This window comes from Meles meles, chromosome 6 (assembly GCF_922984935.1).
Source record: "Meles meles chromosome 6, mMelMel3.1 paternal haplotype, whole genome shotgun sequence".
Classification (NCBI taxonomy): domain Eukaryota; kingdom Metazoa; phylum Chordata; class Mammalia; order Carnivora; family Mustelidae; genus Meles; species Meles meles.
In genome coordinates, this window is record NC_060071.1 from 104,504,353 (window position 1) to 104,576,441 (window position 72,089).

Sequence of the window (72,089 nt, forward strand, 5' to 3'; positions counted from 1 at the left end):
CTGCTCAGCGAGAAGCATGCTTCTTCCTCTCCCTCTGCTTGTGTTCCTCTATTGCTGTGTCTCTCTTCATCAAATAAATAAATAAAATCTTAAAAAAAAAAAGACATTTCCACTGAATCTAATATAATGCTTTCCTCACTGGATTAGGATACATGGTCCCATATTAATCCAATTACGACCATCTACTATTCAACACTTACTAGGTGTTCTTTTGCCATCAAAGAACTTAGAATCTTGTAAGGAAAATAAATCACAGAATTAAATAACTATTTTTTTAAAGGCATAATGTGCCAGAAGAATGAGCAAAACACTATGAGATTTCACTGAGGGACAAATCAGCTTTGGCTTCAGTGACATGAGAGGGCTCATAGAAAAGGTGGCATTTAAGGAAGTCAAAGGATTTCAGTATGATGGCGGGGGGGGGGGGGGCTTCCAGGGAGAGGCAATAATGTGAGTAAGATGGGAAACCATAGAGAAAGTCCAGGAAATGATGTGTAGGTACCCTTGGTGGAAGAAAACACATGAGACAAGTGAGACAAGTTAGGTGACAGCTGACACCGAGTGTTTATTACAAGCCCGGCCATTACAAAGTGCCCTACGTTCAACATGCCACTAAATTCTCACACAACTCAAAGGGCAAGTACCATTCCCATTTCTGTTTAAGATGGGGAAAGTAAGGTCATTCACCGTGATAAATCTCTCAGACAGTCCATAACCCCAGACTGAGAAAAAGCCAATGATTAGTTGGCCCTTGGAGACATTAGGAGAGTAAGTTCAGCAGAGCGTGTCAAAGAAGCCAAAACTTAGAGGCAGCCACCTTTCTAGAGTTCTGGTGCTGAAGGTAAAGAAAGAGAGGACAGTTGCCAGAAAAGCAGGACCAGGTTGTGGTTTTGTTTTTCAGGCTAACTACACTTGTGCTTATTTGTGCAGAGGAAAGTTAGCGAAAGTGCTAAAGAGGGAAAACAATAGAAGTGACAAAGGGTCCTTTGACGGGGTAAAGGGTCGTAGGGGGGCTGAGTACAGAGATCAAGGACACAGGGGAAGGCTCAGAATGCTGAGGAGAACCGGAAAGGTAACACTGCCTCTGAGACAACAGGAAGGCAAGAAAAGATAGGAAGTGAGGTAATGAGGTGGAGGCGAAGCAAGTCTACTCCTGAGGACCTCAATCCCCCTGGTGAAGCAGGAGGCTGGACCAAGTGCTGTAAGAGGAGGAAGGGTGGATTGGAAGTAGAGACTTAACAATTGCAGAGGTGATTTAAATCAATTAATGGAAGGTTAACAAAAGTTGTGTTGGGTCTGGCCTGGCATAATCAGGCTAGCGGGCTCATCCCTCTCTGCACCCTGGTGAGATGCCAGATCCTGTTAAGAGCTCACCTGTAGGGGCGCCTCAATGGCTCAGTGGGTTAAAGCCTCTGCCTTTGGCTTAGGTCATGATCCCAGGGTCCTGGGATCAAGCCCCACATTGGGCTCTCTGCTCAGCAGGGAGCCTGCTTCCCACAGCTCTCTCTCTCTGCCTGCCTCTCTGCCTACTTGTGATCTCTGTCTGTCAAATAAATAAATCTTAAAAAAAAAAAAAAAGAGCTCACCTGTAGCAAACTCACCTCTTCTGTGCATTTATTTATTATTTATTTATTCAGTGTCTAATTAGCCAACTTATAGTACATTAGTTTTTGACATAGTGTTCAACAATTCGTTAGCTGTGTATAACACCCAGTGTGCATCACCACACGCGTCCTCTTTAATACTCATCAGCCGGCTACCCCTGTCCCCCTGCCCCCTCTCTTCTATAACCCTTAGTTTCTTTCCCAGAGTCCAGAGTCTCTCATGGTTTGTCTCCCTCTCTGATTTCTTCCCATTCAGTTTTCCCTCCCTTCCCCTGAGGTCCTCCATGTTATTCTCATGTTCCACATATGAGTGAAACCATATGATAATTTCGTGCTTTTCTTCCTGAACTGGCTTCCTGAACTGACTGAACCAGTCCTGCCCTCTACATCACGCCCATTCCTGCTCTCCTTATTCCAACTCCCTCATCCCTTCCTCCAACAGCCTCTCTCCTTAAACTTATGCTTGGTATTACTAGCTTCCATATTTATCACGATTCCAATTCATCCCTTTGAATTCCCTGCTTTGTAGCTCATCACCCACTCAATCCAGCCTAAACCCTGGAATCTTTCACAGCATATGCCCAAGAGGCATGCTCCATTAAAGGAGAGCACGTAGAAGGGCTGCAAGGCATCTCTGATGGCTGATTCGGATAGCCTCTGTACGAGACAATCTTGGTTTGCCCTCAGGATCCACTCTCCATGCTTTTCTCCCTGTCCCTTCCCCCAGAAGGCTGACCCTCTATGGATAATATGAAACAGGTTCCCTTGCCCACTGATGTTCAGTTGGGGGCAGGTAGGAAAGAGAGGGCAGGAAATTTATTTCTCAAGTTCCCTCCTGTGTGCTTGCAGGCTGGCTGCGGCTGCGTGCCTCCACGAAAGACCACAACTTCTCTCCAGCAGCCTCACCTACAGCTATAGCTAGAACCACAGTTCCAGCTCCGCCCTCATAAATTCCAGTAACCACTCTTCGCCTGTGCAAGACCAAGAAATGGTATTTCCCTTAATATCTTTGTAAATAGTCCATTAATCCTGTCTTCAGTTTTCCCCCTTTAAATGTGGTATCTCTGTCCTGCCACGACCTTAACTGACACAGTCCTGACCCTGAAGAGATCCAGCCGGCATCATTTCAAGACACGTGTAGCAGGACTGGGAATCCGGGAGCCTAATGTGATGTAGGTGACGGAGAATTTCTGCCCGACTGCCCCACTGGTATCCTCAAACCTAATACATCTAAAATCTGATTCATTAATGCTTCCCCCTTATCTAAATTTATTCCTCCTCCAGACTTCCCCACTTTTTTCCCCATTCATTCTTTAATTTAAGTATTCACCATTTATAGAATGCTTCCAACATGCTAGGCACTGTGCTAGGCACTAGGAATTCCAAGATGCTGAGAAAAATGTTCCCTTCTCTAGGAGCTAACTACTAGTGGGGGAGACCCAACGTTGAATATAAAATGATACATGCTTCTTCTTCTTCTCCTTCTTTTTTTAAAACAGTTGGGACTATATGCTGGCAAAGCACAGAGGAAGAACCCAGGATAGGCACAAGCAAAAGGCTTCTCCAAAGAAGTAATAAAAGAGTTGAACTTTAAAGACCAAGTATACTTTCAGCAGTGGAGCACATAAGAGGGGGGACAACCATTTTAGGCAGAGATGATGGAAACGAAGAACAGAGGCATGAAAGTGCACAACGTGTTCAGAAAATGGAAACTGTTCTGTACAGCTGGACTACAGGATAAATGGCGAGTCGGCGGGCAGGCTGGGGTGGTGGTGAAGGAAGAAAAGGAGTAAGTTAATAGGCTAAAAACGGATTGGAGGGCTCAGCCAGATTATGAAGGGTCTTAGCTCTTGTACTGGTATGATACTTACTGTGGTGAACCTTTTCACCCGTCCCCCAGAACAAACAGATAGGGCTTTCTACCTTTGCTTTAGGAAAAAGGTGTAACAAAAGAGCCAAGAAGCAAAGAAAGGAAGGACTAGCTTTTGAGCGTCTAGCTAAGACTTTGACTTGTGTTAGAGCCCATATTCTGAGAAGAAAACCACTTCTGAATTTCTAAACTCTTGGGCCCTAAGGAACTAAGAAGGGCTCAGCGTGTGCCATCAGCTCTACTTCTACGCAGAGCAGTTAGAGAGTCATGCTGGCGAGCCTCAGAGTTTTTCCTTCGCATTTCAGATGCTCTATCTAAGGCCAACAGCTGGGAATGGAAAAGATAGAACAGAAGCACATACTTTCTTGCTGATACTGACATTATTCATCCTGGGACTATCCAGATGGAATGGAGCAGGGCAAGGAGCAAGACCTTTGGACAAGATACAGATACATACATTAAGAAAGAATGAAAAGTCACAAGAGAGACTTTTCCCCAGAGATTTCTTTCTTTCATATTTAAGTATGTCTAATTAGAAATTCATCAATTACTCTAAACTTTAATAAATGTGCAAATATACAAGCTCGAAGCCACCTATAAGTATCTCCTGAAAATAAACAGTTGAAAAAAATGCAATATGGGGCGCCTGGGTGGCTCAGTTGGTTAAGCAGCTGCCTTCGGCTCGGGTCATGATCCCAGCATCCTGGGATCGAGTCCCACATCGGGCTCCTTGCTCCGCGGGGAGCCTAATTCTCCCTCTGCCACTCTGTCTGTCTGCCTATGCTCGCTCTTGCTCTCTCTCTGACAAAAAAAAAAAAAAAAAAAAAAAAAAGCAATATAAGCTTCAGTACTTTCCTCTTTTTGTTTCATGTCATTCACCCTAATTGACAAATACATGGAAAATAATACATAATTACAAAGTTTATTCTGGTTAAATCAAATTGTGCTTCTTATTCATTCATTCATTCCATGTTTCAAGTTTTTATTGAAATTCTATTTAGTTAACATATAATATAATATTGGTTTCAGGAGTAGAATTTAATAACTCACCACTTACATATATACTCAGTGAAGTTGTACTTCCTTTAGTCAAAAATTACCACAAGGGTTACTTTTAAATGACATTTTAATTGTTTGGGCCCAAATATGTATCCCAAAAGTGACTTAAATAAGGAAAGGTTTTGTCTGTTTATGTCTATTGTGGGTTAGGCTTAAGGGACCACATCAGATGAGGCAGCCTGGTTTCTAGTTTTAGCTGAGACTCTATAATTTGCTTGTCAAGTCTTCTCCCCTCTTTGTGCCCATCATCTTGAAACCAAGAAGGCTTATAAATGTTCACAGAACATACCTGTGGGATTTTAGAGAAAATTTTCCAGGGTCACTCCTCAGATAACGGTTGTTCTCTATCCTGGCCCCTTTCTCTTGATGCTTGCCATTCAGTCCTGCCCTGAATTAATTAGACATCAGAACATCTCAGGATGTGATTGTTTTTTCTTTTACAAAATTATTATTAAATGTAGACTTACTGCATCATGATGTCACATTCACAGGGTTTTGTTTTTTGGTGTTTGTTTTGTTTTGTTTTTAAAGGGGCTGGTGCCGCTCTTTTTTTTTTTTTTTTTTTAATTTCCCTTACAAGTTTCTTAGAATTTCAGAACTACAGGTTTTGGGAAGCCAGAGCCATTAACTGAGGTTGCCCTAAACACCTATTTCCATGCCTGTTTTCCTAAAAACAATAGTAATAAGAAGAGGTGAAAAATGGACAACAACTAGTCTATATGTATTCCTTTGTATCACTTGAACAGAACACTGCTTCTTTGGGCAGATGCTGGTCACAATAGGAATCGTGACTTGGGAACAGAGTTACCAGATTGATTTCAGCCTCCCTCGTTCCCCCAGCCAAGAGAGCCCCCCAAAGACTGCAACCCAGCCCCAAGTCAGCTCAGCCCTTGAAAAGATTAAGGTAATTTGTCCTTACTCTAGTTAACCACTGAAAGTTAGGTGAGCCCTCTCTGGAGACAGATAACTTCAATAAAGCCTCTACAGTATTTTTACACAATGCCCAATATTTAATAAAAAAAAAGATTAGGCAGAACCAAGAGAAAAAGCAGATAATAGAAATGCACTTAACAGATGGCTGAAGTGTTAGAATGATTCACCACAGGCTTTAAGAAACAGTAATTAAGGGGCATCCGGGTGGCTCAGTGGGTTAAGACTCTGTCTTCAGCTTAGGTCATGATCTCAGGGTCCTGGGATCGAGCCCCATGTCAGGCTCTATGCTCAGTGGGGAGCCTGCTTCCCCCCTCTCTCTCTGCCTGCCTCTCTGCCTACTTATGATCCTTCTCTCTCTGTCAAATAAATAAATAAAATCTTTTTTTTTTTAAAGAAACAGTAATTAAAATATTCGATAAAATACATGATAGGATAGAGAATCTCACACAAAGACTGGAATACATAAAAAACAAACTAATTCTATAACTCTAAAATTTTGGATCAATATATGTAACTTGTAAGTTATTAAGGATTAATGGAAGAGTTGTAAAGAGAAAAAGGAGGTGAACTGTATGATGGATCCTGGGAGGAGGTTTTTGGAATGCAGTCATGGTGAAGTTAAAGAATCTGAAGCAGTCCTCCTGAGTCTGGTACCGGCTTTCCTGACACCACCGTGGGGGGACAGTGGAGTTACCTTTCTCTCATCAACAATGTGCTATTGTTAGCTGGAGGGAAATTATTAGGGGAATGTCAAGTTTTTTAAATCCTAGGAACAGGGAAAGAAGTTTGAAAAATAGGGATGCCCGGGTGGTCAGTCGGTTAAGCATCTGCCTTTGGTTCAGGTAATGGTCTCAGGGTCCTGGGATCGAGTCCTGCATTGGGCTCCCTGCTTAGTGAGAAGTCTGCTTCTCCCTCTCCCATCTCCCCACCTCTCCTTGTTCCTTCTCTCTCAAATAAATAAACTCTTTTTTAAAAAACTAGAAATTTAAGAATTTTGAAAAATATACCTGCATACACCCAGAGAATTATTAAATAAAGGTTCAAAACCAAAACCCTCAGGCCATAATAGAGTCCAACCATAACTGTCCCAACCATAACACCCAAAGGGTCCTGAACTTTTGAATAAATAGCCAGACATAAGCAAAGAAAGCAACTCTGTCTCAAAAGCAATCAACTTCTCCAATTCATCTAATAAATTGTGTCTGAAACTCATATTTTTAATTTCAGAAGACCTTTTCTGAGCTATACTTAAATCTCCATAAGTGCTTGTTGTTGTTGTTGTTGTTGTTGTTGTTGCTGTTGTTCAAATTATCATCTTTCCCCTTCTGTGCCACTGGTGTGTTACAGCCTATGTTAGTTGTTCTCCCTCTCCACCAACGCTTGGCTCTCTAGGTTTGTTGTTATTTCTCTTGGAGCTGCTCATAGGGACTCAGTTTACTTGCATGCCCTAAGTGGTCTGCTGTTTTATAGCATGCAGCTTCCAGGAGGAAACATTTTTGTTCCTTGGTTTTCTCCTGATCCCCTGAAAGTAGTAAGGTTATACTCTTCTCCATCTCCTAAGGACCCAAAGAGTATGGGCATGCTGATGTCAACTTTCCCTAGAGCATCAAAGATTCCCTTGAGGGGCTCCTGGGTGGCTCAGTGGGTTAAAGCCTCTGCCTTTGGCTCAGGTCATGATCTCAGGGTCCTGGGATTGAGCTCCACATCGGGCTCTCTGCCCCACGGGGAGCCTGCTTCCTCCTCTCTTTCTGCCTGCCTCTCTGCCTAGTTGTGATTTCTCTCTGGAAAAAAAGAAAAAAAAAAAAGAAAAAAAGCAAAGATTCCCTTGAGCCCAGATACTCTAGGCATGAATGCCTGTGGCTGCTTGCCTGGGACCCTGCCACAGTTATCCCCAAGCTCTCATTTGGACCACAGAGGAGGGAACTTAGCTACAGTTTTGAAAGGAATGAATCATCTTCATTATTATGTGGTGTTGTTTTCCTTTTTATGATGAACTCATTTTAAGCCACAGATCTATTATTTTGACAGCTCTTTTTTTTGTTAATCTACCCCAAGGTATAAATTTAACAAAGAGGTCTTCATTGGATTTTTATTACTACATTTCCTAAACTATCACCGTGTCAATTCTACTGAGTTTTGGGGCTTATATCACTACTCACCATGTGGCAAAGCAATTATTTTACAGCTTTTCTTTGTTGTAACAAGGGTGGAACATATCTTTTTACACTGACCCATGACATCAGAAAAGACTTGGCACCAATGTGATATGAACAGACACATATAGGAAAAATATTAGGTCACACTGATTATATAAGACAGAATAAATTTATGTAAATTTTAAAAATATTGAAATGAAAGCATAAATTAAAACTTCTTATGGAACTTTAGAAAATGTATGCAAGTCCAAGTCTGAGAAACTTTCAGTAAAAATTGCCCCCAAATAGTATCTGCCTAGCTGTGAGTCCCAGAGCCTATGCTCAAGAGCCTTATTAATGTTCATTTAATGTTACTGGCTTTGATGTGCCAACTTCCGATTTCATTTCCCTTTTTAATTTCTTGAAAATATTAATTACCTAGCTCCAATTCAAATATTTAAGCACTGGCCTTTCACAAAAGTTCTAGAAGTCAATGTTTTAAAGAGTTACAAATCCTTTCCCTTTTTTGACTTTGTTTCCTCCAATTCACTCCATTTCCTGACTGCTGCCATATGTTTCAAAACTTGGGAGACCTCATTTGGAAAGACCAGGGACAAAAGAGATGTCTGATTTATCTGTAGTCTACAAAAAAAATATTTTACTTCTAAACTCATTGTAAATGATACATGAATAGATTCTTATTTTCTTAGTTTCACTGTACCTAGTATAGGCTATGTGCTTCTGCCACAGAGAAACTGTTTAATTTCTTTTTCAAATTAAAAATCTATAATGAGTGGCATCTGGGTGGTTCAGCTGGTTAAGCATCTGCCTTTAGCTCAGGTCATGATCCTGGGGTCCTGGGATGGAGCCCCACCTCGGGCTCCCTGCTCAGGGGGGAGCCTGTTTTTCCCTCTTTCTCTGCTCCCCTGCTCCTGCTGTCTTAATCACTTTATCTCAAATAAGAAAATAAAATCTTTAATAAATAGATAAATAAAAATCTGTAATGACTTTAATAGTTCATTTACATTATTATTATTGAAAATATATTTGGATTTCACTATTTGTTCTTTATTGGTCCTACCTGTTTTATATTTTTTCTTCTTTTTCCCTTTCTTTTGAATTAGCTAAATATTTTGTGTTACTGCATTTTCTCTTTTACTAGTTGTATATACTGTTGCTATCCTTTAGCAGTTCTCCTAGAGATCATGCATACATTCTTGACTTAGTATCATGCAATGTGTATCAATAATTCTACCACTTTCTGGATGTTAAATTCTTAAAACATTTTGACCTGTTTACCCTCTCATGCCCTTTGTCACGCACTTATTTTTATATGTATTTAAACTACACAAGGCATTATTATAACTTCTTTGTATGGTGTGTATTTATTTAGGTTTATCCATATGTTTACTCTTTCTTTCCTGCATTTCTGTTTTTCTGTCTGGAATCATTTTCCTCATGCCTGCGGAATTCTCTTTTCTACTTCTTTTAGTGTGAATCTACTTTTAGTGTGAATCTTCTGGTGATGAATTCTCTTAGCTTTTCCATGCAGAGAAATGTCTTTGTTTTTATCTAATCTGGAGAATATTTTCACTGAGTATAGAATTCTAGGTTAGTACTCAGGTATTTCTCAACCCCCTTCCCCATTCTGTGATTTTAAAAAACTTGGCATGCCCCTGATAACTTCCTTCCAGCTCACTTTAACGGACTGCTGCTCAGACAATTTAACCACCTCCCCATGGTGGCGTCAGGAATGCAGGTACAAGACCCTGGAAGAAATTTGCTTCAGATTCTTTAACTCCCCTACGGCTGCATTCCAAAGGCCTCGCCCCAGGCTCTGACATATACTTCACCTCCCTTTCCTCTTAGCAACTTTCCCATTAATCTCTAGTATCAGTGACTAGAAATAAACAAGCACATTATTCAATATGTTCACAATTTTAAGAAAGGTATTAAGCAAATTGGTATATATTAAAATTTTGTGTAAAAAAATTTAAGGTTAGGAAGGGCTTGCTATATTTTCGACCAGACAACTGTATCATTATTAGGCAAGCCCACTTCCCATCTGGTAACCAATTTGATTACTTAGGGGAAGAAGTGCCAGCTAGCTGCTATAACAAGCAAGCCTTGGAATTTCAGAGGTCTAACACTTTTATTTACTTTGCACCCAGTAGAGGTCAACCAGATTTTTCAGGGGGCAGAGTTTCATGTGGAATTCAGTGAGCCTGGTTCCTTAAATCTCTGGGATTCAGAGTCCTTCACTGGATTCTGCATTTAGCCAGCAGATGAAAGAGTGACCAGAAGATCACAAACGGCTGGTTTTCAAAGGTGGAGTCTGCAAATGGCGCATGTCACTTCCACTCACATTCCACGGGCCGAACTCAGGGAACAGTCAAATCTGAATGTAAAAGAGGCTGACAGAGGTCATCTAGCTGAGTGCCCAGGAAAAAGAGGAAACCGGGTTAGCAAGCGGTTCGTCTCGATCACAGTAATTCAATTTAAAATCATTAACTTTTTCCAAACATGCTCAAGAAATTAAGAACTCTTTAATGTATATTCAATATGGGCTCAAAGTAACTTACATATGATAAAACATGTTTACTAAACATGTTTAGTTTACCAGTTTATTAGCTTAGTTTAGTTACACTAGTTTAGTAATATTTACTGAAGTGAACTTATCCCATTAGTGATTTTTTCCCCTCTTCAACTAGCTTATACAAAGATCATAAAACTAATGGATTTTGAATAATTTATTGTACAGAATTTTCACTAATCAGACCATTGTTCCAAAAATTACCACACTTTACATTAGAAACAGAATACTCCCTGCACTGACCCAGGTGTTTTCTCTCCACCCCTGCCTCTGGGTCACAGAGCATGGATGCTGAGAAAGTAGAGAAGTATGTTAAGGGACTTACTGCAAATTCCTGTTCCCTTCAGCTGTGCTCTCACTGCTGTTTGTTCACCATTACCTCCCCGTGCTAGTGGTGACCCCATGCCTCCCCTATACCGGCTGCTCCATTCTTCTCATCTTTTATATGCTTGACACTTTATACCTTCAAGACAAACTTATCACTAAACATGTTTAGTTAAACTAAGTTTAGTTTAGAATGATGTTGTCCTCATTTTCCTCAATCACTCTGCAATATCTAAACTATTACACATTGTGGCAGAGACTGCTAGCTGACCACCAAATGTCCCATTTCCCCTCTTCTTCCTTACCAGCACAACTCCCATTGTATTCCAAGTGATGATGTGTCCCGCTAAAGGACAACATTTCCCAGCCTCTCTTGCAATAGAGTTGGCCTTATGAAAATAGAATTGGCCTTATGAAATATAAGCTGACAAGCTTGTAGTTGTTAGATTAATGCCAGCTGCTCTAACAGATAAGTTCTAAATTCTTATTAGCTTAAAAAATAGTATTTTTTTATTTGCTTATACAACACCCAAAATGTGTGTTCCTGCCCAACAGTAAGCCTTCTCCATGGTCATTCCAGGACACAAACTCTTTCCATATGTTGGCTTACCTTTTCCTAGTACCTCAAAGTCCTTTAAATTCAGCTAGCAGATGGGAAAAGGGTATGGAGGACGGCGGTAGCTGTATGGGGACACGAAATGACACAGGCGGCAGAAAAATGTAGTTTATGTGACTGCTTAAGAAGAGGAAACAAATCCGGTGGGCAACTAGCTGTCTCTGCCTCACAGCCAAGCTAATTCAATAATGGATTCTGGCTCCGACAAAGCAGCAGGCATGACTGGAACAGGCCACAGTCCCTACTCCCTGACTCAGTACATTCCAGGGAAGAAAATTTCATTTAATCAGTCATCCAAGCCAAAGATTAACATTTCTTCTTTACTCTCTGCCATAACAAGTTTATCACTATTTTTTTCTCTTACTATTGTTGTCATAAACCATGACACAAGAATAGTTCCCAATCACAATCAGACTCATCAGCCTTTATGGTTACAAAAAACAAACTAAAGTTTGAAGATGACTGAGATATGCAAATGGATGAGATAAGCTTACCCTGAATTTGTATTTAAAATCCCCAAAAAGGGGCGCCTGTGTGGCTCAGTTGGTTAAGTACCTGCCTTCGGCTTGGGTCATGATCCCAGAATCCCAGGACTGAGCCCTGCATCAGGCTCCCTGCTCAGGGGGGAGTCTGCTTCTCCCTCTGCCCCACACCCTGCTTGTGCTCTCTCTCTCTCACACTCTCTCAAATAAATAAAATCCTTTTAAAAATAAAAAAAAATTCCCCAAAAGAGCCAAAATTGCAAAATTTAACTTGTTGGTTGTTGTTCATAATCACATTTTTTGCTAAGTACAAGAAGAAAAACAGATGAGGTTTATAAGACATGCAGAGATCACTATCTCACTGCCCTGATCAACAACTCATTCCATTCACTCCACAGACTCTAAATCAAAGTCTTCTCCAGCACTCCCTTACCATATTTCCTCACTTAGATGACATTTACTGACTACACTTGATAGGTGTCACGCCTGCAGATTATCGTTTGTTCGACTCATATTACTTTGTATTGAGCACATTTACCACAAGATGATCACAGAAACATTTAAAGCAGATAATTTCTCCATCTCTCTCCTCAACCATATTGTGAGTAATAATTTATCCTTAAACTTCCCTCAACTCTATGGTCAAATAATCTTCGACAAAACAGGAAAAAATATACAATGGTAAAAAGACAGTCTCTTCAATAAATGGTGCTGGGAAAACTGAACAGCTATATGTAGAAGTATGAAACTCGACCATTCTCTTACACCGTACACAAAGATAAACTCGAAATGGATAAAAGACCTCAATGTGAGACAGGAATCCATCAGAGTCCTAGAGGAGAACATAGGCAGTAACCTCTTCGATATCAGCCACAGCAACTTCTTTCAAGATATGTCTCCAAAGGCAAAGGAAACAAAAGCGAAAATGAACTTTTGGGACTTCATCAAGATCAAAAGCTTCTGCACAGCAAAGGAAACAGTCAACAAAACAAAGAGGCAACCCAGGGAATGGGAGAAGATATTTGCAAATGGCAGTACAGACAAAAGGTTGATATCCAGGATCTATAAAGAACTCCTCAAACTCAACACACACAAAACAGGTAATCATATCAAAAAATGGGCAGAAGATATGAATAGACACTTCTCCAATGAGGACATACAAATGGCTATCAGACACATGAAAAAATGCTCATCATCACTAGCCATCAGGGAGATTCAAATTAAAACCTCATTGAGATATCCCCTTATACCAGTTAGAATGGCCAAAATTAGCAAGACAGGAAACAACATGTGTTGGAGAGGTTGTGGAGAAAGGGGAACCCTCTTACACTGTTGGTGGGAATGCAAGTTGGTGCAGCCACTTTGGAGAACAGTGTGGAGATTCCTCAAGAAATCAAAAATAGACCTTCCCTATGACCCTGCAATTGCACTGCTGGGTATTTACCCCAAAGATACAGATGTAGTGAAAAGAAGAGCCATCTGTACCCCAATGTTTATAGCAGCAATGGCCACGGTCGCCAAACTGTGGAAAGAACCGAGATGCCCTTCAACGGACGAATGGATAAGGAAGATGTGGTACATATACACGATGGAGTATTATGCCTCCATCAGAAAGGATGAATACCCAACTTTTGTAGCAACATGGATGGGACTGGAAGAGATTATGCTGAGCGAAATAAGTCAAGCAGAGAGAGTCAAGTATCATATGGTCTCACTTATTTGTGGAGCATAACAAAGAACATGGAGGACATGGGGAGATGGAGAGGAGAAGGGAGTTGTGGGAAATTGGAAGGGGAGATGAACCATGAGAGACTATGGACTCTGAAAAACAACCTGAGGGTTTTGAAGGGGCGGGGGGTGGGAGGTTGGGGAACCAGGTGGAGGGTAATAGAGAGGGCACGTATTGCCTGGAGCACTGGGTGTGGTGCAAAAACAATGAGTACTGTTACGCTGAAAATAAATAAATTTTAAAAAATAATAATTTATCCTTAAACTTGGAAGTTTCCAATTCTTCTAGTTGTTTGTTCTCAAGGTTTTCCTACTAAGAATGTGTGTTATTTTAAATAATTCACCTTCCACCAGAAAAACTACTGATTTCAAAAGTCAATCACAACTGAAACAGTTTTGAGAAATGAAACAGTTTTGAGACCCAGACTTGTATCTGCATGCAATTTATTTTTATTTGAGCTGATTTTCTGCCTGGTAGTTGAATATCTTAGCTTTTTATCATCAGAGATCAAAATTGTTCAAGACTCAAGAATAAGCCTTATCAGGACAAAGAAAAATAGAAGGTAGCATGCTTATTCATTCATGTAGTAAACATTTACTAAGAGCCTACTGGGTGCTAGTGGTGTGTGCTGGGACATGGGGGTGGGAGGACAAGGTTGAACAAGACGTGACCCCTGCCCTTGAGAGAATCACACCTCAACGTGCAAACACACAACACAATATAGTAAATGCTTTGGGACATTTGAGGGAGCCCAAGAGAATGGGTCACTTAGGTTCAGGGATGAGGCTGAGGAACTTCTGGGAAGAAACGGAAGAACATCGTTGAGTGAACAGAGAGATGAAATAAAAATTCAAGACTATGCTAAGGAAAGCTAGATCGAAAATGGTATGAATTTAAAAACAGTGTTGAATGCTATCGCCTAGTCAAGGACCTGTCTTGCCAAAGGTCAAGATAGGAAGGCTCCTCTAAACCCAAGATAGTATAGGCGAAGTGTAAGAGCCGCTGCCCATGGGTCTCAGCTGAGATGCCCACCAACACTGTCCTGGTAGTGGTCACTGTGATGTGCCATACAGAACACCTCCCAAACAGAAGGACTTATTCCTCCAGAAGCTGATACGTAGCCCTTAGCTGTCAGCCTCCTACAAATACGGCTTTGTCTCAAGATCCTGGCTGCACCCAATGCCACGTGCCCTTCCCTTGGGCCCCAGTGCTTGGCCCATCCAAGGGTGTAAAGGCCCTTATCTCCAACTCAGGATAACCTGGGGCCCCTTTCAGCTTCTTAGTTTCTGGTGGGTTTGGGTAAGACATTTCATTGAAACTGTATCACAGAACGACTTATCTCTCCATCCAATCCTGCTTCTGTTTCTTCCCTTTCACAGGTGTCAATCCAAAAGCCCTCCTTAGTAACTATTCTACATGCTAATCTCCACGTCAGGGTCTGCTTCATAGCGAATCGGCCACACTTCCATCAACATCCCTTAGAATCACAAGCAAAGTACCAGAAAACCTCAGGATCCAGTGAACTGTCACAACCTATAATTGAGTTTAGAAATGTATTACTCCACCATTTATTTACGCATAGGTCATCGCCCAAATTTTCAAAAATTCATGCTGATCTTCGGGTTTAAGCTACAGCCAAGCTAAAACTGAGAGTATGTTTTCTCTAAGCTCTGAACATACAGAGATTTGGATTCGGATCTACACGTGGACACAAAAGGTCAACCGAGGTTGGCCAAGGTACTTCCACTCCCCAGAATCTCTGAAGGATCTAATCTCTCGCTTTGGCAACAAAAGACGTCAAAATGGAATTTCTTGCTGGACGACAGTTTGGGGGACCCTATAAAAGCTGAAATCAGAATCAGACAAAATGAAGACTTGACTACACTACCTGCAAATTTTAGCAAACAGATGCTGAAATGATATTTGTGCTGACGTAGTCACAAGATATTATGCGGCCAGTCGGAAATGCTGTCTGACCCCGCTGGTAGCTCTGCCTCCCAACTTCTGGGCACACACAGGGAATCACAGAGTTCTTTCTTTTTCTCTCACTGTCTTATCTTCTCTGCTCCTCTTTTTCTCCAAAGCAGAGGCTTAAGGAATCCAAAAGACCCAGATGCCATTCTATGCTCATCACTTATTAGTTATGTGAGCTTGAAGAAGTTATTACCCTGAGACTCATTTTCCTCACCTGAAAAAAGGGAGATAAAATACTTCTTTGGTGCAGTTGGCAGGAATGAAACCTTAACCCTACTGGCGGAGCCACGCAAAGCTGGTCATAGCATCACACTTCCCAGGACCATGAACTAGTAGTGGTTCTTGCCTTTGCTGTGCAGCGGAACCAACTGGGGACGTTCAAAAATACTGAAGCCAGGAAAGCATCCCCAGAGAGTCTGATCTAATTGGTTGGGGATATTGAAGCATCAAAAATGTTTAAACTCTCAGGGCGCCTGGTTGGCTCTGTGGGTTAAAGCGGCTCAGGTCATGATCCCAGGGTCCTGGGATCAAGTCCCGCATCAGGCTCTCTGCTCAGCAGGGAGCCTGCTTCCCCCTCTCTCTCTTCCTGCCTCTGCCTACTTGTGATCTCTGTCTGTCAAATAAATCAATAAAATCTTAAAAAAAAAAAAAAGTTTAAATTCTCTTCAGGTGATTCTACAGTGCAGCCAAAGTTGAAAACTACTGTTCTATGCAGAAACTTTCACTTAGGCCATGTAACTACCCCACGGGTTTAATACAATTATCAATCCTCCCCTCTTTTTTACAAACAAGAAAACTGATGTTTAAAAAGATTGAAGATTGTTCAAGCATGCGAAAGTATTTAGGGGCAAAGCTGAGAGTTGAATTCACACAGTATGACTCCAAAAACCTTATCCATCATCAGCCTATTGCTGTGCTCCATCCTACCTACGGAATGTGAAGAACCTTCTTCAGCATGGCTTTGAGCATGCAGAAGATACTCCAAAATTAGTAGCTAATTTGTTCTTTTCTTTTTAACTTTCGTCTTCTCCATTCTCTGCTTTCACAATCCACAACCTGAAATATTGTTTGCAGTTCATTAGGACTGAGGGATGGATAAGATTGAGAAGCAGAGTCAAGAAGGATCTAGGGAAAACTATTCTTTTTCCTTCTCCTCCTCTTCCTAAAACCAGGCCATGAGCATACACTTGCTTTCTGTTTAAATTCTTTTGAGCTACCTATTGCAGATACTATGTTGGAAATAACAGAAACCCAAAAAGAAATTTTTCTACCATCCCTTCTCAAGTTTAAGTCAATGTTTCCTTTGCCTACGTCAACTTCTAGGTCTTTTTCAATTACAAAGTCATAATTATATATTCAGATTTGTCCATTCACATTATGCCATGTATATTTTTCCAGATTGTTTTAAAAGCCAATTAAGCTGCCTAGTACACCTCTACAAATAATGAAGATAATTTACTGTATAACTGGGCCCAAGATATTTTCATTAAAAGTTTTCTTCTTACTGGAAAAAAAAAAGTTTAGCTTTATTACTCTGAAAACTGATATATAAATTTGTTTTTTTTTTTTTAAGATTTTATTTATTTATTTGACAGAGAGCAATCACAAGAAAGGCAGGCAGAGAGAGAGGAAGGGAAGCAGGCTCCCCGCTGAGCAGAGAGCCTGATGTGGGACTCGATCCCAGGACCCTGAGATCATGACCTGAGCTGAAGGCAGCGGCTTAAACCACTGAGCCACCCAGGCGCCCCTGATATATAAATTTGTAACCATGTAAAAGTCACAGGACATGACATCTGCCTTCCTTTATTTGCTGTGCCCTGCTCAGTGTCCACATCCCTCACTGTGATGCCTGGCACCAAAGAGCGAGCACAAAAAATGCATGATGCGTGAACAAATTACACTTTTCTTGCCTGACCAGTAAATTTGTAAAATCAGAATTCTTAGGAGACCCTGAAGTTAAGCCTGAGAACTGAGTAGGGTTAATAAGAGTGAAGTGGGCAGGAAAACAGCCGGAAACCCCATGGTAAAGGCCAGCTATGTTAGCCAGGAGGAAACATGTGGTTTCCTGAATTATACCCATGCAAGGCCATCAACCTTTGAAGCATGACATATATAAACATTATCAAGGATCACAGCTCTCCCTTCAGTCGCTCTTTGGAGTTGTTTCTAGGAAGTTGCTTACATTTATGGGCTCCCCTCTCCCTGTGCACTAATCTTGTACAGAGGTGAAGGCAGCTGTAACAGAACAACAAGGCTGCAAAGAAGTGGAGTAGATATGCTTCAGAGAACACCACTGGACAACATCCTTAGAGGAGGTTTCCTAAGCTGGAGTCCATTGGGCCTCCTCTGGGCATCACAGTGGGACTTCAGGAAACCAGGAACACACTATAATTAGTGTGAAATGAGTGTGTGTGCTTATATGCATGTGTGTCTGTCTGTCTGGAAAGGAGACCCCAGATGTCATTAGATTTTGTGTCTTTTGTTTTTAAAGTCTGCTCCTTCTTCCACTTCATCAACTCTAGTGGTGGTCTTCTAAACCCATCATCTTCATTAAGAGCTGGAGGTGGGGATGAGTAGAAGAAGGTAGAAGATGAGGGAACTTACCCCACGGAAGGCTTTCTATTAACTGAATCAATAGATGTGAAAAGATTTGAAAGTGACTAGCATGTATAAGGGCCTATAATGTTCATGGATGTTATTATTGTTGCTATTATTACTCTATGCCAAACACATTGGGTTTCTGCAACTTCACAACAACTCTAGGAGATCAGCATAAATCCTATATCCTATTTCCAAGGAGATTTACTTAGAGAGATTGAGTAAACTAACCCAGGGCCACAGCTATCCAATTCCAAAGCTTGGACGCTCATCTCTACCCCATGGCCTGAATTTCCAGCCAAGCTTTCAGCCTGGAGGCAGCTTCTCTGGCTTTCACATCGAAGGTCAAGAGTCCTGCTCCCTCCCCCTGAATCTATCCATCAAAACAGGCACTGATCGGAAGAATGAGGTTCTTGAAACCAAGCATAATCTACTTGTTTGTGTAATATGGTCCCAGTAATCCCACTCAAATTCCACACTCAAAGCCAGTTGCTCTCCCACCTTATCACGGGTTAAAGAAAGAAATCACACTTATCAGCATGAATACCTTTGCCTCTATGATGCAAGAGAACAAATGCTTTCCAGTAGTCACAAAACAGAGTGGGAAAGCTCTAAATCAAGTCTACTGTTTTCTGGCTTCAAAATCCATGCTAAAAACTGCAGTTAAATTTCTGCTACTAAAACAGACTTCCTAAAACAGGTGAGAATCCTGGCAACTGCATTGTACCGAGCACTTCCTAAGTATCCGCACTTTACCAATGATATCCCTACGCCTCAGAAAAGCCAAGCAGGCTGGCTACAGGTTACTTCTTGAGAAGTTAAGCAAATCCCTCAGGGTCACAAAAGCAGTCAGTGCAGGCAGAAGCAGGACTCGAACCCAGGTCTATATGATAAACAGCGTTAGTGCTCTTAACTATGCTCCTCCAACCATCTACACACAACCACTGCGATTCATGGAACCCAAGGCTGGCGTCTCTTGGTTTTTCCTGGAGCCACTTCCCTGAAATCTAGCCAACCTCTCCAGAAGAGAAGGCATGGAAGCAGGACCGATGAATTCTACAAATACAAGATCCGGATTCCAGGTCCACTTCCGCAGCTTACTGGCTCTGCAACTTTGGGCAAAGAGAACTTAACCACCGAGGTCTCACTTTCCTCACTTAATACAGTAAAGATCATTGCTCAGCTCGCAGGGACCTGGAAGGCGGTGGGCGCTCAGGCTTAAGTATTATGCAAATGTGGGTTACCTTTACTCCTCCTTACCACCACGAATTCAAAAGCCCGTGGTTTTTCTCAGCCTCCCCTCCGCGCGCCTCTCCCAAGAGTTCCGCAGCCACTTCCTCCTCACGCCTTTCTCCCCTCCACTCTTGCCTCGTAGGGAGGATCGGACTTGGGTGCCCAAACTCTGGCGACGTTTCTTTCCTTCCGACTCTGGGCACGAGAGGTTGAGTCTCCTCGGGGCCGGCGCGTCAGCGTGGAGATCTTTGCGCGGCTGCCGCGGGATCCACGATGTCAGTGCGCGGTGCGCACGCGGGCGCGTGGCCCGCCCCGAGAGGCGGGGTGTGATCGGAGGGTTTAGATAGGAGGCGCCGACCGTGAGGAACACCCCAGCGTCCGTGGAGCTGCCTCTGCGGCGCAGCCTCCTGTCCGGAGCCGCGCGCGGAGCCGCCGGGGGTTCCCACACGCAGACGCCGGGGCCTTGGCCCTCCAGCAGCCTCGCTCCTGCCCGCCGCGAGGCCCGCCATGCGGCCGCCGCTCTACCGCTGTCACAACGCCACCTCGGTGGAGAAGGGCAACTCGGCAACAATGGGCGGGGTGCTCTTCAGCGCGGGCCTCCTGGGCAACCTGCTGGCCCTCGGGCTGCTGGCGCGCTCGGGGCTGGGGTCGTGCCCACCGCGCCCGCCGCCCTCGGTCTTCTACGTGCTGGTGTGCGGCCTGACGATCACAGACTTGCTGGGCAAATCCCTCGTGAGCCCCTTCGTGCTAGCCGCCTACGCGCAGAACCGGAGCCTGTGGGGACTGGCGCCCGCGTCGGGCAGCTCCCTGTGCCAAGCCTACGCCTTCTTCATGTCCTTCTTTGGGCTTGCCTCGACGCTTCAGCTCCTGGCCATGGCCCTGGAGTGCTGGCTGTCCTTGGGGCACCCCTTTTTCTACCGACGGCACATCACCCTGCGCCGTGGCGCGCTCGTGGTGCCGGTCGTGGGCGCTTTCTGTCTGGCTTTCTGCGCGCTGCCCTTCGTGGGCTTCGGGAAGTTCGTGCAGTACTGTCCCGGCACCTGGTGCTTCATCCAGATGGTGCACGAGGAGCGCTCGTTGTCGGTGCTGGGCTACTCGGTGCTCTACGCCAGCCTCATGGCGCTGCTGGTCCTCGCCATCGTGCTGTGCAACTTGAGCGCCATGCGCAACCTCTACGAGATGCACCGGCGGCTGCGGCGGCGCCCGCGCTGCGGCACTCGGGACCGCGCCGAGCCGGGGCCCTACGACCGGGAGGCGGCCGCGCAGCCTCTGGAGGAGCTGGACCACCTGCTGCTGCTGGCCCTCATGACCGTGCTCTTCACTATGTGCTCCCTGCCTTTAATAGTGAGTCCCTTCGCGCCGACGCGGCCGGGCGGGAGGGAAGGGTGGAGCGTGTTGGACGCCGCGCAGGAGGAGCTGCGCCCTCGGCCGCGACGGTTTGTAGTGGCGCTCCCCAGATCCGGTTCCCTCCACAGCCCCGACGACACAGAACCGAATTTGTTGAGCCCGAACAGGGAAGGGGAAGACCGAGTCTGCTGGTGTCTTCCTAGCCCCGCAAAACTTCTCCGGTTAGCAGCACCCCCTCCTCTCTTCTAACCTTTGGGAAGATCTCGGGGTCTTTTTTGCGCCTCAGAATTTGGTTCCTCCTTGGCAGTAGGAGTCCTTTCTTTCCCCGTGGCTAGGTAATGTTTTATTTCTTAGACCCGCCCATGATTTTAATGGCATCAGATATGGGCTAAGGTACTTGGTAGTTTTCCCCCAGGTATCGACGTGGAAAGAGAGTAAGAGAAGGTGTGATCATGCCAGGGTGATTCGCACAGGTGACGACTAAAGATAGATTTAAGATTTAGTTTTAAACACTCTTACGGAAACTTTGAGGAGTGGCGGCTGCTGTTCCTGGTGCTGCCGCCGCGGAGAATGATGGCAATACGGGCGGAGAGGCTGTTTGGACAGGCAGGTGTGTAGGTACGGTTCAGCCAGGGGTTTCGTTTTGATAACCTGCCTTGACAGGTCTTGTGTCTGTCTCGTCTAGCGAGGTGACATGAAAGTCATTATCTCGGGTTTCAGTTTACAAACGGGGGTGGTGGTGGAGATTGAATTACTGAGGCGTTTTGAAGGCATCTCCTGCTGGGGTCCCGGCCAAGACTTCAGGCAGCCGCTGATGCTGAGTCTTTTTGAGGGTTGCTCCTTTCCCCAGCCCCAGTGTACTTGTTCAGTATGAACAACATTTAAATAAATTCATTGCCAGTTCAGCGCCTTTGAACGCTGAGACTTCTGTGAATAGAAATGTTAAGTTTCTTATGGCAATGTAGCAATTTTGGATGTCAATTTCAAGGTTGGATAAAGGTGAAATACAAACATTTTCCTTATACGAAGCCCTTGATATGTGGGAGAAGAGTTGTTTGTAGCATCATCATGCAGGGTTAAGATCAGAATTACCAAAAATGTACAAATCTATATTTCTATGTATAGAAAAGATACTGACGTAGATATTTAGCAGTGGTTCTCAAACTTTAGCTTGCTGGGAATCACCAGCCAGGCTGGTTGGGCCCCACCCTCTAGAGTTTCTGATTCAGGTATTTTTGAAGGATTTTTAAAAAATGATTTTATTTATTTATTTGACACAGAAAGAGAGATCACAGGTAGGCAGAGCAGCACGCAGAGAGAGAGGGGGAAGCAGGCTCCCTGCTGAGCAGAGAGCCTGGATGTGGATGTGGGGCTTGATCCCAGGACCCTGAGACCATGACCTGACCCAAAGGCAGAAGCTTAACCCACTTGAGCCACCCAGGTGCCCCAGGATTCTTATTTTTAACAAGTTCCCAGGTGAGGTGAAAAGCAGCTGGTCCAGGGATCTTATCTTGGCAAACTGCAGCCCACAGTCCAAATTCATCCTACTGCTGTTTTTGTATAGTGAAAGAAATTAAGAATAGTTTTGGCAAATGAATCAATTTTGCAATCAATTTGATGATAGTGTACAGGAACAGGAACTCTAAGCCCCAATTAACTCAAATACTATTTCAAGAAAAAAAAAGGTTTTGGTTTTTCTTCATAGTAGATATGAATTACCCCCCAAAAGTACTTAATTAATTTTTTAAAGATTTTATATATTTATTTGCCAGAGAGAGTGTGAGCACAGGCAGCAGAATGGCAGGCAGAGGCTGAGGGAGATGTGAGATGTGGGACTCGATCCCAGGACGCTGGGATCATGACCCAAGCCAAAAGTAGCTGCTTAACCAGCTGAGCCGCGCAGGCGTCCCAAAAGTGCTTAATTATTATTACATTTTAAATTTCATCAATGAAAGTTGTGGAAATGTGTTTTCGCTCTTTTTCTAAAAGTACCTACCAAATATTCACCATTTGCCCTTCTTGGGCTCTTTACAGAGAATGTTTGCAGACCTCTGCTCTAAACTCATAGCCTTACTTACCTATGCTGTGAAAAAGCAGACAGTAGCCAAATGCATGGATATTATGTCCTCAGTTTGAATGCTTTAGTAATAATAATGCAGAAAAGAACATAATAGAGCATAATACAAGAGCATTGCATTTGGACATGTCTCTCAGGGGACTTGAATAACTAACTTATAGGGAATTGTGAAGATGGAAGGAAATAATGGATTTGAAAATGATTTTATAAAGAACTATAACATTCCAAAGATATGCAATGCAGATAGCATTCTTTACAGGAACTATAACTTTCTAGAAAAGATAATGGCTTTAACATAATACATGGGTTTGAATTAGCCTTTCTCCCTTATTAACTGTGACAGTGACTTATTTATCTTTTCTAACCTCAGTTTTATTTATTTTTTTAAAGATTTTATTTATTTATTTGACAGAGAGTGAGACAGCGAGAGAAGGAATACAAGCAGGGGGAGTGGGAGAAGGAGAAGCAGTCTCCTCGCTTAGGCTATATATGAAGGGAGAAAACAACCTTAAAAAGAAACCTTGCTCATAGCATGAATATTGTATTTCATTACACTAATGAAAAGTGTGTTGGGGTTTGATTTTTTAAATTAATTTTGCTATAATGCTGCATTAGAGCAAGATACTTCCCCAAATTGAATTTTCAAATTTCCACCTTGAAAACTTTCTCAGGAAGAAAATACAGAGAATATGGGATCAGCTTTAGAAGCTGTTTGCAGTACATTCTCTAATGCATAAAACATATTTTCATCAAAATTAATTTTACCTTAGAGACCTACAACGTATTGGAGGTTGGTAGGGGAGCGGGGACAGATGAGAGAGGGATCTAATGATAGATTGGACAAAATAGCTTGAGAAGTTGACAAGCCAGGAGAAGATAAGTATGAGCTTGTGTAATTGCATGTATCCAAATCCATGGAGTCAGAGACGTGATGGAGGACATCCTGCGTGTGGTGAGATGACTCATGTATGTATTTCATTCAGGTGGGCAAAAAGAATGGGTGGATGCTCCTTTGGAAGGAAACTGATAGAGGTATGTAAGGGATGGTGGGCAAGCCATGGGCCCAGGGAAAAGGGTTGAAACTGGATTTAAAGGGCTAGGGCAGAGGATGAGGTCTAGGGTGTTGTGATGGATGAACTGGGTGGAAGGGGCATTAGAATCCAGAGAGCTCTCCTCAGCAGGAATGTCCAGCTGCATGAGTCTCAAGCAAATTGACAACAGCAACATTTTTTTCATGGACTCTCAGATCCAGTAGAGGGAGCTCTTCTCACACCAATTCCCTGTGTAAATTGAACTACTTTAAACATGTAGGGTGTATATTCTGAGGTTATTCACTAATCTAGCCATCTTTTATAGGAGCAGTTTATAAAGTGTGTTCTAGAGGATAGTATTGAGTAACAGAGGTTTTTTGAAAGTCTAAATTATGTTCACGTTGATAACTTTTTCAGAATTAATAGAATATGTACTTAGATCACTGTCATAAATGAATTAATTTCTGTCACATTTTTAGTAAACTCTAAAAATAAAAATAAAATTAAAAACCCAGGTGTAGAACAATACACTTCTAATATAAATCAGGTGACTTGAAAGTACAGATAACCTAATTATATGCAATAGAATTGACATGGATATATAGTACATAGAAATAGAATGATTCTAGTTATGTAGATGTCATTTCATTACTCAGATCCCAACTAATCAAGTATTCTGAAATAGTTGGAATTGTTTTAGGCTGCCCTCCACTTTCAAGAGGAAGGAGAAAATGTAAAAACAAACTTATATGAAGTATTTGCTTTTTAAATCAGCTTTAGTGTAGAGCCTATTGTCAGTTAATCAAATTCAGCATGTAGCTGGTACCTACAACGTTCAAGACACTATAGTTCATTGTGGGGATGTAAAATAAATAAAATATCACATCTGCCCACCAAAGCTGAATACTGGGTGAGGGATGGAGTGATTGGGGCCATAAGAGAGTTTAGAGAAGAAAAGGAGTCACTACTAATTGATAAAATAGCAAATTTTGAGTTCTTATTATGTGCTGGAACCTGTTGTCAAGGTCTTACTCATACCATCTTATTCAGACTTCTAACAGTTACGAAAGTAAGATAGGTACAGTTTTCCCTATTGTGTAGATGAGGAAATGGAATAACTTGCCCAATTTCACACAGCGGGTGAGAGGATTTCATCCAACCCCATAGTCATACTCTAAAGTTAATGGGCTTAGCCACTACCTCAAAGAGGCTTTGAAGGGCATAGTATTTGAGACAGACCTTGAAAGGAGCTAGGATTCGCGCATATAAAATCCAAAAGATTTTAAAGTAAAATGTTCAGTTTCGACGTCTGTGAAATGGGGATAACAATCATCCTTACTTCAGAGAATTTTTGTAAGGGTGAAAAGAAGTTTTTTTTTTGTTTGTTTGTTTTTTGTTTTTAAAGATTTTATTTATTTATTTGACAGAGAGAGATCACAAGTGGGCAGAGAGAGAGAGGTGGACGCAGGCTCGCTGCCGAGCAGAGAGCCCAATGTGGGACTCGATCCCAGGACCCTGAGATCATGACCTGAGCCGAAGACAGAGGCTTAACCTACTGAGCCACCCAGGCACCAAAAAAGAAATTTTTAAAATAAAATGCTCAGAACTGTGCATGGATATAGTAAGCTCTACATGGGCACTAGCTATTATTATTAGTAATATAATCAATGATGATGGGAGAGGGCATTCAGATATGAATACATCTTTTTTTTTAAGATTTTATTTATTTGAGAGAGAGTGTGTGAACACAAATGGGGGGAAGTGCAAAGGGAAAGGGAAAGAGACAAGCAGACTCCCTGCTGATGGGGAATACAACACGGGGCTCGATCCTAGGACCCTGAGATCATGACCTGCACCCAAGTCAGAGGCTTAACCGACTGGGCCACCCAGGTACCCCATAAGTATATCTTCTTAATGGGAATTATATCTTCTTAATGGGAAGGAGATGGGAATATCGGAGCCTACTGAAATGCTCTATAAAAATGAGAGCACAAGGTAAGGAACAATTATGGGAAAACACATCTCATATTCCTTAACTGCCCCAAATGGGTCTGGTCTGGACAGTTATTCATATCCCCTTCCACAGATGTTGAGTTTACATATTTTCTGTCCCATTAGAGCCCATTTTGTCCCATTATGGATTTAGAATCTCAGTAAGCGTGGGGACTGGAATGGTTGGCCTCCAACAGAGTGGGAGGCAACTGTAGTATTAATTGAAGTGTTCGCCATTTTTGGCTCAATGGCAGGTAAAGGGAGAGGGCAGTTTGCAGGGCTCCAAGGAGGCCAGACACCTCAGGGAGGATCAAGACAATAGGCGCAGTCAGGCACAAGTAAGTGGGCTTATATTTCTCTGTGTGTGTGTATGTGTGTTCTAGTCTGAAAAGAGGGTGTCAACCACAGAAAGGTAACCATTATTCTAAGAATAAGTAATTCACAGGAGTCAAACAGGTCCTTTTATAAGTCTCCTCCAATCTTACTGGAGCATTTCCTGTCTCCTTATGTTGATTAAAAGTTTCTGTATCATTGTTGTCTCTGTAACACGTGACGTTCACAAGTAAGGCTTATTTCTGGGCTAATAAGAAGACAGGAAGCCGGCAGAGGAAAGAAAGGAGAACTGAAGAAAAGAGAACCTCTGTGTTTTGGGGAGTGTGCTGACCCTGTGTGTAAAAGATTCGGTAGACTGGGGCACCTGAGTCTGTAAAGTCTCTGCCTATGGCTCAGGTCATGGTCTGGAGATCCTGGGATCGAGCCCGACTTCGACTTCGGGGGTGGGGGTGGGGGGGTCCTTGCTCAGTGGGAGGCCTGCTTCTCCCTCTGCCTGCTGCTCTCCCTGCTTGTGTGTGCACGTGTGCACTCTCTCTCTCTCTGACAAATAAATAAATAAAATCTTAAAAAAAAAAATTCAGTGGACTGGATATGCCTTACCCCAGCTCTTCCTGTTTGTGGCGGGGACCTGGATACTCCAGGCCTGCAGCATCACAGCAGGTGGAACAGCCTCCAGGGCCTGAGACCAGGGCTCCCAGGAGTACCTCCCTTCTACTCCCCTTCAGCTCAGCCCTGCATCTGCTGGCCTTCTCACTCACCCCCATCACCGCAATAGATTTTGAGGCTAATACATCTACCCAAGATGAATCTTCCATACCAAGTTGCTATGTTCATACAAAATTAATGTTTTTAAAGTAAGGTTAAGTGCATTTATTTCTTCCATCAACCTTTCAATATCATAATGGAATGTTTTTCTTTAAAACAGTATCGTGCTTACTATGGAGCATTTAAAACTGTCCATGAGAAAGATGGAAACTCTGAAGAACTGGAAGACCTCCGAGCCTTGCGTTTTCTGTCTGTAATCTCCATTGTGGACCCTTGGATTTTCATAATTTTCAGAACACCAGTATTTCGGATGTTTTTTCACAAGATTTTCATAAGGCCTCTTATGTACAGAAATTGGCCCAGCAATTCCTGCCGAACTAATATGGAGTCCAGTCTGTGACACTGTTTTAACTACCCAGTCTCTGGTAAGCTGAGGAACATGTTACATTTTCTGTCAAAGTACCATGTTTAAAAAAAAAAAAAAAAAAACCTTAAAACTTATGTCCTATAACAAAACACCAAAATGTATTTTCAAAACTATATGATAACATCTTTAACAATGTGTGTTCACTTTCTATTCATGAGCCAGTCCAATAGATGTTTTCGAATTGTTAACAGCAACTACAATTTCACATATTGTAACCAGTGTTAAAAGTCTTAAAGTGATGATATTAATTGTTCCAATGTTTGTGCTTGGTGTCCCTAATTTTTTAGAGAGGTCTAGAGACCTCAGGGTCTTTATTCAAATCCCAACAGCAACACCACTGTTTACAATTATGTGATATGTGTTCTTAAAATTTCTTATCCTATTCATGTCTAGTGAAACCTGATTTGTTGATTCTGTATTATAATAGCCTGAATTACAGATGCTCCACAGAGAAGTGAGGTGGGGAATACAGCCAGGTCAGGGTTTGGAGAGACTTTCCCAGCCACCCTTTGGAGGCTCATGTAGGGAGGAGATCCATAAACAAGTAGACACAAGGCAGGGTGTGACTACGGCCCAGAGAAGAAAAATTAGTTTTTCTCTTTTGGAGTCTAGGTTCTTGGGTGTTAAGGTATCAAAATTTGGGAGTGGGTTACAAAATGTTCCAATTTCTGGAAACTTCATTTTGTAAGCTTATCATATTGACAGATTCTTTGCAGGAGGGATCTATGCTTCTTTGAAATACAGGGATGTATGACTTACCAGAGAATCATGTTTACTGCGTTTGGCTGTGTGAGGCAACAGGGTATTCAGCACAGAGTAAAGCCCACCCAGGACTCAGCCAACCTCTTTCGAGGGTAGGTGGTAACAACAACCTTAACGTCTACCTATTAACAGCCATATTCTGCTCTTTGTGGAAACCGTGAGATCATGCTGAGGTTCCTGAGAGCTGTGCTTTCAAACCTAGAGCAGGATGTGGCTCAAATGGAGCACAACCGAGCACTTTAATTGTACATTTACATGTTTACAAAGGTTTATGACACTACGGCCAAAAGGAAGAAGAGGGGAAAATACAGCTGCAGCTAATAAACCAAACAAGAAACTAAGCGTAGTTTGTAGGTAAGAACTTTCATCTTTGGTAAAAGGACATGTGGGGGATATTAGCTTTCAGCCACTCTGGGGTCCCTTTGTACCCCAACACACTCAGACTCTGAGCTGGAGAGCTGGTACATTTGAATAGTCCCAGGACCCCCTCTCAGCCATCCCTTCCAAAGACAAAAATATTTGCCTTATTTCCAGCTTAGCAGCAACCCCACTGAAAACCCCAGAGAGCAAACCTCTGGTTTGTCTCAGAAATATACTAACTTGGATATATGTGTGTGTGTGTGTGTTCATGTGTGGTATAGCAAAACTGTGAAATGGCCAAATCAGGAATATACAAGCTGTAATTTTAGAGTATCACATTTGTTTTCAAGTTTAACTTTCACTTGTGTATTTAATGTGTAAATATAATATGTGTTGTATTGTCAGAGGAAGCGCCTCTTTTTGTGTGTGTTTTCCTTTTGGAAGGCTAGCTATGGTAACTATCAAGCTATCAGATGAATCAATAAAAATAATTTTATAGTATCTTGCAGAGGAAGTTTCTTTAAATGAAAGAAACATGTTTAGCTTTCTTTTCTGAATAAACAGTTGCCAGTAGTATTCCATTCTCTAGTGGTTTAACAGTGTGAAATTTTAATGTGTCAACTTTTATATGCTCTTCTATTCACATTTCTATTACTCTAAACAAGTTTGCGTAGCTTTATCCAGGGAACTTAGTGATCTTTTTTTTTTCTTTTTAAGATTTTATTCATTTTATTTGTCAGAGAGAGAGAGCACAGACGGGGGAGCAGCAGGCAGAAGGAGAAGGAGGCTCCCCACCGAGCAGAGAGCCCAATGTGGGACTGGATCCCAGGACCACGGGATCATGACCTGAGCCAAAGACAGATGCTCAACGGATGAGCCACCCAGGCATCCCTTAGTGATCGTTTCTGATAAATACAAAATGTAGATTATGCCATCCTGATGAAATCCATGTGAAGTTAGAAGTCAACTCTTCAATGGTCTTTTAAGTCTTTTCATTTATTCATTAGATCATTAAATATGTCTTCATTGACTCATACCTTGTGCCAGGCATTTGGTAGGGGCCGAGGAAAAGAATACATAAATCACAGCCCTGGCCCAGGAGTTTCTCATTTTCGAGTGGGGGGGACACGCAGCATAAGCAGTTATAGCAGAGTCCAGGAGTCCAGGAGTAGAGTGCACACACAGACCATAGAAGAGGAGGTGTGCACTAATGGTTGTGTGGCGGATGTCAAGAGAACTTTACAGTGACAGGATGCTTAAGTCAACTATTGAAAACAAGTAGTAAGTTTAACTCTAGCTGAAAGACCCCAGGAGATAGTTTATGAAAGGAGAACTACATATGTTTAATAATGTAGAAAAATTTCCAGTCTAATCAAAGAAATGCACAACTAAAATCAAATTATCAAGGACAAAACCCCCTGAGTTTATGAGCCTCAATAAGAGAGAGGCTGTTATTAAGTAAGAGGAACATGAATGGTGAGTTTATAAATTTGACCACCATTTCTGGATAGCAGCCCAACACCATGTAACAAGAATCTAAGTGTTCTTTTCTACCGTTCCAGTAATCCCACTCTAGAATTCTCTAGAATAATCAGAGGAGCTGTCTTAGTTATGTGCTTAACTCTTCTTTGTAGCATTATGTATTATAGGAAAAATATGAAAAGGAAACCATCTAAAGACGAACAAGCATTAAGATAAACTTCAGAAATACTATACAGTTGGTCTTTAAACAAGACAAGTTTAAATTGTGCAAGTCCACTGAATTATGGACTTCTTTTCAACAAATATATTGAAAAAATGTTTGGATATTTGCAACAATTTGGAAAAAGTCACTGACAAACTGTGTAGACTAGACATACAAAAAAAATTAAGAAAAAGTTATTATTGTAAGAATACAGTGTATAACATATAACATACAACATAAGTGTTAATTGACTCTTCAGGTTATCTGGAAGCTTCCAGTCAGCAGTAGGTTATTCAGAGCTAAGTTTTGGGGGAGTCAAAAGTTACACATGACTATGGGGCGGAGCTAGCGTCCCTAACTCACTGTGTTCAAGGATCAATTGTAAACACACACACAAACATGAGAATTATGTAGCCATTAAAAAAGGGTTTTCAAATAATTTATACAAGTTGAGAAAGAATCTTACAATGTAATATTAGATGAAAAAAGCACAATACAAACTTTTAAGGTACGATCCGTAAATATATATGCATAGAAAATACCTGGGAAAAAAATCAATCAAAGAATCAGAAGTGTGAAGCACAGTTAACCTTTTAATACGGACTTTCCCCATAATTCTTTGCGTTTTCCAAGTTTTAAATTAAGTCCACGTTTCTTTTACATAAAATTATTTTTTAAAAGAATGACTAGAAATTGACCAAGCAACCATAGGGGAAAGGCATGAAGGAAGGAAAGGCTTTCTAGTTTAAAGGAATAGTATGTACAAAGCCATTAGGACATGTCCAGGCTTAGTTAGTAGCTCCATTTGGCAGAAGCTTGGGAATGGTAAGCAAAGGTGGCAAAAAAGCTGAAAAGAGAGACAGGTTTCTCATAGCATATAGAATGTTGGGTGCAGTGGTGGAAGGTTGGAGACTGGGAAGCCGGTGTGCAAACAGATTGGAATTTGAGGAAGATTATGCTGGTGGCATGAACTGTGGGTGGGACAGGAGGGGCACCAGGTGGAGGGGAGAGGGTGTGCTGAAGTCTCATGCAGTTGTGCAGTCCGTGCACTAGACCAGGGCTCTGGCTAAGTGAGCGGGACTGAAATACATCCTAGCCTTGCTCACCTGGCTGAGGGCTGCTTCAGTTCAGAGGAATGGGCCCCTTTTTATGATCTTTCTACTTGGAGGGGCACAGAGACATACATACGCAGGCCGGGAGTACCCAGCTGCAAGGGAGGGAAGCAGGTGAGGAGGAGCTGAACTCAGGAAGTGGGAAGGGAGATGTGATTCATATAGCGTTTTAGTAGGTAGAGCTGTCGGGAAGGATTCCAATTTATGATTCAGTCAGGCCTTTTGTTTCTCTTTCAGTTACCTATATTTGGCCATTTTCTGCTTCTTTGTTTCAGTACACTCAAGAAGAGTTAGGAAAGGGGGAAATTCTGAGAAAAGTCCTCCCACCCCCTACTTTTTTTTTTTTTTTTTTTTTTTTACATTCCCAGTTCTCTGGAACAGAGGATGGCAGCCACTGATTCCAGTGAAGTTGCTGGATTACCTGTGGCTTTTAATTACATACTACCCAGCCAAGATAACAAATGGCCGCCTATTAGGACGGTTAATTTAGTTCCAGTAATTTGTCAAAGGCTGACTGGGCCAGCTATTCTTGAAACTTTAGGGGAGAGAAGGAATCCCACAAACAGTAAGCACTTGGATCACCCCAGGCACTCACTAGCCACACAGCCTGCTTGCACCTTTAACTGAAGATCTCTGTGTTCCAGACCAGTGCTGCTCAGCGTCAGCACCTCCTGGTATGTGTCCGGCCCCACCTCAGACTTACTGAATCAGAGTCTCTTGGGGTGGGCCCAGCAAACTGTGTCTTCACATGCCCTTCGCGTGATCAAGTTTGAGAACCTCTGCTCCATGCAAAAAGGAGAGAACAACAACAAAAATCTGCAATAGACTCCGTTCTTTTTTTTTTTTTTAATTTAAACAACTCTTTTTTTTTTTTTAAACATTTATTTGACAGAGACAGATCACAAGTACATAGAGAGGCAGGCAGAGAGAGAGAGAGAGAGGGAAGCAGGCTCCCTGCTGAGCAGAGAGCCCCATGTGGGACTCGATCCCAGGACCCCGAGATCATGACCCGAGCCGAAGGCAGCGGCTTAACCCACTGAGCCACCCAGGTGCCCCTAGACTCCGTTCTTAATGTTTCTCTGACCTCTGATTCTCAGATCTTTCCAGCTGCAGCTAATCACTCACACCTGACTCCCAATAGCATTTTTTACCTGGAATGTTCTTAAGGCAGTTACAGCATTTCCATATAGGCAACCATCACTGACCCTTTCATATGCTCACTAGCAATGGTATGATGAGCCTTTGGCCCACATGTGTTGCTTCTTAGCCTCCTGCAGATGCACCTTGGGTCTAAGGCTGACAGTGGTTCTGTTGGGAAAGAAAACCAACTAAAAGACATTCATTCACAGAAATATTATTGGAGATGATATATAAAGGCGAGCTTTCATTTAGAATTTAATAATACTTTTTAGCTCTGTAGAGAATAGAAATCTCCAATAAAATATGTAAAGCTATTCTTAAACTTTTATAATTTAAATTTTTAAAATATTTTTAAAAACACATCATATATTTCATCTTCCCTTCCAGGCTTTAAAAGGTGGGGGAGGGGGGCTAGATATTACCTATTTTTCTTTTTTTCCCTTAATAACTAAGAGGGACTATAGAAAGGTTAAAAATATGTATTGAATAAAAGGTGCTCTCTCCCATGACTTCTGAAAAACAATCATATTCAGTAAGAGGCTGCTTTGTAACTTGATCAGAGAGCCCTCTATTTGAGAGGCATGTGCTTGTTCCAGCATATAAGATTTTTCTCATAGGCCATCCAAAGGTAAAAATAATAAATGCAGGAGAAAATATTTTTGTTCCATATTTTCCTACTGCTGCACATTGTGGAAATTAACATGTGTTTTAGTTTTATCCAGGACATGCAAGCTGTAATTAACAATGTAAAAAATTTAGTAGGCAATTTATAAGATTATAAAAGCAATTTTGCCTTACGGGAGTAGACTGTTTTCTGCCCGTTTTTTTTTTTTTTTTCCTTTAAGATTTTATGTATTTGACAGAAAGAGAGATCACAAGTAGGTGAGAGGCGGGCAGAAAGAGAAGGGAAAGCAGGCTCCCTGCCAAGCAGAGAGCCCAATGCAGGGCCCTGATCCCAGGACCCTGAGACCATGACCTGAGCCGAGGGCTGAGGCTTAACCCCATCCAGGGGTCCCTGTTCGGTTTATTTAATAGGTCTCACGAGTGAGGCTGGAATTGTTGGTGTGGCTATTCCCAGACCCGCCTGCAGGTGGAGTAAAGCTGAGCTCACAGCTAACCGGTGGCATATAATTAGGGCTTGTCCTCCCTGGCTTTCCACAACTCTCAAACTTGTTGAAACAAATCAGCAACTCTCACCTGATATCAGCTAGGTGAAGATTCAACCTTCCAGACAATTTTTTTTAAAAGATTTTATTTATTTATTTGACAGACAGAGATCACAAGTAGGCAGAGAGGCAGGCAGAGAGAGAGAGGCAGAGAGAGAGGAGCAAGCAGGTTCCCCTCGGGGTAGAGAGCCCTATGTGGGGCTCCATCCCAGTACCCTGGGACCACGACTTGAGCCGAAGCCAGAGGCTTTAACCCACTGAGCCACTCAGGCGCCCCCTTCCAGACAATTTTTAAAACTGCATGCACTTGGGAGTCACTCCAGTCTTAAGAATATTTGCAGTGAAGTTGTTCAGAATCCATCATGCTCTGGTTACAGAGTGTATGGAATCAAATATAGGGAGAATAGGAAATAAACTTGATTTTTCTTTCTTTTGCTACTTAATTGCTAAAACCAAAATCAATTTTATATCAGTATAAAATAGGATATGAAAGTAGTAAGTGCCAGGCAACGTAATTCATAACGAATTGGGGAGGACTTCTTTAATTTTCCCCAATTTAAAGCCCATCCAGAGAATTCTCAATTAGGTTAAGAAGACAAAGGGCAATCAATGATATACTGATTATGATTGGCACATAAAAAATGACCCCCCAAAACTAAAATGGGACCAAAGATCTGTCCTTCAAATGTGAATAAAAGTAGTATCAGGCCAAGTAGAATTTAAGGCAGTAAGAGTTTTAAATTGTTAAGAGGTTAAAAAGTCAATTTGGGGCTATAAGGTGTAATCAGTAGTGAATACCTTACAGCATGGACTTATTTTGGCAAAATAATGGGACAATAAAAATACAAAGAAAAAAACACTGAAACATGAGGAATGAAAAAAATATCACTATTGGCATGGATGATTTTCATGCCCCCCTCCCATCAATCAAAGGTAGATCAAAGAGGCAAAAAGACATTTGTTTAAATATATATTCCTGGGGCCACATAAAGCTTGAATATGTATTCGGTAGGAAAAGTATATTTAGGATGGTCTGTTTTTAAGCATAGGCGATGATACAGACCCACAGTTCACTTTTGGGGTCTTTTTTTTTTTAAATATTTTATTAATTTGACAGAGAGAAATCACAACTAGGCAGAGAGGCAGGCAGAGAGAGAGGAGGGAAGCAGGCCCCCGGCAGAGCAGAGAGCCCGATGTGGGGCTCGATCCCAGGACCCTGGGATCATGACCTGAGCCGAAGGCAGAGGCTTTAACCCACTGAGCCACCCAGGCGCCCCCACTTTTGGGGTCTTAAAGTCATCTCAAGAAAATCATGCGTTGGTTCTCCAGAGCAGCTCATACAGAGAGGTTCAACCAGAAGCTTGTATAACTGAGGAAAATCCATCCCATATGTAAAACTGTGGTGGGCAGAGAACATGCACAGTGTTTCAAACAGGAGCCCCAGATCAAAGTCAGAAGGAACAGAATCTCTGGCTGTTAGATGTTAGTTTGTGATCTAGCTGCTTTGTGCATGCAAAATTCTGTATACTGTGATCTTGGAGGGACGATATCCGTCAGGGTTTTGTTTGTTTAATAATGGCTAGCAATTCTCCAAGCAACAATGAACAAGCCAGCTGGTGATTTGTATCACTGTAGTGGGCATCTTCTAATAGAGCTGCCGGTGATACCCGTCTTGGTGTTCGTGTTTTTGGGTAATCCTTTCCCCTCAAGTGTGAGCTGGACCTAGAAACTTGGTTCTAATGAACAGAATACAGCAAAAAAGATCTGGGATGTGAACATCTGGACTAGGTCAACAAAAAGACTGGCTTCTGCCTTGCTTGTTCTAATGGAAATCAGCTGCCTTGCTGTGAGAGGCTCACAAGGCAAAAGACGGAGGGAGGTCGCTCAGCCAGCTGCCCACAAGGAGCTGACGCCCCCAGGACAACTCGCCCTCAAGGAAATGAATCCTGTAACCGCCTGAGCATTCTTGGAAGTGCAGCCTTCGGAATTCAGCCTTGAGGTAGTTCCAGTCCCAGCCAACACCTTGACTACAGTCTTGGGAGAGACCCAGAGGACCCAGCTCTGCCCGCATGCCGGGACTCCTGACCCACAGAAATGGTGAGAGAAAGTGTTTTCTTATGCTTCTTAATTTGGGGCTAATTTTTCCAGCAGTCATAAATAACTAATATAATCATTGCTATTAAATTCATGGATCTACCAATGACAAAAAAAATCCATAGCACAGGGATGCCTGGCTGGCTTAGTCGGCAGAACATAACGACTCTTGATCTTGGGGTTGTGAGTTTGAGCCCCATGTTAGGTGTAGAGATTATTTAAAGGTAAAATCTTAAAAAAAAATACAGAGTGTATTTTATTGATAAATGCGATACATGAAATAGTTTATTTACAAGCCTTGATATATTCGTCTATAAGGAAATCTCAACAAATGTAAGAAAGCACCAATTAAACAGTTCTTCTCTAATATGTTTTTGTTTTAACTTGCAACAAAAAGAACTCTTTAATTACTTGGAAGTTTTTCTTCTTTTGTGTATATCATACATGCTAAGTGGTGCATAAACATGCACATACAATTTAAATAATAATTACAAGGTGAATATCCACGGGAACACTGTGCAGGTTAAGAAATAGAACATTGCCAGCACCAGAAACCCGTCGTGTGCCTTCCCTGATCACAGCTCCAGAGGTAAACACTATTCTGACATTGGGAGTGCCCACGTTTTGGCTTTATTTTACCACTAATGTGTGTATCATATAATACATGTACTTTCTCGTGTCTTTCTCTCTAGCTTAGCGAAATGTCTCGAGTCAGATTCCTCACGTGGAAAGGCGAGGACAGGTGTTCAGGTGTACATGATTTGCAGAGCTCGTGGTCTCAGGAGAAAGATGGGGGAGGGAAGCAGGACAGGGATAGGAGCTAAGCAGGGACGAGGTCTCTGCTTCAGCCTGATCCCCAACAGAACTCTGGAGTGTGGAAAGTACAGTGGTGGTCCCACCAAGATACTTGTGACAGCATGTCATAAAAAGCCTTGGCCTGTGTTGATCAGGGGTGCCCTTTTGGCCAAGGACAATTGTCCAGAGCAGGGGACAGCTGTGAGCCATTAGCAACCAATACAAGAGCTGAGGGCTGGAGCCCTGGCCTGGGAAAGGGGTTCTGGACAGCACCCACGATATATTCTGTTTGAGATTCAGCCTTGCTCTATGTGTAGCTGCATTTCATACATTTTCATTGGCAAATAGCATTCTGTTGTATGACTATATCATAAACACTGCAGTGAACATTTGGGTTGTTTCCAGATTTACCTATGACAAATAGTATCGCTTTGACTATTCTATCATGTATTGTGTTGGACATACTGTGTCAACACATACCTAGGAGTGGAAATGGCAGCACTACAGGGTATGTGCACCTCTGATTTTACTATTTATAAAAGTTGTTTTCCAGTTTGCACCACACAACAGCCTTGTGTGGTAGCTCCCATCTCTCTGCTTCTATTTTTGGACTTTATAGGTGTTAGCCATTCTATTAAGTTTATAATGGCATCTCATTAAGATTTAATGTGTTTTCCGGCCATTTTGTGAAGAGACAAAGACTGAGCGGTGCGGCTGGGTTGTCGACCTCGAGCAGCAGTTGGCTTCTCCACGTAGAACCCGGGAGCATGAGATTCAGAATCGAATCTCTTCTCCCTTCCCCCTCCTGGTTACAAATCACTTGAAATATATAAGTTAGTGGAACTTTGCTTGAGTGAGATTTTTTTGATCTTCAGCTACATTTTTCAGCTTTGTGAGGAACCTTACCATCAAAGAAAATGGCCAGCAATGTTACCAACAAGACAGATCCTCGCTCCATGAACTCCCGTATATTCATTGGGAATCTCAATACTCTTGTCAAGAAATCTGATGTGGAGGCGATCTTCTCGAAATACGGCAAAATTGTGGGTTGCTCTGTTCATAAGGGCTTTGCCTTTGTTCAGTATGTTAATGAGAGAAATGCCCGGGCTGCTGTGGCAGGAGAGGATGGCAGAATGATTGCTGGCCGGGTTTTAGATATTAATCTGGCTGCAGAGCCAAAAGTGAACCGAGGAAAAGCAGGTGTGAAACGATCTGCAGCGGAGATGTACGGCTCCTATTTTGACTTGGACTATGACTTTCAACGAGATTATTATGACAGGATGTATAGTTTCCCAGCACGTGTTCCTCCTCCTCCTCCTCCTATTGCTCAGGCTGTAGTTCCTTCAAAACGCCAGCGTGTATCAGGAAACACCTCACGAAGAGGCAAAAGTGGCTTCAATTCTAAGAGTGGACAGCGAGGATCTTCTTCCAAGTCTGGAAAGTTGAAAGGTGATGACCTTCAGACCATTAAGAAGGAGTTGACCCAGATAAAACAAAAAGTGGATTCTCTACTGGAAAGCCTGGAAAAAATTGAGAAAGAACAGAGCAAACAAGGAGCTGGAGTTGATCAAGGATGATGAAAAAGAGGCTGAGGAAGGAGAGGATGACAGAGACAGCGCCAATGTGAGGATGACTCTTAAGCACATAGTGGGGTTTAGAAATCTTGTCCCATTATTTCTTTACCTAGGCGCTTGTCTAACATCAAAATTTTCACCAGATCCTCTCCCCTAGTATCTTCTTCAGCACATGCTCACTGTTCTCCCCATCCTTGTCCTTCCCATGTTCATTAATTCATATTGCCCTGTGCCTAGTCCCATTTTCACTTCCTTTGATGCTCCTAGTAGTTATGTTAAGTCTTACCGTGTAATTTTTGCTTTTAATTTTGATACCTCTTTATGACTTAACAATAAAAAGGATGTGTGGTTTTTTTAAAAAAAAAAGATTTAATGTGTTTTCCTTCTTGATAATAATGATGTTGCCCACGTTTTCATACATTTATTGGCTCTTTGGAAGTTCTCTTTCTTTTTAAGATTTTATTTATTTATTTGACAGAGATCACAAGTAGGCAGAGAGGCGGGGGGGGGGGGGTGGATTGGAGGGGCTCGATCCCAGGACTCACTTAACCCACTGAGCCACCCAGGCACCCGGAAGTTCTCTTTCTATAAAGTTTTTGTTCAAGTCTTTCGCCTAGATTTTTCATAAAATGTCTGTCTTCTCTTATTGAAGATGTCTGACCGACTGATACTTTGTCAGTTCTGTGTGTTGCAAAAATCTTCTTCCATTCTGTAATTGCTCCTTTCAGTATCTTTATGGTGACTTTTAATGAATACAAGTTTTCATTTTATTCAAATCTAGTTTATTAAGTTTTTAATCTCATAATTAAGCTTTTTCATGTCTTGTTTGAGAATTTTTTTCCTAACCTGGAATCATGAAATATTTTTTTATATTATTCTATAAGAGCTTTATAGTTTTATCTTTTACTTTTGGTTTGTTTGGTGTTTTTAGAGGAGGGGATGGGGCAGAGGGAGAGGTAGAGAGAGAATCTCAAGCAGGCTCCATGCCCAGCACAGAGCCCTGTATGGGGCTCCATCTCACAACCCTGAGATCAGGACCTGAGCCAAAATTCAGAGTCAGATGTTTAACAAACTGAGCTATCCAGGCACCCTTTTACTTTTATGTTTTAATCCAACTATAATTTATTTTGCATATGGTATGATGTAGGTAACTAGTTTCGTATTTTTACCATATAAATAACCAGTTATCTCCAACTGAAATTTTTCTGGAAAGTTCTTTCTTTCCCCATTGATATTAAATGTCTTAGATCGGTCACATAGCAAGTTTGGATTTGTATTCCATTTCTAGTCTCTCTGTACTATTGTCTTAGTTACTATAGTTTTATAATACCTGGATCATTCAGGCTTCCCATCTGGTTCTTCTTGAAGCAGGCCCTGCTTTGGGTTTCCATATAAATTTTTAAACAAGTTTTCCAAGTTCCACCAAAACCAAGCAAACAAACAAAAACCTTTTTTTTTTAAATGAGATTATACCGGATCTATTGATCAATTTGGTTTATCTCCCAATTTACTTTGGTCTTCAGTATCTCTTTTTATTACCTTTGTTAAAGTATAATGTATATGTAGAAAAGTATACAGATTAAAAGTAGATGATGGAATGAATCTTCACAAAGCAGACACATGTAGTAACCAGCACTCAGACTAAGAAACAGAATACCATCAGCATTCCAGACCCTTATTGTATGTAAGTGTTGGTGTAAATTGTACACCTGAAACTAATATTACACTGAATGTTAACTAACGGGAATTTAAATAAAAACCAAAAAAAAAAAAAAAAAGAGAGAGAGAGAGAGAGAGAGAAAGAAAGAAATGCAAATTTGGGGGCCCCCTCCCAGAACTACTGAATCAGAACTGGTGGTAGTAGATTCCAGGAACTTGTGTTACCACAACCTCTCCAGGAATTCTTTTTTTTTTTTTTTTTAAATATTAGTATACTTGGCACACAATGTTGTATTATTTCAGTGTGCAGCAGTGTTTTCTCTATCTGTTAATGCTCTGTTCCCCACAAGGGGAGCTGCCAGCTGTCACCATACAACACTCTTACAATGCCATTGATTCTATTTCCTATACTGTGCTCTTTATTCCTGTGACAGGAATGCCTGCTACAGTTTGAGAAGCTTGGTTTTTTTTCCTTCACTTGGGAAGGTCAGAGGTCCGTGAAGCATAGTCAGTGCTGAGTGGCATTTGTAGGAAAGCAATGACGTGTTCAGAGTGGATGCACTGTAATTTGCTTATATTTACAAAGGACACCAGCATGAAGCCTGCTTTCTGATGATTGTGTAGGGAGGCTAAGCAGCATTAACCATCCAGTGCTGGCCAAGGGAGGCTGTTGAGTCTTGATTTCGTACAGGGCCCTCAATCTTCAGAGCTGTCGTTGTAACATTTTACACCATGGGCAGAGAGTAATACACTTCCTCGTATTCAAAGCAAAAAATTCAAACAAGCAGTTTGGATTCTTTGATTTCAGTAGATCCACAAAGATGAAAGAAAACCTACTTAAGATACATAAAAGTGTATAGTAAAATGATATAGTTAATTCTTTAGATTCTGGAGTGCGTTAAAACCCGAGATTATGGGCCCAAAATATAAGGGTTTCCAAAAAATCTCCTCAAGGGATAACCAAACTGTATATCATTGTATTATTTATGCCACAAGTTGCAGAAATAAGTAATAAAATTCACTTAGCATTTGCTGATTTAAAAAAAAGAAAGAAAAGAAAAAAAAAATCCTAGACCCTCAAAACTCCTTTTTTAGCTACCAACTTCACTCATAAAGGGTAACCACTTTCTTGACTTCTCATATCATATATTAACTTTCTCAGCTTTTGAACTTCATATAAATAGAATCACACAGGATACACTTGGCATTTTTAAAAAAGATTTTGTTTATTTATTTGAGACAGAGAGATCACAAGTAGGCAGAGGCAGGCAGAGAGAAAAAAGAGGGAAGCAGGCTCCCTGCTGAGCAGAGAGCCGGACGTGGGGCTCAATCCCAGGACCCTGGACCATCATGACCTGAGCCGAAGGCAGAGGCTTTAACCCACTGAGCCACCCAGGCACCCCATACTTGGCATTTTTCACTCAACATTATGTTTATGAAATCTACCCATGTTGTTCAGATAGTTTTATTCATTCTCATCACTCAAGTGTATATAGTATTCCACAGCATGAATTTACTAAACTAGATTAAATCATTCTGTTGTAGATGGACATATGAGTTCTTTCTAACCGGGCCATAACAAATGGTAATAAACATTCCAGTGCACGTCTTTAGGGAGCACATGCGTGCATTTCTACTAAGGATGTAACTGTGACGTAATTGCTAGGTCATAAGGTTTTATCCTTAGTAAATACTGGCAAGCAGTCTTCCAAAATGGATTGTATCAATTTCTACCTCTACTGCAGTATTTGAAAGTTCTAGTCAATTCATAGGCTCATCAGTTCTTCATATAGCCTATTTCACTTTAGCCGTCTGGGACCACACAGTGGTATCATATTGTGGTTTTAATCTGCATTTCCTGATATGCATCCTTTCATATATTTATTGGCCTTCGCCAGCCCTCTGTAAAGGATCTGTGCCTGTCTTTTCCCATTTTATAAGAGGTTATCTGCCTTTTGCTTTATTGATTTACGAGAGTTTCATCATCTGAATCTATTAAGCTCTTGATTTCTGCACTTTGGCTGGTGTGTGCCAAAATTTTGTACAGTGTGGAAATTCTAGGTAATCCAGATCTTTTTGATTCTTAGAATTCAAAATGAGAATTTCGATAATGAAGGATACTTGAAGCCATTGTAGGTGTTTCTGTTGATTCTGGCTTCTGGTTCCTCATTTCCTGGTGAGCTTGATAATTATGCTAACGGCTCATATTGCTGAGATTTCTGACACCTAAAATGGGGGCTCCTTCCTCCAGAGAGGAACTGCATTTGATAAGAACCTGTGGTCAGTTCAAGACTACTTTAAACCCATCAGGGCATGATGCTTTTTTGGACCATCCGGGTGAGGTGAATTGGAGTTACAAACCCACAATCCCTACCAGCATGTGCCTGTAACCTCCCTAGGATTGGGTTTTCTTTTATTTACTCCCTCTGCACTGTTCAGCATCAAAGGATTTTTATTTTTCTGGGGGTGGGGATTAGAGAGGGAAAGACAGGGTTTACTTCTGGTTCATTCTTAATCTGAGGAAATAGCCTTTTGGGATCCTAGCTTATGGCAGAAGGTTTCCTATGATACTCTCCATCTTTGCCAGAATTTAGACTTGAATTTAGACTTGAATTCTGAACTTGTGGACCCCAAGAGGACATAAAAAATAAAAACCAAGATTTTTTAGTTGGCAGATATTCTCAGAGGCAAAAGCAACATCTGTGTTCTGCTTTTCCCCTCTGAATTTCCACATTCATTTAGATTTTGGCCTGATAAAGCCTTTCTATCTTACCATCTTTTTCATGTTCTTCAGACTTTTAAAATCCTTGCACATTTTTCAGTTGTTTTCAACTGGAGGATTAGCCTGAATAGTCTAGCCTGCTTACCCAAAATAAGACTTTTTGAAGTTTTCAGGCTATCAAACAACTCTGGGAAAAGGAAGGGAATCTCTTAAATGAGATCACTAAAATAGTTTAATAAATAATTAAAACAAGATCCATTAACATAAAAAAATGTATAGGATATAGTCAGTTCTGCATGTTAGAGGTAAATCTATAGCAACAAATACTTTTAATATTTAGAAAGGAGAAAAGAATTGCATTATTTGCAATTTTAGAAAAAGAACCCAGATCCTAAGCAAAGTGGGATTTAAAAATGATAAAGATTGGGACGCCTGGGTGGCTCAGTGGGTTAAGCCGCTGCCTTTGGTTCAGGTCATGATCTCAGGGTCCTGGGATCAAGTCCCGCATCAGGCTCTCTGCTCAGCAGGGGGCCTGCTTCCCTCTTTCTCTCTGCCTGCTTCTCTGCCTACTTGTGATCTCTTTCTGTCAAGTAAATAATTAAAAAAAAAAACTTAAAAAAAAAGTCGTAAAAATGATAAAGATAAATAAAGGATAAAAAATAATATATGTTAGTAAACTAAAAGCTGATTTTTTGGCAGTGAGCAAAGAGGTAAGAAAGACAAAGTTAACTAATGGGGAAAACAACACAAAACAAAATTAAAGATAAAGGAGAGGCGCACGCCTGGGTGGCTCAGTGGGTTAAGCCTCTGCCTTCAGCTCAGGTCATGATCTCGGGGTCCTGGGATCAAGCCCCACATCAGGCTCTCTGCTCGGCGGGGAGCCTGCTTCCCCGCCCCCCTCTCTGCCTGCCTCTCTGCTTACTTGTGATCTCTGTCAAATAAATAAATAAAATCTTAAAAAAAAAAAAGATAAAGGAGATATGACACTGATACAAATTTGCAACTGTGGCCTACCATTAGGCAGGTGTCATTTTCAAGGTCTCCACCAGACCACCACTGCCTGCTCCCCTCCCCCAGAGTCCCTGGGGCATACGCATTTGAGAGGAATGGCAGGAGATGAAGTCAGGAGGGTCCAAACCTTTCTCCTCTGAAGGCAGGTAGAGCAGGTCCATTTGTGTTGATACCTACACCTGACAAAAACATCACCGGGAAGAGATAAGCATTACAAATTTGGGGGCCTCCAAGACTACCCTCAGTTTTGAGGATTCTTTACAAGGATTCACAAGACTCAACATATAGTTCTGCTCATGGCAATGATTTCTTACAGTGAAAGGATACAAAGCAAATAAACAATGGGAGAAAGCATATGGAGTGAAGTCCAGAGATAACCAAGCACAAGCGTCCTAGAGTCCTCTCCAGTGGAAATACACAAACATGCTTCTTCTTCCCTCCAGACAATACTGGTGAAGTATTGTCCTCCAGGGATGCTCATTAGGGATCCGTGTCCAAGCATTTTATTGGAAGTTGCTCACATAGGCAGCCTCTGCCTGGTGCGTACCAAAATTTCAGACTCCTACAGGGAAAGCGGGTGTTCAGCATAAACCAATATTGCTTGTACAAACAGTGTAGGCACAGTAAACAACCTTTATCACTTAGGGAACAGTGGGAACCCTCTTCAAATCCAAGTTCCCAGGAACCAGCCACAGGCTAACCCTGTAAGCAGGTCTTCTAAGACAGCTGTCTCAGACCTACTATGTTAATTCTTTCCTACACAGAATTTTATAAGAAGGAAAAGCATCATTCTTAACTAATATTATTTGTTTCTAGGAAATACAAAAGGGGCCACCCAGGTGGCTCAGTTGGCTAAGCATCAGCCTTCAGCTCAGGTCATGATCCCAGGATCCTGGGATGGAGCCCCACTTCCGGCTCCCTGCCCAGCAGGGAGTCTGCTTCTCCCTCTCCCACTTTCACTTCCTCAGCTTGTGTGCCCTCTCTCAAATAAATAAATAAAATCTTAAAAAAAAAATATATATATATATGTATATATATATATATATATATATATATATATATAAAAGAATCATCTGGCAAGCTGTTAAAATGAATGAGTTTATAAATATGGCTTAATATAAAATATATAAAAAATCAATAACATTTTTCTATACTAATAGCAACCTGTACAAAAAACAAACAAAATGGGTCCTTTTTGCAATGGTGATTAAAACACACATAATGTTTGAGAATAATCTTAACAAGGTATACAGTGATGCATGAAGAGGAAAATACAAATTGTATTAAAAATATAAAATAGGGGCGACTGGGTGGCTCAGTCGTTAAACGTCTGCCTTTGGCTTGGGTCATGGTCTCAGGGTCCTGGGGTTGAGTCCAGCATGAGGCTTCCTGCTCCTCCAGGAGCCTGCTTCTCCCTCTCCCACTCCACCTGCTTGTGTTCCCTCTCTCGCTGTGTCTTTCCCTGTTAAATAAATACATAAATAAATAAATAAAATCTTTATATATGTATATAAAAAGGGGCACCGGGGTGGCTCAGTCAGTTGTCTCCCTTTGGCTTAAGTCATGGTCCTGGAGTCCTGGGATTGAGCCTCGAGCCTCTCATAGGGCTCCCTGCCCAGCAGGAAGTCTGTTTCTCCCTCTTCCTCTGTCCCTCCCCTCACTCCTGCTCTCTTGCTCACTTTCTCTCAAAAAAAAAAATTAAATTAAATTAAAAAAAATATATATATATATATATGAATGACTTGGAAATTGGCCAGATATTTATTCCTGAATAAGATGACTGAACATGAAAATAACTATGTCTGAATTTGATTTGTGGGTTTAATGTAACCCAATCAAAATCTCTATTGCTTTGAGTTCCTTCTTTAAAAGAAAAATATGGTAAGACTGATGACTCACAGACCTGTACCTCTGAAACAAATAATACATTATATGTTAATAAAAAATAAAATAAAAAAGAAAAGAAAAATATGTTTTTGCCTACATTGACAAAATGATCCAAAAGTTTATTTGGAAAATAAAAGAGGAAGAAATTCTGGAAAAAAAAAAAAAAAAAGAGTTGTGGGAGGATTGGTTCTATTCTGTTTTAATCGTCTTACAAAGATAAGGTAATTAAGACAGTATAGTATTTGTACAAAGGATAACTAGATCAACAAAACAGGTCCAAATATAGATCTTACTATCAAATGACAAAGAATGCATCATAAATCAATGAGGAAAAGAAAGATTAGTCAATATATGGCAGGCAAATAACTGTTTAACAATTTGAAACGAGGCCCTAATTTGTCTTTGGAGAAATACAAGCATATCCTATCTTTTTATCACTTTAAATGGCCATTCTGTACTACCTAATTAAAGCCCTGATAGGTTTGGCTTTGAAAAGAATTTATGGTTTACAGTATTAGATGCTACTTCTGTTACGTCCAAACAATAACTAAAATAAAAGTGCTGATAAGCCTAGGGAAAGTATCACAAAGGGTTAGTATCTTCATTAGAAAATTAAGATCTATTTTTACATGAGGCAGAAACTACAGTAGAAAAATAACCTCTCAAAGGTCACGTGGCCTTGAGTAAGCTGTTTAATTCTTCTGAGACTCAATTTCCTTCTTCCTTGCAGGGTGTGACTAGGATTAAAAATATGCGTAAAGCTGCTAAACAAATGGTAGCTAGTTAGTAGAGGCAGTGGCAGTGGTCATTAACAGTGAGAGCTCACAGAATAAGAAAATGTTAAGTCCCCAAAAGACAAATGCTTACGAATGTGAACAGAAATTCTCAAAAGAGGAAATAAAACTCTTAATGTGGGAAAAATGCTCAACCTCACCAAAAGTCAAAGCAATGCAAATTGAAACCATAAGGTAACATTTGAAAACATCTTAATAACATTTAATAAATAAAACATCTAATACCCAGGGCTGAGAGGGTTCCTGGAATTGGTATTTTCATACATTAATGATAATATACAAGTTGGTATAACCCTCTTAGGAAGTGATGTGAAAATATGTACTATCATTTCAAAAAAATATCATGTTATTTGATTCAGTGCTTTCATGTCTAACATTCAGTACTAGAACAGAATCCCAAATGTGGAAATCCTACGTGCAAGAAGGATGTTACATGTAGTTATTGTCAAATAATGGAAACAACCAGCAATGGGAAGAATGATTGGGATTTCCTCCGAGGAATCATGATTACAGTGATACTACATACAAAATACAGTAAGAGAGAAAAACAAGATCCAACATTTTCAGTGTATTGCAGACAAAACTGGAAGGATATATTTCAAGTTGGAAACAGACATTAGAGTGATATGATTATGGAAAATTATTACTTTTATAATTTAAAACTTATAGTTAATTGAAACTAGGTTTTCCTGACTATTTCCAAATGGGTTCTTTCTCATATAAATGACATCAGAGGGGCACCTAGGTGGTTCAGTCAGTTAAGCCTCTTTCTTTGGCTCAGGTCATGATTCTGGAGTCCAGGGGATGGAGCTCTGAGTCAGTCTCTCTCCTCAGCGGGGAGTTGGCTTCTCTCTCTGCCCCTCCCCCCTCAAATAAATAAATAAAATCTTTACAAAACATAAATGACACCAGAATTTAATGTCTTGACATTAACCCTTGACAAAAGCTGACAGACTAATTTTTCTATATTGCTCCTCTAGATGGAGCACAAGTACTTAAAATATACTATAACCATACTTGCAGTCCAGAATTTTAGAACTCACGACTTCAAAGATAATCTAGTGTGTTTTCTTTAAAGTTAGGGATATACAGAAGGCACTCCCTAGCTACAAAACATTTTTTTTTTTATTAGCGCTGCTTTTACATGACCTAGACTTTCTCACATTGAGTATATAGTCTTGTTGAGTGGAAGTTCCCAATGGAGAGGAAGATGATAACAGAGGGAAAAATCAAGGATGCAAACTTTTCTGAAAGCCCTAATATTACTTACATAGAATTATAATCCAATAACTATCCCCTGAAATGTAAAAAAAAAAAAAAAAAAAAAAAAAATTCTGTCAACTTATTTAATGGTTTTGCTTTTTGTTTTTGTTTTTGTTGTTGGTATCCTAGTAAGTCTGGACTCCACAGAGGAAAATGTGAGAATTTGTGACTTTGATGTGTGGTTAATTGACTAGGGGTTCACCTGCGCAGGGCATATCTGATCAAAGATCCACTTTGGGGCCTGAAATGTGTCTCTGGTGAGGCCAGTTGCAACAGGAGCTGGGGTTTGGCTTTGGACAGTCCTTGGGTTACATCTGGCCTGCTAGCTCTGAGTTCGCTCTAAACGTTCTCAACTGTTTGTTGGATTTAAATTTCAAGACCATAATTAAGATGCGTAATCTCTTTTTTATAACCCAGTTTTGCCACAAAGCCATTTGGAACCAAGAACAAAATGAAGAGCCACAGCTTCCTCAGAACTATTCCTCTCTTTCTATCTAGACCACAACAAAGGCATCAAAAGATGGGGATGGTCCCAGGAAGGGACTCAGTTCAGATCGCCAAAAACCTTGAGCTGGGCCTGTCGATAATTGCTCTTCTCTTGGGCAACCTTAAAAAATCTTCAACCTGCACCTGGGACCTGGCAAAAACTTGCAAAGGGATGGCGGCCCAGAAAGGGTTTTACAGCGGTGCATAGACATGATCCAGGAGCTTCGGGTGTTCACGTGAGCCTGCGGCTGTTCACAATTTTGGAAGCACAAAGGGCAGTGGCACTCCGGGGCCCCTGGGACTACCTCTGAGAGAGTTGCTGTGGGCGCACACAGAGGTCGGCTGTGGTTTTCAGCGGTGAATGCAGAAGTGGAGTTTGCCCTGGAGGGTTTATTAAAGGGCAGACGATGATTTTTCTGCTCTGAGCCAGAGGTTTGTCTATGGTCATTTTTCTCTGTCCCCTGAAGAGGAGTAAAAAGCTCCCAGGTAACAAAAGTCACACACAAGACCAGTTTCCACAGAATCCATCCCCCTGACAGGTGGCAGGGCAACTTTGCACAGGCACCGTTATCTGAGAAGCAGCCCAGCAGGACCCTTCCCCAGAAGACAGGCTGGAAGAACAGGTGGATGGCAATCCTATGGATCCCATAAGACTGTAAAATCCCGACACCAGGGGAAAATTATATATTGAGCTCCAGGTTTTGCCTCACGACTTGTTTATTTTTCAGATAAAATTCTCCTTTTCTTTTTGTTTTTTCTTTTTCTTATGCTTTTTCCTGTTTTTTTCTCCTTTTTATCTTCTCATTTCAACTACTTGCTTATTATATCAACTTATATTTTGTAGTAGCTTTTTAACTTGTATTTTTTCACGTCTATATTTTTTATAGATATGTGCCATGTTGTAGTCCTTTTTTCACTATTCAATTTACCTCTCTATGTATGTGTGTGTGTATGTATCTATATACACACACAAGTTTTACTTTCCTTATAATTTTGGGACATAGTGTCCTTTAACACACAGACCAAAATACACCGAGGGACAACTGAAACATCCTGATTTGTCAACACTGAGAGATGTCCTCCCAACCCCTTCCTACCTTCTTAAAAATTTTTAAATTTTTAAAATTTTATACTTGTGTTTTATTTTGGCTTTGTTTTTTTGGTAGTAGCTTCAGACCACTCTGGATTTTGCTATGGTGAATCTTACTTGGGTCATGGTTGATGTTTTGGACTCTGCTTATTCACTCAACCATCCCTCAACAGAATGACTAGGAGTAGGAACTCTCAACAAAGAAAATAAGCAAAGACAATGTCCTCTGCCACAGAACAATGGCTATGGATATAAGCAAGATGTCAGAGAGAGAATTCAGGATAGTAATCATAATGTCACTAGCTAGGCTTGAAAAAAAGCATTAGTGACAATACGAAAATTCTAAGAGCAGAAATGAGATCAATCAGGCTGAACTAAAAAATGCTATGATGCAGTCTAAAATGGATACTCTAACAGTCAGGGTAAATGAGGCATAATAGAGAATTAGTGATCTAGATGATAAGCTGATGGAAAGGAAGGAAGTTAAGGAAAACAGAGATAGGCTGCTAGTAGTAAGTGTGAAGAGGTTTGGAGAGATTAATGATACCAGGAAATGTTCCAATCTCAGAATTACTGGAATCCCCAAGGAGGTGGGGGGGGGGGTTAGAAGGTATATTTCAGCAAATCATAGCTGAGAACTTCCCTAATCTGGGGAAGGAAACAAGCATTCGAGTCCAAGAGACAGAGAGGATCTCTCCCAGAATCAATAAAAATAGATCAATATCCCAACATATAATAGTGAAACTTGCAAATTTTACAACAAAGGAAATAATCCTGAGAATACCCAGGGAGAGGAGATTCCTTACATATGGAGGGAGGAATATCAGAATAATTTCAGACCTGTCCACAGAAAGCTGGCAAGCCAGAAAGGGCTGCCAAGAACATTCAGGGTGTTAAATGAAAAGAACATGCAGCCAAGAATACTTTATCAAGCAAGACTGTCATTCAGAATGGATAGAGAGATAAAGAGCTTTCAGGACAGGCAGAAACTGAAAGCATATGTGACCACCAAGCCTGCCCTGCAAGAAATATGAAGAGGCATTCTGTAAGGAAAGAGAGACTGCAAGAGTCACCTAGACCAGAAAGAAAATGTATAGAAACAGGAACTTTACAGGCAATACAATGGCTCTAAATTCTATCTTTCAATAATTGCTCTGAATGTAAATGGGCTGAATGCTCCCATGAAAAGTCACAGGGATTCAGACTGGATAAAAAACAAGGACCCATCCATATGCCATCTACAGAAGTCTCATTTTGAACCTAAAGATGCCTCCAGATTAAAAGCAAGGGGATGGAGAACCATTTACTAATGAGCCTCAAAAGAAAGCTGGGGTAGCAATTCTCATTTCAGGCGAATTAGATTTTAAACCAAAGACTATAGTAACAGATGTAGAGGGACACTATATCATACTTAAACGGTCTATCCAACAAGAAAATCTAACAATTGTAAATACCTATGACCCCAACATGGGAGCAGCCAAATATATAAACCAATTAGTAACCAAAATAAAGAAACATTTTGATAACAATATATTAATAGTAGGAGACCTCAATATTCCACTCACAGCAATGGACAGATCATCCAAGCAGATCAACAAAGAAATAAGAGCTTTGAATGATGCATTGGACCAGATGGACTTCATAGATATATACAGAACATTCCATCCTGAAACAACAGAATACTTATTCTTCGTGAGTGCACATGGAACTTTCTCCAGAGTAGACCACATACTGGGTCACAAATCAGGACTCAACCAATTTCAAAAGATTGAAATTATTTTCTGCATATTTTCAGACCACAATTCTTTGAAACTGGAACTCAACAAGAAGAAGTTTGGAAGGAACTCAAACACTTGGAAGTTAAAGTATACCCTGCTAAAGATTGTTTGGGTCACCAGGAAATTAAAGAATAACAAACAATTCATTGAGACTAATGAGAATGAAAACATACTGGTCCAAAATCTATGGGATACTGTAAAGATGGTCCCAACATGGAAATACATACCCATCCAAGCCTCCCTCAAGAAAGAAAAATCCCAAATGCACAAGCTAACATTACACCTAAAGGACCTGGAGAAAGAACAACAGATAAAACCTAAACCAAGCAGGATAAGAGAAATAATAAAGTATAGAGCAGAAATCAGTGAATAGGAACAAAAAAAACAGTAGAACAGATCAACAAAACTAGAAGCTGATTCAAGAATTAATAAGACTGATAAGCATCTGGCTAGACTTATCCAAAAGTAAAGGGAAAGGACCTAAATCAATAAAATCATGAATGAAAAGGGAGAGATCATGACCAAGGAAATAGAGACAATTGTTAGATCATATTACCAGCAGATATGTGCCAACAAACTAGGCAATCTGGAAGAAATGGATGCATTCCTGGAAATTTATAAGCTACCAAGACTGAAAAAGGAAGAAATAGATAATCTAAATAGGCCAACAACCCATAAAGAAATTGAAGCAGTAATCAGAAACCTCCCCAAAAAACAAGAGTCCAGGACAAGATGGCTTCCCAGGAGAATTGTACCAAACATTTAAAGAAGAAATAATACCTACTCTACTGAAGCTGTTTCAAAAAATAGAAATGGAAGGAAAACTTCCAGATTCATTCTATGATGCCAGCATTACCCTGATCCCAAAACCACACAAAGACCCCTTCAAAAAGGAGAATTACACACCAATATCCCTGATCAATATGGATCCCAAAATACTCAAAAAGATCCTAGCCAGGAGGAGCCAACAGTACATTAAAAGGATTATCCACCACAACCAGGTGGGATTTATTCCCAGGATGCAAGGGTGGTTCAACATTTGGAAATCAATCAACATGATAGAGCACATTAATAAAAGAAAAGACATGAACCATATGATCCTCTCAGTTGATGCAGAAAAAGCATTTGACAAAATACAGTATCCTTTCCTGACTAAAAGTCTTCAAAGCATAGGGATAGAGGAAACATACCTCAATATCATAAAAGTCATCTATGAAAAGTCCACAGTGCATATCATTCTTAATGGGGAAAAACTGAGAGTTTTTCTTTTAAGGTCAGGAACATGGCAGGGATGCCCATTCTCACCACTTTTGTTCAACATAGTACTAGAAGAACTATCCTCAGCATTCAAACAACAAAAAGAAATTAAAGGCATTCAAATTGACAAAGAAGTAAAACGCTCTCTCTTTGCAGATGACATAATACTTTATGTGGAAAACCCAAAAGTTTCCAACCTCAAATTACTAGAACTCATACAGCAATTCAGCAACATAGCAGGATATAAAATCAACGCACAGAAATCAGTTGCATTTATATACATTAACAATGTAACTGAAGAAAGAGGAATTAAGGAATTGATTCCATTTATGATAGCACCAAAAACCATAAGATACCTAGGGATAAACCTAACCAAGGAAGAAAAGGATCTATACTTCAGAAACTACAGAATGCTTATGAAAGAAATTGAGGAAGAAACAAAGAAACGTAAAAACATTCCATATTCATGGTTTGAAAGAATAAACAATGTGAAAATGTCTATGCTGCCCAGAGCAATCTAGACTTTCAGTGTAATTCCTATCAAAATACCTTTGACATTTTTCACAGAGCTAGAACAAACAATCCTGAGATTTGTATGGAACCAGAAAAGACCCTGAATTGCCAGGGGAGTATTGAAAAAGAAAACCAAAGCTAGGGTCATCACAAAGCCTTACTTCAAGCTATATTACAAGGCTGTGATCATCAAGATAGCATGGTATTGGCACAAAAACAGACACATAGATCAGTGGAACAGAATACAGAACCCAGAAATGGACCCTCAACTCTATGGTTATCTAATCTTTGAAAACACAGGAAAGACTGTCCAATGGAAAAAAGACAGTCTCTTCAATAACTGGTGTTGGGAAAATTGGACAGTCATATGCAGAAGAATGAAACTGGATCATTCTCTTACACCATACACAAAGAAACTCAAAATGGATAAAAGACCTCAATGTGGGACAGGAATCCCTCAGAATCCTAGAGGAGAACATAGACAGTAACTTCTTCAGCATTGGGCACAGTGACTTATTTCAAGACACTCTCTAAAGGCAAGGGAAACAAAAACAATAATGAATTTCTGGGGCTTCATCAAGATAAAAAGCTTCTTCACAGCAAAGGAACAGTCAACAAAACTAACAGGCAACCCATGGAATGGGAGAAGATATTTGCAAATGACATTACAGACAAAAGGTTGGTATCCAAGAGCTACAGAGAACTTCTCAGACCAACACCCCAAAAAACAAATAATACATTCAAGAAATGGGCAGAGGATGTGAAGAGACACTTCTCCAAAGAAGACATACAAATGGCTAACAGACATATAAAAAAAATGTTCAACATCACTAGACATCAGGAAAATACAAATGAAAACCACAATGAGATACCACTTTACACCAGTTAGAATGGCAAAAATTAACAAGACAGGAAACAAAAAATGTTGGTGAGATGTAGACAAAGAGGAACCGCTTACACTGTTGGTAGGAATGCAAGCTGGTATAGCCACTCTTGAAAACAGTATGGGGGTTCCTCAAGATAATAAAAATAGAACTAGCCCAGGACCCAGAAATTGCACTACTAGGTATTTACCTCAAAGATACAGATGTAGTGAAAAGAGGGGCATATGCACCCCAAGGTTCATCACAGCAATGTCCCCAATAACCAAACTGTGGAAAGAGCCAAGATGCCCTTAAACAGATGAATGGATAAAGAAGATGTGGTTCATATATACAATAGAATATTACTCAGCCATCAGAAAAGATGAATACCTACCATTTGCATCAACATGGATGGAACTGGAGGAGATCATGCTAAGTGAAATAAGTCAAGCAGAGAAAGACAATTATCATATGATTTCATTCATATGTGAAATGTAAGGAATAGCACAGAGGACCATAGGGGAAGAGTGGGAAAACAAAATGGGAAGAAATCAGAGAGGGAGACTAACCATGAGAGAATCTGGACACCAAGAAACAAACTGAGGGTTACAGAAGGGAGGTGGGGGTGGGGAGATGGGGTATCTGAGGGATGGGTATTAAGGAGGACATGCGTCGTGATGAGCACAGGGTCTTATACACAACTAATGAATCATATGCTACATCAAAAACTAATGATGTACTATATGTTGGCTACCTGAACATAATAAAAAAATTTTTTTAAAGGTGGGCACATGATGTGATGAGCACCGGGTATAAGACTGATGGATCACTGAACTCTACCTTTGAAACCTAATGATACACTATATGTTAACTTAATTTAAATTAAAAATAAAATAAATTTTTTTTAAAAAAGCCAGGATGCAGGACTTCCATCCCAGCTGTGGACCTGTTGCCAAAATGGAGGTTCTGTGCCTCACCACCTGCCCAAAGTCTCTCCTTCACCCATCTTCTTTGACATTTTTTTCTCCTCCTCCCCCTCTGTCTCCTCATAATAGTAATAGTAATAATTCTATTATATAAAAATATGTTTACATTATAGAATGCTACCCCCCAAATAGAAGCAAAACTAAAATAATGCCTTATTCCTACAATCAAGAAATTACCATTATTTACACCTTAGTGTATATCCTCCCAAATATTTGTGTGTGTGTGTGTGTTACCAAAATGAGACTGTTATCTGCTGTTTTGTTATCTTCTTATTTTACTTAACATTTTCCAACTTTCCATGTCAACACATTTTCATCTTGTCTCACACCTACCCCAGATTCAAATTCCACAATTTGTTCCCAAAATGACAACCCAATCCAAGGCCATGTTTTGCCTTCATGTCCCTTAAGTGTCTGGATCTAGCACAGTCCCTTTTTTTTTCTTTTAATGACTCTTACTTGTTAAAGAGACCCAGTCAGTTGTCCTCTTTCTCAGTTTGCCAGTTTGCCAACTTGTCATGCCATTCAGCTTGTTCTTCAAGCCCTGAAATTGAAATCTGAGAGTTAAAGAATTGATGAACTTAAGCTTTTATTTTAGCTAGGATATATAACAGATGATATTGTGCTTCATGCTGCATTTTCAATGTATCAGAGAAATACATTATTAAATATACATTAGTACCTACGAACATATTCCATATTTTACACGTGATATATTATTATAATATATTAACTGATTGTTGCCCTAATCCCTGAGTTAGGATGGGAGTCTGAGACTTTTACTAGTAATTAATAACCTTTGTACCCCTTGCAACAATAAAATGAGCTTTATGGTATTATTTTGTCCTTAACATGTCTAGCTCCTAGCAATCATATACTTAAACGTATTCATAACAACTGAACATCCTTGACTAAATCAATAATTTTAATAGAGGCGACAAAGGTACGATTTTCCGATTTTATCATTCCTTCTACATTCTGATGCTGGCTTTCTTCTGTGAAATAGAATTTTCCCTCATCAGTTGGAGCTGTTCCATTACTCTAAGATATATTTACTACAAGAAAATTGGATAAATATTTAATTATCTTTAGTTACCCATTATAAAAGTAAGAAGTCAATTTACAGATCATCTCAAAATGATGACCTATGAGGTCTTTTGACTTTCTCTTTTGTAACTTTATATAAAGACACGTGGACCTTATCAAATCCACTGGATAATTATTTTTTTGATTTTCAAATTCTAACTTTGGGCAGTGGCTGGACTCCCTATTTTGAGACTTTTTTACCATAAATTTTACAGATAAAATTTCTTCCTCCAGACTCTATCCTAACCTTCCATGAATGCTTTATATTTTTTTTGCCCATGTTCTTCTCTGTCATTAATTTAGGTAACACTCTTTATTATATATCTGTGTTTTGTTGCATGTAAACAATTTTCCACCTTTTAATTGTCGGGTCAACAATTCATGAGCATAGAAAGTATTTACCTCTGGCCTGCCACATCAGTAGTTTTAGTCCATTATCTCTATAATTTTTAAAATCGTATCACTATTGTTCTTCTACTGTCTTTGTCTTCATGGAGAAGTAGGCAGAACCAGGGCCTGACGGTTTCATACACCAAGTTGAAAAATTTAGCCTTTAACCTGAGGCAGTGGGAAGACATTGACCAGGGGAGGAGAGTATAATGATCAGATCACCTTTTTGGAATGACCATTCAGGCTATAATATGGAGAACTAAACAAAGGTGAACAGGACTAGAGCCTGGAGAACCAGTTAGGAAACCTCCTAACCAGATAACCAGGTAACCAGATCTAAGAAAGTGGAAATGCAGATAGAAAGAAGTGGACAGATCAGAAAAGTGTCCAAATAGGTTTTGGTAATTATTCACACACACAGGTCAAGGAAGAGGCAAGAGCCAAGGATGACCGCAGGTTCCTGGCAACTGCATGAGCAATGATGCGTATTCATTGGGATGGAGAACATTGGATGCAAATCTGGCCTGAGGGGGAGTATGGAATGTTGCCTTTACAAATGCCAACTTTCACCACAGCTTATTCTCTTTTTTGAAATATTTTTCAATATTTTTCAAATATTTCAAAAAATAAATAATTCAAATAAATAAATAAAATTTATTTGGCAGAGAGAGAGAGAGAGAGAAACAGCAAGAGAAGGAACACAAGCAGAGGGTGCGGGACAGAGAGAAGCAGGCTTTCTGCTGGGCAGGAGCCCAATGTAGTGTTCAATTCCAGGATCTAGACCCAGGGCCCAGAAGTCATGACCTCAGCTACCCAGGCGCCCATCACAACAGCTTATTCTAATATAAGCAACCACCTTCCCAACAAATGCGCTTTTCCTACTCCAGGATGTAATCACATACTATTTCTACTTGAAATTGCCAACATTTCCTCATCCTTCTCTTTTTGGACAACTTCCTCATCCTCCCAGCTGATTCTACTAACGTGCTTGTCCACACACGCTGAATTCCGTTCAGCTTCAGTGGAGGAAATGTGCCTGCTCCCCTTTATGACATGCCTCTATTTGCACCCTAAATCCTTCTCCTCTTAAAATACTTAAGCTCTTTGCACTGGCAAGTACTGATTTTTTCTTTTGTATCATCTGTTTCTTCCTTTCTACGTGTGATTTCCACCTAGATGCTACACCCCATTTTAAAAAGAAAACTCTTGATGCTACAACCCCTCCAGCCAGCACCCTGAATTTCTCAGCACCCCTTCAAAGTTCTCCAGACACATCCAAGTGGTTGTCTTCACTGCTGTCTCCTTTCTCATTTTCAGTTTTCTCCACATTCTCTCTCCTAGCTCCTCTCATGTCAGGTTTTCTTCCCCACCACTCTGCTAACAGTGCTCTTAGCAGGTCACCAGTGACATATCTCCTATAAAAGTCAGTAGCTGCTTCTCTGCATCAGATTAGACTTAGTAGCAGCGGTCCAGCCTGCCAGGACCTCGTTATTCACTCAACACATATTTATTGAGTGCTAACTATATGCCAGACACAGTTCTAATGTTTGGGACACACCAGTGAAGTAAAGAGACAAAGAACCCTTCCCTCTAGGAACTGATATTCTACAGAGGAAGGCACTTAATAAGCAAAACCCCATAGATAACTAAGTTGTGTGGTATATTATAGTCAATAAGGGCTGCGGAAAAGAGAAAACAGAAGTCAGCAGTGATCTTGTAGAATTTTCCTTTAACACACAAATATCACTAAAACATACCTTATATGACAACAGTATTTACCTTTTTATTTTTTTAAATATTTATGTTTGTATGTATGTGAGAGAAGAGAGCATGAGCAAAAGAGAGAACACAAGCAGGGGGGAAGAGATAGAGGGAGAAGCAGACACCCCACTAAGCAGAGAGCTGGACACAGGACTTGATCCCAGGAACCTGGGATCATGAACTGAGCCAAAGGCAGATGCTAGCTGACTGAGCCACCCAGGTGTGCCGTGACAATAGTATTTAATGTCAAATCCTAGGATATGTCTATACATCCCTATATAATAAAAATGAATCACATTTTCATCTGCAATCCTACTTGAGTCCATGTTTTTCTCCCTCCTATTTCTCTTGGATTTGATGTGAGGAAATTGCAGGAAAGAAAAAATAGAAATTCAGGAGAAGGGATAGTGAGGAGGTGGCATTTCCTGGTTTGTGATACTTAGTATTGGGTTTGGGGCACTAGTAACAGAAATAGAAGTGACCAGACCTCTAGGGCATAAGCTAACTCATTTTTCACTTCTTTTTAAATCTATGTCAAGTAGCACTGTTTTCTGGCAGTGGCAGAACTCAAAGAATGATAGCATGGTCAAGGACTAGAATTTTCTATGGGTAATGCTTTTTGTTTTAATTTTAAAGAAAATGGGAGGAGTTAAGATGGTGGAGGAGTAGGGGACCCTAAGCTTTCTTCATCCTTTGAACATAGCTAGAGAAATATCAAATCATTCTGAACACCAAAGAAATCAATCTGAGGACTGAGAGAATAAAACTGCAAGTCTGTAAGTACAATCATGGAAAGTAGGAAGGATGGACAGTTGATTTGGTGGAGATAAGAGCTGTAGGGGCTGCAGAGGGGAGGGTTCCTGCTTACAGAGACTACCATAAGTTATCTTAAACAGCAGAACATAAACTCTGAAGTTTTAGAAGTCCACCACTGCCGTGTTGTGCCTAGCTTAACAATGCTGCTATGCGGAAGGAGGGTAGAGACCCAGGAGCAGACAGTGTGGTCTGAGGATCCCATGGTTCCCACAGGGAGAAAGGGGTCCCCTGCTTGGAGTGCATTTGGGAGCTGTAGCAAATCCTCTCTGGGGACAGAAGAATGGATGGGGCCAACATGCTCTACTCTTCCAGGCATAGAAGTGAGGATGCTGGCTTAGAGCAGTGAATCCTGGTGCCACCTTTCTGCTCCACTTTGCCATAAACTCTGAACCACTGGGAGGTTGTGCAACTACTTTCCTGGGACACGCCGGCAAGTGGAAAAAGTGTGGCCAGACCCTACCCCAGAGGATCAGCCCATGACCTCATGACCCACATGAGTCCCTAAAATTTGTGGAGTTTAGAAACCCAGCCAAGTGCCTGAGATTAAACAAGGAGTACTGTGCAGCCTGGCAGGCTGACAGCTCAGAGACACAGTGAAAATAGGGACACTAGAGGGGAGATTGTTTGCTCTTCTATAAGGGCTTCCTGAAGAGTGGCAGATGTGAACTCTTCTCTCCAGGCTGGAGAGCCATACCATTTTGCCCACTGCCCATCAGCACTACTTCATTGAGCTAAACAGCACCACCAAGTGGAGACAAGAGCCACTTACACCAAGCTCCTTGCTGGGACCAAGTCTACTGATTACAGAGTGCTACAAATCGTCAGCTCTAGAGGAAATAGGATCTAACTTTCTTTTATTTTTATTTTTTAACTTCTAAAATTTTATTTTCATTTTTTTAAAGATTTAATTTATTCATTTATTTGTCAGAGAGAGAGTGAGTGCACAAGCAGAGAGAGCAGTGGGCAGAGGCAGAGAGGGAAGCAGGCTCCCTGCCAACAAGGACCCCAACTCGGGACTCCATCCCAGTAGCCCAGGATCATGGCCCGAGCCAAAGGCAGTGGCTTAACCCACTGAGCCACCCAGGCGTCCCTATTTTCATTTTTTTTAAATATATATATATATATATGTATATATATATATATATATATATATTTTTTTTTTTTTAACCTTTATCTTTTGGATCTAGCTTCTTTTAACAGATCAACACACTTAGGATCTAGCTTTCCCCCCCCCCCTTGGACAAAATAATGAGATAGAAACATTCACCCAAAAGGAAGAATAGGAAGTAGAAGTAATAGGCAGGGATTTAATCAATACAGATATAAGTAAGATGTCTGAACTGGAATTTAAAACAACAATTATAAGGATACTGGCTGGGCTTGAAAAAAGCATAGAGAACATTGGAGAATACCATACTGCAGATAAAGAAGATATGTCTAGTCAGGCTAGAATTAAAAAATGTTATAAGTAAGATGCAAACCTGAATGGATGCCATAACAATGAGGATGGATGAAGAAGAACAAATCAGTGATATAGAAAATTAAAATTAGGGAGAATAATGAAGCTGAAAAGAGGAGGGAAAGAAAGGTATTGGATCACAAAGGTACACTTAGGGAACTGAGCAACTTCTTAAAATGTAATAACATAGGCATTATAGGAGTCCCAGACGATGAAGAGGGAAAGGAGGCAGAAGATTTATTTGAGCAAATTATAGCTGAAAACCTCCCTAATCTGGGGAAAGATACAGACCTAGAACTCCAAAAAGTACAGAGGCTTCCTATTAAAATCACAAAAGCTGGTGATCACCAAGACATATCATAGTCAAATTCACAAACTACATAAACAAGGGAAGACTCCTGAGAGCAGCAACAGAAAAAAAAAAAATCCTTAACCTACAAAGGAAGACAGACCAGGTTTTCAGCAGATTTGTCCACAGAAACTTGCAGGCCAGAAGATAATGTTACGATATATTCACAGTGCTGAATGGGAAAAATATGCACCCAAGAATACTTTATCAAGCAAGGAAGTCATTTAGAATAAAAGGAGAGATAAAAAGTTTACCAGCCAGACTGGAAGACTCATAATCAGCAAAGATATTGAGTCAGTAATCAAAAATCTCCTAACAACAAAAGTTCAGGGCCAGATGGCTTCCCTGGGGAATTCTATCAGACTTTTTTTTTTTTAAGATTTTATTTATTTATTTGACAAAGATCACAAGGAGGCAGAGAGAGAGAGAGAAGAGGAAGCAGCAGGGAGCCCAATGCAAGACTCGATCCCAGGACCCTGGGACCATGACCTGAGCTGAAGGCAGAGGCTTTAACCCACTGAGCCACCCAAGCACCCTCTATCAGACATTTAAAGAAGAGCTTGTATTCTTTTTTTTTAATTTGTTTTTTAAAGATTTTATTTATTTATTTGACAGATGGAGATCACAAGTAGGCAGAGAGGCAGGCAGAGAGAGAGAGAGGAGGAAGCAGGCTCCCTGCTGAGCAGAGAGCCCGATGTGGGGCTCGATCCCAGGACCCTGAGATCATGACCTGAGCTGAAGGCAGAGGCTTTAACCTACTGAGCCACCAGGTGCCCCAGAAGAGCTTGTATTCTTATCAAATTGTTCCAAAAAATAGAAATGGGAGGAAAATTTCCAAACTTCTTCTATAAGGCTAGCACTACATTGATTCCAAAACCAGAGAAAGACCCCACCAAAAAGAATTATAGGCCAATATTTCTGATGAACATGAATGTAAAAATTCTCAAAAAGATACTAGCAAATTGAGTCTGGCAGTACATTAAAAGAATTATTCACCATGATCAAGTGGGATTTATTCCTGGACTGCAGGAATGTGGCTACTCACAAATCAATCAACGTGATACATCACCACAATAGAAGAAAGAATAAGAACTTTATGATCCATTCAATAGGTGCAGAAAAAGCATTTGACAAAATACAGCATCGCTTCTTGCTAAAAAAAAAACCAAAAACCAAAAAACCAAAAACCCCAAACTTAACAAAGTAGGGATAGATAGAACATGTTGCAACATCATAAAGGCCATATACAAAAGACCTACAGCTAATATTATTCTCAATGGGGAAAAACTGAGAGCTTTTCCTCTGTGGTCAGGAATAAGACTGGATGTCCACTGTTATTATTACTATGTAACATAATACTGGAAGTCTTCCCTCAGCAATTAGACACCAGAGATGATGGGCCTTAAGAAGTGTACTTGCTGTGATGAGAACCGGATGGTGTATGGAAGAGTGTTGAATCATTATATTGCACCAGAAACTAATATAACGCTGTATGTTAACTACCTGGAATTTAAATAAAAACTTAGAAAACAACAAAAAAAAGCAATCTGACTCTAGAATCCTTGCTCTTCAAACTATACTCCGCTGTCTCAGTAAATATATGCCTTAATAAATTGTTGTTGAGTGAGTAAATAAATGGAATATAGATTTCTAGAAATGCGATTTCTAGATCTCAGAGCATAAACATTTTTAAGGCCTTTAATGCATATTGCAGTATAAGCTATTCTATATGCTTATAAGTTTTTTTATAAAACAGTATGGAAAATTTTACATATGATATCACAGCTGTGAAAACAAAGGTGCATAGAAAAAAAATTGAAAGAAACACATCAAGATGTTAAGAGTGGTCATTTTTAATGGGTACATATTTTTCTTCCTTCTAATTTTTCCAAAATTTCTGTAATGCATTTTTACTTTATAGAAACAGATTGAATAAATATAGCCTGATTTTTCTGTTATATGTGCTTTTCTGCTCTATAGTTGGTTTTGAAAGCAAACCTTTCTAAGTAAAGAGAATTTTCATGACTATATTGGGTTCTTTGTTCTCTATCAATCTTAAAAAGGAAATTAGAATCATAGGCAATTTGCCTTCCTGACATTATTGGAATAATACATTTGATTTAACCCCTGGTGCTAATAAGCATTTCTGATAGTTCCCATCTAAGGACAAAAGAACTATTGTATTCCTACATCCGTTTGTAAAGCACTTTTTATTGACTGGTTTTGCAAAGACTTTATCAAATGGTTTCTCAAACAATCCTATGATGTTGTAATAAGTCCCACAAAGCCTTGGATATACACACACCTACGTGAAGGCAAATGTTATAATTTGACATGTTAACCTGTGTATTTTATTGCCCAGTACTTGCTGATAGTCCAGCTCTTTCCCTAGTTTTAGCAGCAGCTGGGGTGTGCCATTGACTGCCTCAGGGAAAGGACAGTGTAGCAGAACACAGGTGTCAGTGTTTGGCATAGGACTTTTGAAAGACTAGGCATAAAGGAGACCTATGTCCAAAGAGACAAGAAAGAGTAAAGTAGTCCCACTTCTTCCCCATCTGGGTCCAGAGGCTGCGAAAGGGGTAAGGTGAAGTTCAAGCGAACAAGAGAGCTTAAAATGTTAACACAGAGTTTCCTGGATAGTGTCGCTCTGCACCCCAGATCCCAGAGAAGTTTGAGGGATCTGAGGGAACAGAAAACCCATGCTTTGCTTCTGGGTAAAAACAGGACAAGCCTCACATGGTATGGAAGAGTGAGAATATTTCCAATGAGCACAAATATAATGATGACAAGGAAAGAAAGGTGACCAGATGTGATTAGTCCTTAAGCTCACTCTTTCTTCTGCCAACTCCAAGCTGCTGAAAATTTTAGTTCTAGAATTTCCATTCAGTTCTTTTTTATAGTTTCTATTTCTCTACTAAGATTCTGTACCTACCCACTCATAATTACCCTCAATTTTTTTAAACCTAGTCTCAAAATTGGCTTTTATTGACTGCATTTTGGGTAAGGTTTTTAAAATTTTTAAAAAATTTTTTTACTTTTTTATTTCCATCTTTATGAGAGAGGGACTTCCTGACAATGGTAGTATCAGAATTGGGTTAAGGGATGACAAAAACCTAATGTCAAAGTAGTCACTTGAAGTAGGGCAGGGCATCATCTCATTAGATTTGGTGCAAAATATGTGATGATCTCCAATCTTCAAAAAGGAAGGATAGTTACAAAAGCCTTATGGAAAATATAAGAATATATCTCCAATCTTCTCCAGTCTCAAACAACTGGCAAGACCTGCCCACTTGTTAAGCAGTAGAACTGGAAGAGGATTTAAAACATTAGCATCTAACTCCCTGCTTTCTGCCAAGTAGAAAAGACAGTCTCCTCCAATGATTAATTTTTTCTAAACAAAAAGCAGCTTTCTTGAATTTCCTAACATAAAGGTAACACATATTTATAGAAAAATCAGCCAAAACAGGCAGGCATAAAGAAGAAATTACTACTAACATTTTACTGAACATCCTTCGAGATGCTGCTCTGTGCAAAGATTTATGCATATAATTTTATATGAATGAAATAATATACATGCTTTTAACTCAATATGTGGTAAAGAAATACAGAGACACATTATTCTTTTTAATGACTATATAGTCCCTTGCATGAGTTGTACCAAAATTTATTAAACCAGTCCTCTATGGAAGGACATTTAGTTCTAGATTCTTGCAATAATGAACATTTTTCCTGCTGTGTGTGTGTATGAGACAACTTTGTATATTTTCCAGATTATGTTTCCTTGAGGCAGTACATTTGTATAACATTATTTCTGAGCCAAAGCATATTCTAAGTTTGTGATAATTAATAAACCATTCTCACCAGAAAGGTTGTACCCACACTCACACTTCCATCAACAGCGAGCCCCTTTCTCTCTCTTTGATCATACTGGATATGTGTAATCCTTTCAAACTTTATCAATATGTCAGGCAAAAAGTAACATCTAAATTGTCTTGAGTGACTTGCCAATGAGGTCTAATGCGGTATTGAGGATGGGTATTGTGCTGAGTGCTCCTTTCTGGCCTTGGACAGTGCATGCAATATGCAGAGATCTATAATCTAAACGAGGTGGTCTGGCCTCCATACTCCTAGCTTTGCACTGACTTCGTGTATCCTTGGGTAAGATACTCAACTTTCCTGAGCGTCAGTTTCTTGAGCTGCAAGTGAAGGACTCAGAATGGGGGTTCTTGCACTTCCTCTCTGGCGGTAACGGGGTCGTGGTGGATTCACTGTGCAGATCTGCAGCAGACACTGCTGGCTGACTAACCCAAAGCCACTCCCAGCCCCTTCTCCCCTGCCTGCCTCTACTCTGGAAGAAGCTGGAAATGTTCAATAGCCTCCTTTAGAGCTAATGAGTGGCCATTTTACCAAATTCTGGCTAATGAGACATGAAGCGAAGGTTATGAGGGTGCTTCTGGAAAATCAGCTTTTTTGATGAAAGAAACAGGCACAAGAGAAAGCAAGCTCACAGCAGTTGTGTCTTTCTCACACTCTGCTTTCCGTGCAGACCTGATGCCTAGACCTGTGGGGCATGTGGTAGCTTTATACTGAATGGACTCAGCTGAGCAGGATCTGTGCTTCAGAATCCTGGCCAGTTTCAAGGCTAACATTAGCCACAAGAGAAGTGTTGCATGAGACTGAGAAGGCATCAGGGAAGCAGCAGCCATGGTTTCCATACTCTGAAGGACAATCCAGGGCTCCAGACACGGTGATAACTCTGGTGCATTGTCACTGATCTGCCGGCTCACCTTGCTGGTATGAGGCAGCATGCAGACTCCAGCTGCCATCAGATCTCCTCCTTCAGCTTCTCTGCATCCTAAGCCAAGTGCAAGTGTAGCCCCATGAAGGGTGCCAGCTTCTCCCGCAATACACTTGCATTATCAAGGTCAGAGGTAGTGAAAGGAACACACAAATCTGCTCTGTCTTTGAAGATTCTAGTTGTTCATGAATTCTAGGTTAGCCCTATAGGTCCCAAGCCTGTACGTGCTTTCATCCACAACCAGCTTTCTACCCTGACCACCATTCCGTCTGACCTATGGTGACTTCCGGTTCGATCAGCGCTAGAACCAAAAACAGCAAACAGCTTTGCATGGCCTTCTCCAGGAGCTCCCACAATCATGTAGGGTCTAATGTATCACTCTCCAATAGAGCTTCTGTGATGACCAAAGTGTTTTGTATATGAGCTGCCCAATATGATAGCCACTGATCACAGGCATATGGCTACTGAGCACTTGAAGTGTACCTAGTGCAACTGAGAAACTACACTGTTAATTTTGACTCATCTAAATTTTAACTGCCACATGTGGCTGGTGGCTACCATATTGAAGAGCACAGGTCTAGTGCCTAATAATAAATCTCTCATTCTTCATCACTTACAGTGGTTCTCTTTCTCTGGTTGCATTCTGACCGATCTGGGCAGTGACTGGTGACTACACAGGGAAGGACATGAAGGGCTAGAGATCAGAAAGAGACTGGGTTTTCTGGGAGGCTCACCTGCCTGTGACTGTTGAACTTCTTATATGAGAAAAGTAGACTCCCTTTGAACTTGCCCTGTTGGGAGCCTCATCTTCATTCCAGTCCCCAGGCTAGAGTTATCAAGGTGAGCTAAAATATTCATGGAGAGCAAGCAGGCTGTGGTAAGGTGTGCTCTTCAGCATCTAATGTTTTCGTTATTCCACCATGAGGACTGTTCCCTATGCAGATCCTTCCATCTCCCAGTCCTTCCTCCTTCCCCATGTGAATATGACCTTCCTTAAGGAATGCAATTACCCCCCTTTGTCTGTCACACTGGATTTTGTTTATTCAAACAGTTTTAAACACCAGCACATTTTCAGGAGTCTGCAATTGTGAATATGGGGGTGGCGGACAACCACTTTTGTCAGCTCTAGTTTCTAAAACTGGCCACTTACTAATAAGCTTTAGGAGGAATCGGTCTTTCCAGATGTGCTCTGCACTGTTAACCTGAAAGAATTAATCCTGAACAAGAGCTTCTTTCAAGGCTGTGCTTGACGAGAGTACAATGAGCAATGATTTCAAGCTGTGTTCACAAGCAATTCTACACACAGGGAACATTTCTTTTTCTTTCTTTTCTTGCTTGCTTAAACAAGTGGTTATCCGTTATGGTGTTGACATAGGAAAAGGCGAAATGCTGGCAACTGAATCAAAGCAGCAGGGCAACAGACAGCTCAGTGGTGGCAAGGTTTGGTTCCTTGGACAACCAGGCAAGCTTTTCACTTCCTCCTAATTTGGGTCCCGCCCTCTTAGTTTATCTTCCTGAGAATGTCAAAAGAAAGAGAAAAGAACATATTGGTCCTACTGCAAGCGGTCTTTGGTGCTTGTTGCTCCCTTCTTATACTCATCTCCTACGACAGGGTCCTTCTAACTTCTCTATCGTTTGGTGAGTCACTTTGCTTTCCTGTTGTTGCCTTCAGTGAATTCTGCGCGCACCCCACAAGTGCCCCGCACTCCCTCCCGGCCCTCTGCTGGGGCTAAACGCTTCCTAGCCAAGGTCGGTGGCCGCGCTGCTTCCAGCACCCAATCCCGAGGGAACGGATCGGGAAGGGGGGGACACCGCGGGGTCCACCCTCCCGCCCTTTCTTCTCTCACTCCCGGCCGAGGGACTCGCGGTGCCCCCACGGGATGTGACGCGCTTTCCACCTCTTGGGTAGGTGGAGGGAGCTAGCCCCTGGCGCTGTGACCCGACGTCTGGGTTCGACCCCGGGCGGGTGCGGAAGCGGTGGCGACTGCCCCCGCGGTGTGGTCTCCCGGCAGAGGTGGGCGCGGATCAGCTGCGGGGCCCGGAGCGCCGGCCGGATGCTGCAGCCTAGTGGTGGCCTCTCCGAGAGCAACGCGAGCCCTGGGCCCGCGTCCGCCCTGGGCGCGCTCGGGGCCGGAAGGGGGCTCTGGACTTGGGTCCCTCCTCCTTTCCCTCAGCTTCTCGGAGCGCTCCAGCTCTCAGACCCTCCTCCTCCCAGGTACGGGCCGCGAGAGGAGGGCGCATCTCTCCTCCCGGCACTCCACCATGGGCAATATCTCCGAAGACTCCTCGCGGCAGGACTGCAAGTCTCTGCAGTCGCTCCCCTCCGGCGAAAGTCCGGCCATCAGCTCGGTGATGTTCTCGGCCGGGGTGCTGGGGAACCTCATCGCGCTGGCGCTGCTGGCGCGCCGCTGGCGGGGGGACGCGGGACGCAGCGCAGGACGCGGGAACTCTATCTCCCTGTTCCACGTGCTGGTGACAGAGCTGGTGTTCACCGACTTGCTTGGGACCTGCCTCATCAGCCCGGTGGTGCTGGCTTCCTACGCTCGGAACCAGACCTTGGTGGCCCTGGCGCCTGAGCGCCGCGCGTGCATCTACTTCGCCTTCGCCATGACCTTCTTCAGCCTGGCCACTATGCTCATGCTCTTCGCCATGGCCCTGGAGCGCTACCTATCCATCGGGCACCCCTACTTCTACCAGCGCTGGGTCACGCGCCGAGGCGGCCTGGCGGTGCTGCCCACCATCTACACGGTCTCTCTGCTCTTTTGCTCCCTGCCACTGCTGGACCCCGAGAAGTACGTCCAGTACTGCCCTGGGACGTGGTGCTTCATCCAGCACAGCCAGACCACGTACCTGCAGCTCTACGCCACGGTGCTGCTGCTCCTCATCGTCGCGGTGCTCGCCTGCAACTTCAGTGTCATCCTCAACCTCATCCGCATGCACCGTCGGAGCAGGAGAAGTCGCTGCGGACCCTCCCTGGGCAGCTGCCGGGACGGCCCTGGGACCCGCAGGAGAGGAGAAAGGGTGTCCATGGCGGAGGAGACGGACCACCTCATTCTCCTGGCTATTATGACCATCACCTTCGCGGTCTGCTCCTTGCCTTTCACGGTAAGTTAACTCGCTTGGTTTCCGCAGCCCCGCTCTGAGCAGTCTTCTTACTCTCTATCCTCTCCCTCCCACACTTTCCACCGTCTTATCTTTGCAATTTGTAAGAACACGTTCTGATTCTTGAAGTCTAGAGCTTTCTCCTCTCGCTTCTCACCTTTATCCCACTTCCTTCCTCCCCTAACCTTTGGTGGCTCTGTGCTAGTGTTTCTCACACCTAGTACAGTCCCCCTTTGGCCCTCCGCTAAGCCGGCCCAGACCCCCAGCCTAGAGTTAAAGGGGGGAGAGGGATATGTCCCTGCCCACCTCTGCCAGCCTGGCTTCCTGCCTGAGGAGAGGCAGCCCCTTCCACCTGTGGATGGGTATCAGCTACAGCTTGACTTCCCTGGGCTGCAGTTCACCTCTAGGCGTTCCCCACCCACTGGTGCGAGCTCTCCATGCTTTCGCCTTCTCCCAACACAAAAGGTGGTACCCAACACCCAAGCTTCCAGCTGTTGGTAAGTTTAGAGCATTCATTATTTGTCCTAAAAGTTCAACAATCACAGACTTTACAAGTTTCCCAATTTACACATTAGGAGCATAACCCTTTGGGGCCATGAAAAAAAATATGTAGACATTATATTATGTCCATAATGATAATTAAAGGGAAAGATGGTTGCTTGGAGAAACCCCTTGCTGACTCTTGCAATTCCTCTAAAGGAGGCATTTGTACTTCCTCGAAATATCCTCTTCATATCACTATCAGAAATATCTATAGGTGTTCTTCACCTTACAGCCATGCATTTGTTGAGCACAAAGCCACATACAGGAATGTCTGGTCCATCTTAGGGATGGGAGAGTTAAGCACGTCCAGCTTGTTCCATGACCCAGCAAGTCAGAGGCTGCCCCAGGGAACTGAAGACAGGAGCTTAGGTTTGGGAATGGCTGCTGTCCTAGTCTGGGGCAAGCTTAGCTGTTAGTTCTGTGATGCTGTGAATTGGAGCCTCCCCAGGTGTAAGGCAGGTAACAGAGCCCCAGATGTGTCTGAGCACGGCCCCTTACCAGAAGTCTTGGTAGTCCCGCTTCCTGCTCTTCAAAAGAACAAGACTGACTAACAGGGAGTAAGCAGTTGGCAGTGATTCCCTCCTGCCATGGTCTTGGAGAAAAGAAAAAGATAGACAGTGCCTACCATTAACAGGTCTGACCGTAGAAACTAAAGAAGTAACTTTACCTCACTTTTGGCCTCTATCACTGTTGATTATCTTAATATGTTCCCCCTCCGGGGTGGGAAAGGACACTTGTCCTCCTAAATGAACTGATTCATAATCATGTTCTCTTCTCCCTGGTCCCCATTGTCCTCACACTTCTACCCCATTCTCTGTCAGGGCAGAAGCTGGTTTGAATCCATAAGGACAGGAAGGTACCCCCTTATGAAAGGAGGCAGCCCTATGGGACCCCGCCTCTTCCATTCCACCCTGAACTGGGGCATTTGTACAGCAGAAAGGCTGTGATGTAGAAACCAGCATGACTTCTATGCATTTCTTTTATTTGACTAGTAGAAACTTTTGATGTCATGTTAGGAGTTAAATCAACTTTTTTGGGTCAGGACAAAGACGCAGAACCTGTATCTATGAGAGAAAAAGCATTTCCAGTTCCACTAAACAACTTAGAATCCAACTTAGAGGCCATAAACCCCTTCTGAGTTGGGCAGTGCCGGTCTTAGCCTGGTGAGAATCGGGAGATCAGTTCTTGGAGTCTCTTCTGTGATTTCTGAGTGTGTATTTTAAAATACCCCATACCCCCAGCCACTTAAATAGCTTAGGAATGGGCTCCAAGGGGACCACAGACTTGTGAACAGGGTTATTATTCCCTAAGCCCTTTAGAGGAAGAGAACAGGAGGAAAAGATCTCTCCTTTGATCATGACTAACCCATTGCATAAATATATTATCAAACATAAAGGCAGTGATTTTCAACAGGTTACCCTGTTTTCAAGTAAATTTTCCTTTTATCATGGAAACTCAGTCATTGCTATATGTTGATTTTCAAATCTCCCTGTGTAAACACACACAAACACACACACTTACATGAATATTTATTCTCCTCCTTTATTTACTATTAAGGGAAGCTCCAGAGTTGCCAAATGGAAGGGGCTTAGAGCTAGAAGTCTGGTTAGAAGGAGTAGGGTAGTAGGAGGTTTCTTTGAAGCTATGTTTTTATTTAGATTATCTGTTTATGGCTTGAGGTCACCAGATGAAGATTATGAGGGCCCCTTACGATAGTGGCATTGACACTATCAGCAAATATTATCCGGATTTGCTTCTGAATGTATGCATGGCAAAGATTCTCAAAGAGTATCAAAGAGTAGGAAAAGCCTAGAGTGAACATAATCGGAAAGCCAGACATGCTCATCCTTGCCTTGGGGCTAACAGGACATATTATCTAGATGCAGAATGGGTAACTCACCAGGCCCCAAATAGATATTTGAACTGTGCCTTGAAGTTGTCTTTTAGTAAGGAAATTTATACCGACCATTGACTAATTTTACTTTGTCAATAAATTATTGGTATTTGTTAGAAACTTTCATTTACATGGCACTTTAAACCTTATAAAATGCTATAGTATCCTGATTTTCGCTATCTCCTGGAGGGCTTATCTGATGATTCCAAAGTCATAGCTACCATTTGGTGCATTCATTCTGCTATTTCAGAATGCTTGCCATGGGCACTCGGGGAGGGGCACTTTCCCCTCATGTCCTTTTCGTCTACTTGGTCTACACGAAAATTGTGTAGAAATGGCCTATACCAATCTCCCACACAAGGCAGGAATAATTTCCACACATCCTAACTGGGACGCTGTTAGACAAGGCAAAGACTTGTGGTTGTCTTCAGAAATTCTCCTGTTTCTCCAAGAGAACATATGCAGTCTAACAGAAGTACAGTTGAGCCACATATGGAATTTTAAATATTCTATTAGCCAAACAACAAAAAATAAAAAGAAACGGTAAAAATTAATCAATATCTTCTATTAAGCCAGTATATTCAGAATATTATCACTTCAAAATGTAGTCAGTGTAAAGTGATTATTAATGAGCTATTCCAACTAATTGACTTCCTTGTTTCCAGAAAGTGCTAGCAATCTACTCTATCTCTGTCTGTTTCTTCCTCAGGACAGAACTGCTTTCTATGTCCCTCAAAAGTAGGCCACATCACTGGTCCAGGAAAGAGGAGATTTCACAGCTGTTTATCCATTGAGGCACCGGCCTTTTCCAGCGCTCCAGTAGTGAGGGAAGGAGGGGAGTGGGGAATTTAAGAAACCTGGATATAATCGTGTCAGCGTTATCCCAAGGGAGGGGCAGGTTAAAATTACTGCTTGCTCCAAGAACACCAGTCTAGGACTTCCGATGTTTGGCAGTAAAAACTATCAAAATGGAAAATACCAGCACCCTGTGATGAAGTCAAATTCAACCTTCAAATATAATTATTATCAACATCAAAATGGCTAATATTTTGAGTGCTAATTTTTATAGACACTAACCCATTGTCTCCACAACAACCTGCAAAATAGATGGTACTGTTGTTTCTTTTCTACAGATGAGGCAAATAATACCCTGGGTCCCCCAGCTAGTGATCACTGGAGCTGGGGTTCAAAGCTGGACAGTTTAAAAATGCACAGAGCCTATCCTCTTAACCATAGCACTATCAGAGGGAAAAGTACTTCTTTCAGGGGAAATGTGTTAAAATATTAATCCAAGATTTCACAAAGGAATGGTGAGGATGTTATAAATATCTGGATCACTTTGTCTTGATTCCAACTTGTTAGTTTTTTTTTTTTTTTTTTTGAGAAAGAAAGAGAGAGAGGGAGCATACACACGTACACCCCAGTGGGGATGGGGGAGGAGCAGAAGGGGAAAGTATCCCAAGCAGACTCAGGGCTGACGGGTGGGGAGCCCAAGGAGCTCTATCCCACAACCCTGAGATCATGACCTGCGCCAAAACCAAGAGTCAATGCTCAATTAATTGCGCCACCCATGGGCCCCCCACCTTATTCGGTTTAAAAATAAAAGGCAAAGACCTTTTTTCCATCCTGATCAAGGGACCTGAGCTGGGGCCAAGTGTGCGGTTCCTTTTTTCTTCTCCACAGTCCTATGAATTGAAAGGCTGAGACCAAGATCTAAGGAGATGGGCTAATATAAATGCTGGTCTAAATTAAGAAATAATCAGGTTACCCCCC

The 72,089-nt window shown here is 41.5% G+C and overlaps 2 protein-coding genes and 1 pseudogene across 2 annotated transcripts in view; all 3 read left to right on the plus strand.

The window, feature by feature from the left end:
• Window positions 1-18,842: 18,842 nt before the first annotated feature.
• PTGDR (prostaglandin D2 receptor) lies at window positions 18,843-28,691 on the plus strand. Its single transcript, XM_046009351.1, has 2 exons — window positions 18,843-20,494; window positions 26,856-28,691. Exons 1-2 carry the CDS (start codon window positions 19,658-19,660, stop codon window positions 27,093-27,095), a joined length of 1,077 nt encoding a protein of 358 aa, XP_045865307.1. The 5' UTR covers window positions 18,843-19,657; the 3' UTR covers window positions 27,096-28,691.
• A 6,951-nt stretch (window positions 28,692-35,642) lies between these two features.
• Window positions 35,643-38,157, plus strand: LOC123944150 (annotated as a pseudogene).
• A 28,182-nt stretch (window positions 38,158-66,339) lies between these two features.
• PTGER2 (prostaglandin E receptor 2) overlaps window positions 66,340-72,089 on the plus strand; it is a 19,343-nt gene continuing 13,593 nt past the window's right edge. Inside the window, exons 1-2 of the mRNA XM_046008980.1 lie at window positions 66,340-66,415; window positions 66,993-67,882. Of these exons, the coding sequence (XP_045864936.1) occupies window positions 67,040-67,882 (843 nt within the window). The 5' untranslated portion in view covers window positions 66,340-66,415; window positions 66,993-67,039. The remainder of the gene's footprint in view (window positions 66,416-66,992; window positions 67,883-72,089) is intronic.

Excerpts from the sequence above, each read along its gene's own strand:
- PTGDR (XM_046009351.1), top strand. The coding sequence starts at position 19,658 with ATGCGGCCGCCGCTCTACCGCTGTCACAACGCCACCTCGGTGGAGAAG. Across the intron at positions 20,495-26,855 it reads TGTGCTCCCTGCCTTTAATA|TATCGTGCTTACTATGGAGC; the intron begins GTGAGTCCCTTC and ends TCTTTAAAACAG.